Source organism: Camelina sativa, chromosome 3, assembly GCF_030686135.1.
Source record: "Camelina sativa cultivar CO46 ecotype springtype chromosome 3, ASM3068613v1".
Lineage (NCBI taxonomy): Eukaryota > Viridiplantae > Streptophyta > Magnoliopsida > Brassicales > Brassicaceae > Camelina > Camelina sativa.
Window position 1 is genome coordinate 24,643,784 of NC_141882.1, and position 72,089 is coordinate 24,715,872.

The 72,089-nt window shown below is 37.5% G+C and overlaps 2 protein-coding genes, 1 long non-coding RNA gene and 5 pseudogenes across 7 annotated transcripts; 3 read left to right on the forward strand and 5 right to left on the reverse strand.

Moving 5' to 3' along the window:
• Positions 1-7,054: 7,054 nt before the first annotated feature.
• LOC109132283 (uncharacterized) lies at positions 7,055-9,531 on the forward strand. Of its 2 annotated transcripts, none has more exons than XR_002037553.2 (3): positions 7,055-7,399; positions 7,555-7,628; positions 9,198-9,531. It is a non-coding gene; the product is annotated as an uncharacterized LOC109132283 (long non-coding RNA). The 2 variants fall into 2 exon arrangements; XR_015594396.1 differs by having other exon boundaries at positions 7,088-7,399; positions 9,211-9,531.
• Positions 9,532-10,962: 1,431 nt separating this feature from the next.
• Positions 10,963-14,183, forward strand: LOC147947656 (histone-lysine N-methyltransferase, H3 lysine-9 specific SUVH7 pseudogene; annotated as a pseudogene). The gene is made up of 2 exons (XR_015594393.1): positions 10,963-11,124; positions 11,987-14,183. The product of XR_015594393.1 is annotated as a histone-lysine N-methyltransferase, H3 lysine-9 specific SUVH7 pseudogene (transcript).
• Positions 14,184-14,618: 435 nt separating this feature from the next.
• LOC109130716 (putative F-box protein At1g46984) lies at positions 14,619-15,713 on the forward strand (annotated as a pseudogene).
• Positions 15,714-16,656: 943 nt separating this feature from the next.
• Positions 16,657-18,680, reverse strand: LOC104777649 (F-box protein At1g47056 pseudogene; annotated as a pseudogene). The gene has a single exon (XR_015594392.1). The product of XR_015594392.1 is annotated as an F-box protein At1g47056 pseudogene (transcript).
• A 1,311-nt stretch (positions 18,681-19,991) lies between these two features.
• On the reverse strand, positions 19,992-22,563 carry LOC104777650 (cysteine proteinase RD21A). The gene is made up of 5 exons (XM_010501935.2): positions 22,028-22,563; positions 21,238-21,473; positions 21,000-21,140; positions 20,452-20,901; positions 19,992-20,355 (listed from the first exon to the last, which is right to left on the reverse strand). Exons 1-5 carry the CDS (start codon positions 22,500-22,502, stop codon positions 20,269-20,271), a joined length of 1,389 nt encoding a protein of 462 aa, XP_010500237.2. The 5' UTR covers positions 22,503-22,563; the 3' UTR covers positions 19,992-20,268.
• A 22,665-nt stretch (positions 22,564-45,228) lies between these two features.
• Positions 45,229-46,904, reverse strand: LOC104779168 (histone-lysine N-methyltransferase, H3 lysine-9 specific SUVH7 pseudogene; annotated as a pseudogene).
• Positions 46,905-49,102: 2,198 nt separating this feature from the next.
• Positions 49,103-50,953, reverse strand: LOC109130719 (histone-lysine N-methyltransferase, H3 lysine-9 specific SUVH7 pseudogene; annotated as a pseudogene). Its single transcript, XR_015594398.1, has one exon. The product of XR_015594398.1 is annotated as a histone-lysine N-methyltransferase, H3 lysine-9 specific SUVH7 pseudogene (transcript).
• An 8,746-nt stretch (positions 50,954-59,699) lies between these two features.
• LOC147947657 (uncharacterized) lies at positions 59,700-61,136 on the reverse strand. The gene is made up of 2 exons (XM_087507378.1): positions 61,097-61,136; positions 59,700-60,118 (listed from the first exon to the last, which is right to left on the reverse strand). Exons 1-2 carry the CDS (start codon positions 61,134-61,136, stop codon positions 59,700-59,702), a joined length of 459 nt encoding a protein of 152 aa, XP_087363504.1.
• Positions 61,137-72,089: the final 10,953 nt, after the last annotated feature.

A 72,089-nucleotide genomic window follows, 5' to 3' on the forward strand; every position in this document is an offset into this window, starting at 1 on the left:
GTCACACTTATTCAAAGAAGAAGAAGAGAAACCGTGTGAGAGAAAAATCAGATTCACAAAAATCAAAGTTTGAGAAATACTTTGGTGACAAATACAAAAACAAAACACAAAATCTCTATTTGTTTCTCTTGAATCTTAGCCTAGAATAAGAGAGAAAACTTTGATTGTCATATCCTACAAGAGATTTCGTGTAACCCTAGGCTTGAGAGAAGGGTCGAAATACTCTTTAAGGAAAGTACACTTGTGCATATTTCAATCATTATCCAAGTTCACCGTACGTTACGATCCGGAGTTACACCGCTTTTACAACATTCTTAAAGAGTAATTTTTGGTGAACTATGACAAGTGCATCGGTGCGTGAGATGACTTCAAAGTTTGGCAAGTTGGATAAGTTCGAAGGAGTGGAATTTCGAAGATGGCAGAAGAAGATGCATTTCCTTCTCACCACACTCAATGTGGTGCATGTTCTAAGCATGCCAATGCCTACCGTGACGGAGAATGCAGAGAAGTATTTTGTGGAGGAGACAAGGAAGCAACTTAAGTGGGAGAACGATGACTACATATGTCGTGGCCACATTCTTAATGGTATGTCTGATCCTCTCTTTGATGTTTATCAAAATGTCTAATCCGCAAAGGAACTATGGGATGCGTTGGAATCAAAGTACATGGCTGAGGATGCTTCTAGTAAGAAGTTCCTTGTTAGTAATTTTAATAATTACAAGATGTCTGATTCAAGGCCTGTTATGGAGCAATACAATGAATTGCTTCGCATCCTAGGGCAATTCGCTCAACACGGCATGAAGATGGATGAATCCATCTCGATGTCGAGTATCATCGACAAGTTGCCGCCTTCATGGAAGGATTTTAGGCGCATGTTAAAACACAAAAAGGAAGAGTTGTCTCTTGTACAACTTGGTAGCCATTTGCGCATAGAGGAATCTCTAAGGGTGCAAGAGGGTGGAAAAGCCAAAGAGGCTGAACCTTCTTCAATCAATATGATGGAGGAAGGTGGGAGTTCTAAGATGAAGAATAAGGGGAAGAAACGTCTCTTTAATGACAACACTTATGGTGGACCTAACAAAAAACTTAAGAGCGTTTGTTGGTTGTGTAACAAGCCGGGTCACTTTAGACGTGATTGTCGAGCTGCAAAGGATAAGAATAGAATGGGACAAAACCGTTCAGGGCAAGGGTCTAAGGACCAAGGCCAAATCACTCATCATGGTCAGAAACTTGTAAATGATTCACATTCACATGTGTATTATGTATCAAACATTTCTGAGGCATTTTATATGCAGGATGATGGAGTGACGTGGTGGATTGACTCGGGTGCAACTACACATGTTTGCAATGATCGTGGCTGGTTCAAGACATATGAACTAGTTCAAGATGGTTATGTACTTCATATGGGCAACGAGTCAACCGCTCCTATCCTAGGCCGTGGAAAAGTGGTGTTGGAGTTTAGTTCTGGGAAAACTATTGATCTCAATAATGTACTTCATGTCCCCGGAATTAGGAAGAACTTAGTCTCCGGTTGTGTTTTAAATAAGTGTGGTTATAAACAAGTGTATGAGTCGGATTTTCAGCTTTATTTAGTTGAGGGGTCAAGAGATGAAGTTGAATTTCAATATTCATATTGTTATCATATTGATGAGGACCCTAGGACGTTTGATGAGGCTATGAAGTCTCAAGACGTTGCGTTTTGGAAAGAAGCGGTAAACGATGAAATAGACTCCATCTTAGAGAATAATACATGGATCTTAACTGATCTCCCACCTGGTTGCAAGCCTTTAGGCTGCAAGTGGATCTTCAAAAAGAAGATGAAATTTGATGGAACAATTGACAAGTTTAGAGCTAGATTGGTTATCCAAGGCTTTAGACAAAAGGAAGGTATCAATTATTTTGATACATATGCTCCTGTTGCTAGAATATCTTCTATAAGATTATTAATTGCTTTGGCTGCTATTAATGATCTTGTGATCCACCAAATGGATGTTAAAACAGCGTTCTTGAACGGTGTTTTGGAAGAAGAAGTCTATATGAAGCAACCTGAAGGGTTTGTTATGCCCGGGAATGAGCAAAAGGTGTGTAAGTTAATAAAGTCATTGTATGGGCTGAAGCAAGTACCTAAACAGTGGCATCAAAGATTTGATGAGGCGATCTTATCAAATGGATTCAAGTTGAATCAAGCGGACACATGCTTATATAGCAAATTTGATGATTCCGGTAATGGAGTAATCATTTGCTTATATGTTGTTGACATGTTGATCTTTGGTACTGACTTAAGACAAGTAGAAATTGCAAAAGAGTTTTTGTCATCAAATTTTGCCATGAAAGACATGGGGGAGGCAGATGTGATTCTTGGAATTCGAATCAAGCGTGAGAACAAAGGCTTGTGTTTATCTCAATCTCATTACATTGAAAAAGTTCTAAAAAGGTTCAATCATGAGAAATGTTCTCCTGTGAGCACTCCCATGGATGCGAGTGTGAAGCTTATGCCTAATACGGGAAAAGTGATTTCACAACTCGAGTACTCACAACTAATTGGCTGTTTAATGTATGCCATGACAAGTACTAGACCGGATATAGCTTATGCAGTAGGAAAGTTGAGTAGCTATACTAGTAACCCTAGTACTCACCATTGGCAAGCTATAATACGGGAGCTTAAGTACTTAAAAGGAACCATAAATTATGGTTTGTCTTATGTCGGATTTCCTTCGGTTTTAGAAGGATATTCTGATGCAAGTTGGAACTCCAATTTAGAAAGTAACTCTTCTACAAGTGGTTGGATGTTCTTGCTTGGGGGAGGTGCCATTTCTTGGGCTTCTAGAAAACAAACTTGTATTACAAGTTCGACTATGGAATCAGAGTTCATAGAGTTAGCGGCTGCCAGCAAAGAGGCAGATTGGCTAAGAAATTTAGTCTATGAGATTCCATTGTGGCCAAGACCAGTATCACCAATTTGTATACATTGTGATAGTAAAGACACTTTGGCTAGAGCTTATAGTCAAGTGTATAATGGTAAGTCACGACACCTTGGTGTTAGACATAGCATGATACGTGAGCTGATCACTCATGGGGCAATTACCATACAGTTTGTTCGGTCTGAACAAAATCTAGCGGATCACTTGACAAAAGGGTTAGCTAGAGACTTGGTGATCAAGTCGGCTAGAGGGATGGGTCTAAAGTCCATTTGAAATTTTTAATTGTGGGATACCCAATTCCCCTCTAATACAACGTTAGAGGCTGAATTCAATGTGGAAAGCTTACAGTTAAAGATTGAAGCATTTGTTGTATCATCCCAAAGTAAGTGATTGAACCTGCAAGAAAGGATTAGGTTGAAGTTCTCTTCTTAATAGATCTTTTGGAAAATTGCATTTGCAGGTGCAAGATTAAAAGATCTACCTGTATGAGTATAAAGTGGAGCCGCATCAAGAAGCTTGGACTTAGCTTCCTATATGCTCATGAATGGATAGGGACACATGGCCTATAATAGTGTCAACTATAAACACTTAGAGTAGTGAAGAAATTCGTGTGTGTATTATCTTCATGTACCCAAATGAGTTAAAAGGATTCAATCCATTGGACATCCTAATTCTCGGGTATTTGGAATGTGTAATATTACTAAGATGTAAATTCAATCGTTACGATATTTACATTTATGCATGAGTTTGGTTTATGTGTTTTGTTAAAGTTGTGAATCGAAGAGTACACTTAAATGGGGGAAGAATGTTGGAGATTTAAGTGTTATTAAACGGTTATATTATTAACCATTGCAATGCTTGAGTGAATGGTCACACTTATTCAACGAACGGTTGCAAATGTTCGTCACAACCATCGACCATTATATATACTATGTTTCTCCACATCAAAAACAGAAGAAGAAATCGAGAGTAAGAAGAAGAAGAGATACCGAGAGAGAAAAATCAGATTCACAAAAATCAAAGTTTGACAAAAACTTTGGTGACAAAACACAAAAACAAAACACAAAATCTCTATTTGTTTCTCTTGAATCTTAGCCTAGAACAAGAGAGAAAACTTTGATTGTCATATCCTACAAGGGATTTCATATAACCCTAGGCTTGAGACAAGGGTCAAAATACTCTTTAAGGAAAGTGCACTTGTGCACGTTTCAATCATTATCCAAGTTCACCGTACGTTACGATCCGGAGTTACACCGCTTATACAACAAAAGACAAAGCAGAGAACTCCAGGGCTGGGGTCGTATATCATGGAGGAGACCCACTAGCTCATTTACAGTTTGCTTTCGAGTTGAGGTGGTCCGACTTGATTATAACCGAGGAGTAGCCCCGTGAGATGGCTGAAGGCCGATAATAGAGCAAAATTCATTCCTAAAGCCTATAACACAGAGTCAGCTGGATTCAATCCATGCAGCATAAACCTTCACTTGAATCGCCACTAGAACGGCAGGGAGGGGAGCAGAGTCGTGCAACAATTGTAGAAAAAGAAGCAGCTGCTTCGGGCATCCAATTTTTTTAAAAAATATTAGGGCATATATATTTATTAAGGTCACATACTCACGTATATAGTTTATCCCTACGGCTTTATAATATTGCAATTTTATTTTAAACATTAGATTAGGACCGCGGTACACCGTGGTGAAAATTATTTACAACTAAAACATTTAAATTATAAGTTGTATTTGCCGGTTAAATATGATATAATTATATAATAATTGTTAATTTTATGGTTTAATTTTTAAACTATATAATACCGCAAGATAATTTATTTCTTATATAATAGTTATTTAATCACATTAATTATATATATATATCTATTCTCTGATAACGATAGTGTTAACAAAATGATGAAATGATGTTTTACCCGTGTAACACCAAATTAATGATATTTTAAATTTATATAAATATCGACAAAACTCGTCTCGCTATATAACTCTGTCTCGAGATATTATAACTTACACGATATCATCTTAAGTTTTAATATTTATTGTTTTGTATTATAAATATTAGATTGGGTTGATATATTATTTATTAAGATTGTAACTATTTACATTTTATAAGATTGGCTCTTCCTATAAAGTTTAAATATTTATAATATTTAGAATTCTTAAAACGATTGAGTATTTCTCATATTTGAAGTTTCGTAAAATTTTAAATATATTATTAATATTATATAGGTTTTCTAACTTTTTAGAAAATTGAAATAATTATAATACTTAAACTTTTATGATATTTATAATATTGGAAACTTCATAAACGTTTCAAATATTATTAATATGTTTAACATTTTATAAAGTTTAACTTTCTAAAAAATAGAAATATTTATACTTTTTATAAAATATAAATATTTATAATATTTAATTTTTTAAAAGTTTTAAATATATAAAATATGTAAATTTTTGTAACGCCCGCGAACTAAAACTCTGCGTTTTGGGGTGGGTGTCGATCGACACCCATGGTGGTATCGGTCGACACCAAGGTTTTTCTGGTTCGACCAGATTGAGTTTTTGATCGATTTGGTTCGGTTTGGTTTTGGGAAACCATTGAACCGGGTTACTTAAGTGTTTGTCGACGCAAGAAGGATCTTAGAAGTTTATTTTGTCGCCGCTTTGTTGTTTTTGAGAGTAAAGGGAGAAGAGCATTGTTCTTGTGCTTTTGAGAGAGATTGGTGAGATTTCTTGCTTTTTCTTGAGAGATCCAAGGCTAGGAAGGAGTTAGAGACTTGCTAGGAGGGTTGGATTCGTTGTTGTGGTTGAGAAACTTCCTGCAAAGAGGTGAGTGCATGACCATAGCTAATCTAAGCCATTGATTTCTTGTTCTTGCTTGTTTGTTGTTTTTTTGTGTGTTTTCTTGCTGGGGATTGGTTGCTACAGGTTTCTAAGGATATTTCCGGCTTGGGTTTAGAGTATTGGACGATTTGGTGAAGTTTTGGGAGCGAGATTCGACTCTCGAGTTCGTGCGGATCGCGGTTGCAGAACGGCATCGATTGACACTGTGGGTAGTGTCGGTCGACACCAAGGCCAGTGTCGGTCGACACCAAGGCTAGTGTCGGTCGACACCTCCCTTCCAGCGAGATGAAGTTTGTTTTCCTGGTTAGTATGTTTTGTTTATTGTTTGTTTTGAACATTGGAATAATTGTTGCTTTTGTGTATATCCCAGTAGATGGGAGGATTGTCTCACTGAGTGTTTATCAAATACTCATGCATCTCAATTTGTGTTTGTGGTGCAGGTAAAGGCAAAGTGTGATCGTGGAATCAAGGCGATGAAGAGGAGGATGTTCTACGGACTCGATTGGTTGTTGTCTGGCATTGCTAGGTTGCTAGAGTTGGGTCATTAGAACATTGTTAAGATTGATGGTTCTATGTTTTCCCTGTTGTTTGGTTATTGGAATTGATATACTTGATTATTGGTTATTAATTATTGGATAATTTGTTGGTTATTGGTATTGGTATTATTTCCGCTGTTTGGTTTAATTGTGGTTAGGAGACTAGTGGGTATGAGACCACTAGTTATAGAGTATTTATTTATATTATATATTATTATTATTATTATTATTATTTAATTAAAAAAAACGGGTCGGTCATTTCAATTTTTAAGAACCGGAATAAACCAAATAATAGTTTTTTTAAGTTTGAATGCCTGTTAAATCAAGGTTTCTACTCATTTGTATTAAGAATCATTTTTGTCTATTTTATATTATGACTGAACTATTGCTTAATTTTTTAGGTGATGTGGGATATTGTACCCGTATTTTTTTATTCATCTATTGAGTAATATATGTTCGTTTTAAAAAAAATTGTATTATATCATATGCAGGAAAAAATTCACAATTTTTATCAACTAAATATATTATAGAATAATTTAAATATAAATTGAAATAAAAAAGAAAAGTAATTATAAATTTATGTTTGAATGAGGTAGATAATATATTTTCTTATTTTTTTAATCATACCTATAATTAATTTTAAAATTTTTGGTAACTAATATTAAAATCAGTGTATTGAATGCTAATTTTTTCCAAAATAATTTTTTTGTAAAAGTTGCTGCAAAAATACACTACTAGTATAGATGAGCATATGTAGGGGTGTCAAAACGGGTCAGAAGCCCGCGCAGTCAAGCGGAGCGGGCTTGGACCTAGTCATTGAAGCCCAAATTTTTGCGGGCATAGCGGACCGGACCCGTTTGGTCGGCGGATTCAAGCGGTCATGCCCGTCGCGGATTGCGGGTCTGCGGATTACCCGATGGTCCATCGATCTGTGGAGACGAAGACGAAGAACAGAAGAAGAAGATGAAGGATGTTTCATCGGTAGAGATTTACAACTGATTTTTATGGTCAGATGATTATTTCATCTTCTTCTTGACATCTCTACCGATGGAACATCGGGTAATCATGTTCTTCTCAATTTTCTGAAACTAACAAGGTAATTAGAGATTTACAACTTATTTTTATGGTCAGATGATTTCAAATTGTACCAGCAGGAGTTATAGAAATTGCGAATTTAAGTCTCAGTGCTGCTTCTCAATATGTGTTTGTGATTTTGTTTGTTATGGGATTGATGTATTGTTGTTTTTCCAGGGAATCGAAATCGTGGTTTTGTTTCACTGGATTTGAGTGGAATGTTGAAATTTCTAATTCACGGTCTGTTCTAGGTATCCGGGTTTTCTTATACTACTTTTGTTGTTTTAGGCCATTGTGTTTTGCGAATCGTAATTTTGATTCGACTGTGTTGTTTTGGGAATAGAGAAATTGATAACTTGAGATTGAATCTAACTGCAGTTCTTATTATGCTGTGTGTTAGTTTGTTACCAACTTATCTTCCTCTGCAAGTTTAAGATACTATTTATGATTTTGTTCTTGTTTCTGTTTCTTTAATGCAATGAAGAAATTAGAGGTTGTTGTATAAATCATGTTCTTACTAGTTGATTATATCTGACATGGTATATATATTAGCGATACGATTATGTGATTAGTCTTTTAGAGTACGCACTTAGATTGAATGTTAGGTTGTTTGAATTTGGTAATGAGATGTTTGGCCAATTTGTTTTACTGCAAGGTTTTGTTTATTGTCATTGTCATTTCCATCTGCTTAATATGCTTCAGTTTGGATTCTTTGGGCATTGGGATTGCAGAACTTTTTTGGTTTCGATCCTTTGGGCATTGGATTGCAGAATTTTGTTTATATGATCTCTAAGCTTCTTATTTTCTTATTTTATGTGTTCTTACAGTTCTTCTGCGGATCTAAGAGCCTAATTAATTCTAGTTCAGCTAAAAGGAATTTTTTATTAGACACATATTTCATGAGTATAAAAGGATTTTTTTGAGGAACTCTGTTTGTACCATATCTGTAGTGCTTTCATTCATAGTTCATGATTTCACTTCCGTCTCATAGGATTAAAATTCTGCTTTGAGCTTTGATTAGCTGGCTTATAGTGACTTGTTTATGACTCATTTAATCCAACTTGAAGTAGTTTTTGTGAAAAGCTCATTTAATCCTTGATAAAAAGGTTGGAGCGACAGCGACTTGTCCTACTTGCAGAGCACTTGTTTTACCTCCTGAGAATGCCACATCTGTAGTAGCAGGTCAACGCGGATGAGAAGAAAAGATGCCCGCGGATATGCCTGTTAGTCCGCAAAACTAAGCGGAGCGGGCATGGGCATTGATATGTCACCCGCCGCCCGTGGCGGACCTGTCCGTGACGGATCACTGAAAAGACGGGACTGTCACGGTCAGTCCGTTTGGGCGCGGGCATGCCCGTTTGACACCCCTAAGCATATGTTAATGAACTAAAAAGAACTAGACACATACTTTATGCTTAAGTTTTTTTTACGACACCTACGCTATTAAACAACTAGACATTAGGGTTACAAAATCAGTTTTGATAGCTTTCTCATTGGTCCTTAAGCATCATCTTTTGATTCTAGTTAAGGTAACACAGTAACAAATTTATCCTTCAACATTTATAAAATTGATTCTATCAAACTTAAACAGTAGTTATATATATTTTTTCTTTTCTATTTATTCTGTTCGGTTAAATGTTTTTTCCTAAAATTGCAATGTAATTATTGTAAACAAAAAAAAAAAATGTTTAAGAACTAATATTTTGTTTTAGTTTGTTTTTTTATTTATTTTTGTTATACGAAGATGTGATTAAGTTTTGTGGACTTTTTTTTATTTATTTAAACTAAAGTATTTTATTTTTGTTGGCTTCTTATTTTAGTTAGTCTTCGCAGGGCTGGAGCTGTCTCAGTTATGGTACTGGGAGGATCTGGGGTGACTGAGGCAGGATCATTGTTTTCCGGTGCCTCTGCTATAGCTTTCATATACGTCCTTCTCAGGATAGCGTTTTTCTTCAAAAGGGAATACTCAATCTTAGGTCTTAGGTCTAATTATAATTTTTTACAGATTGGTCTTTGGTTTTACAGATTTATAAATTCTCAAGTCATTTTTCTTGCAATTATTCCTTTTCTTTATCAATTTTAGTTTTGTTATATGTTTTCTATACAGTCGGATCTAATCGAACTTCTATATAGTAAAATTAATTAACATGAAAATTATGGGGTCTTCAAGAATATCTAATGTGGTTGGTTATGTTGTGACTCAGGCGGTTGTAGCTGAGGACTCCTACTTCCACTGGTAAAAAGATATACGTAATTAAATATACTATTATAGCATTTTTAACTCCTTAAGGAGTTAGTTAACTATAATAAATCTCTATATGAAGTAAGAACTAACATAATTGGTGGTGACAATGATTGCATCTTGCTTCGTAAACCAAGATGTATATATCTAGTTAGTTTGCTATAATTCATCGATTTCCAAAATCAAATTAATTTAACTATTTATATTATCCAATGATAATTATAAAAATATGAGCGTAACTCTCAACGTTAAAATATAGTTATGAACTTATGAAAATGAGCACTCTCTTTGGAAAAATTTCATGTTATGCTCACCATTATGAGTATAGAAAAAAAACATCTACTAACAAGATCCAAAACTATTATAGGTTCATTTGTTATCTCTTTTGCACCCTATGAAGAAAGTACATTATCTCTATGAGTCTATGACCAATTTTCCGTAGGAGAAATCTCCTAATCTCAATCAGGATATGTGTTTTTTATATCCAATTGTCTTCGAAATGTTGTGATTCAGTCAATGACAAAAGAAAGATAATTCTTGGTTCAGTTCTCAGACCAAGCTTTCTACCTAATTTTTTTGACTTTTGTTGCAGCAAAATATCAAAATATATCCATCCATTCGACAACTTCATCATATATGTTTGTAAGCCTAATTGATTTGTATGCGTTATGATAAACACAGGGAAGAATTGCAACAAGCGCTTCATATTCATACATGACTGGACATGGACATCGAACCATGGGCTTTGTTAATTTATAATGCAAGTTTTAATTTTCTACATACATGACTTGAGTATTTGGCTTACTGACATTTCTCGCCTGCTTCTCGTTGGCGTTTTAATTTTATGTTTAAAATTTAACTGTAATGTTGGATATACTGTATTTTGTAATCATAATGACGTTGTTATCTATGAGGCCCTTGTACACTACTCTTTTTTATTATTCAAAGATAATAATAAATTTCTCATATAGTATAATTTTAAATGACAATATCTTCTAAAGTCATATTCAAATTTAAATGACCAAACATTCAATATATATGGTTCAATATTTTTGAGTGCATGTATTCAAACTATTTAACTTTTTTTTCTTAATTAAAATAGTTGAATAAACTACACATATGTAGAAAAATATATTTCAAATAGGAAATAAAGATATTTCACATTTATGTTAATTTCTTTTTGTCAAAAATTATCAAAAGATTAATGGGTAGTCTTAGATACACTGAATAATGAAAAAAATCTAGGATTTTTAATGACTAAAACTTTATTTCTACTATGGAGATTTGGCTATTAATCCATTGAATATAATGATTATAAATAGAGGATTATTTTTCTATCTACCACACATTCACATTACCAAAAACCATTTTCTGAAAAAAAAAACCCCCAAAACCATTTTCATGCACGCTACTTCAACAATTTTCCATTCATAATTTTCCTCTTCTTACTCCTATTCTGCTACTCGTTTTTGTAAACCCTCAATCTCACTTCTCAGGTTGTTAAGGTACCTTTGCTGTGTCCCTATTTAATTGTTTTATTTATAATTGTTGTTGAGGATTATATATATACGGACTTTAATTTATGTTCAAGTTATGAATTTTTTGTATTATTTGTATGATTAATGTGTCGTGATGAAACGTCATATATAATAGATAATTTTTTTGTGTTTTTGTTTTTGTTCTTGTTGATGTCAAAATTGAAATTATATATGTATGATAATTCTACACAAGATATGTTCTATGTCTCGTTGTTTGTGAAGACTCCAATTTGATTAAGAGTTCTTCTTAATCTAGGGGATATCATCACAACAGAATTCAGATCTGAACACATTGTTATGCAACTGAATTATGTGGTTTGAATATTGTCAAACAATAGTTTTATAAACTCCTTTCAAACACCTTACTTTTTATATTCATCATTTCAAGTCGTTTTTTTGTGGCTTACTCAGAATAATTTAAACTTTCTGAATCAAGTCTCGAATACATTTTACCTTTGTTGCCTTTGAGAGATTAAAATTTATTTGTGAAATGTTGATTGTTGTGTCCTTGTTTCAATAGCATCATCGAGTGTCTGTCTAGATACTTGATTATTATTTTAGGGTTCCCATAATTATCAACTTTGCGTTTATAGTGAATGAATGGACTCTTTCATTTATTAGTGTTGCATAAAAACAATTGTTTCTTTATTCTTTTATCATTATTAAAAAAATTCAGCACGGTTTTTTTTGTTTCTTAGTTAACTTTTGGAATATTCAAAACCTTTGTATAATGTTATCCACAACCATTATTTTGTAAACCTCTCGCTATATCTTGTCTACTTGTTTGATTTTCACTAATCTATGACTTCTTATTTTTGTATATTGATAGGATTTGCAATGGATAACCTCATAAACACATCATCAACATATCCTCCTCTAGTGGTCTCACGGCTTCCAAACATTAATTCATTTGATGATTCGAACAAGCGTTCTTCTGAGGCAGATGTTGGTCATGGTACTGGTCCAAGTAACGATGAAACCCACATCATAACAGTCGGCTATCTTCCTCTGATGGTAGCACCAGTGCAAACCATTCGACACTCTAATGATTTGAACAACTACTCATATGCTGCGGGGGATGGGCTAAGTATTGCTTCAACAGCTGGCCTTCCTCCTCCTCTAGATGTCACACCACTATGAACCGTTGGACCATCTGATGACGTCAACAACTACTTATATGGTGTTGGGTCAAGTACTGCTCCAGTAAAACAAGGACGTGGTCGACCAAAGGGTTCCAAAAACGTGAAAAAGACCCCGACGAAGAAGCCAAACACAGAAGATCCCAACAGGAAAAAGGTTCTTTCTCCTAGAAACTTTGATTCAGGGATAACCGAAACAGAGAGAGAAACTGGAAACCACGCGATAGTTGAGGTTGTTTTGATGCGGTTTGATGCGGTTAGGCAGAGATTTTGCCAACTAAACCTCCAGAAAGGCATCCTTACAACCGCAAATGCTAATTGCAGGACTATGGGGGTGCAAACTAATAGGAGAAGGAGGACAGGTCCTGTTATTGGAGTAGAAGTAGGTGATATATTCTATTACTGGGGTGAAATGTGCTTAGTCGGACTACACAAACAAACTGTCAGCGGCATTGATTATATGACGACTAGTGATGGTGAAGTAGAACCTCTTGCAGCGAGTGTGGTTACATCAGGACAGTACAACGATGAACCCGAGAACCTTGAATGGTTGATCTATTCTGGATATGGCGGAATGGATAAGAACGGTTTACCTCAAGATCAGACTATGGAAAGAGGGAACCTAGCACTAGATACAAGTAGAAGAATAGGAAACGAAGTTAGAGTCATCCGAGGCAGAGGCGACCCCAACGATGATACTAGAAAGGTATACATCTACGATGGGATTTATCTTGTTTCTGAGACATATTCTGTGATAGGAAAAAGCGGCTGTAAAGAGTTTAAGTTTAAAATGGTGAGGAAACCAGGCCAACATAATTCTGGTTATGCAAACTGGAAATTAGCTGATGATTTGAGGATGCACAACCCGATTGATTCAAGGCAGGGTTTTATACTTCCAGATGTTTCTTTTGGAAAGGAGGCTTTACGAGTCCCGCTGGTTAACGATGAAGATGAAAATGACAAAGCTATTCCTGAAGATTTTGAATACATCACATCTCAGCATTACTCAAGAATGACGCTTGATTTAAACATCGATCTCCAAGCACTTGGGTTCCAGAATTTTCAAGGTCAACTATCCTTTCATCAAAGCTGCATGTGCATGAAAAGAAACGGTGGCGAGTTACCGTACCATAACTCCATTTTGGTTTGTCGTAAACCATTGATTTACGAATGCGGTGAATATTGTTCATGCCCCAACGGCTGTAAAAACCGATTAGTTCAAAACGGTTTGAAGCTGCACATGGAAGTGTTCAAGACAAGAAAGTGTGGTTGGGGTGTACGTTCTTGGGATCCAATCCGAGCTGGGACCTTCATCTATGAGTTTGCTGGTGTGAGGAAGACAAATGAAGAAGTACAAGAAAATGATAACTTCGTGTTCGACTCATCTCGGTTTTATATGAGGTTTAAGTGGAACTACGAACCTGAGCTTGTGTGTGAAGATGTATGGGAAAGTGTCCCTGAAGTTTTCAATATGACGACGCAAGTCTTGTTAAGCGCCAAAGAAAAAGGGAATGTTGCTCGATTCATGAATCACAGCTGTAAGCCTAATGTTTTCTGGCAGCCTATTAAATCTGATACATATGTTCGCATTGGGTTTTTTGCGATGAAGCATATTCCTCCGATGACAGAGTTAACATACCACTGTGGAGTTTCTTTTGTTGAGCGTATTGGAGAAGATGAGAGGCTTTACAAAAGCAACAAGATTTGTCTTTGTGGTTCAGTGAACTGTTGTGGCTCTTTCGGCTGATTTGTACTTTATATATCATTATTTGGTTCTTCTTTTGTAATTTGTTTCTCTAATTTCTGTTTTTTCCTTTTAATTTCTTTGTTTTTTTTTCATTTAATTAATTTTGTCTAATAAAAAAAGTTCTTGGTTTTCTTTGATTTTTTTTTCTGTTCTTTAAAATCTTTGTTTTTTCCATTTAATTCTATCTAATAAAAAATGTTATTTTTTCCATTGAATTTTGTCTAATTTCTCATTCATTAATTAAAGTCATTCGATATTTAAAACAGATTACGGTAACAGCCCTAAAAAATTCATTTGATGAAATGCAAAAATAAAAACTGATTTAAATAAGAAAAAATTCTAAAATTGTATATATTAATTTTTTTTCTATAACAACTAAACCTAGTTTCCTCCCGTAAAAGCCCTAAAAAATGAAAAAAATCATTTGGTGAAATGCGAAAATAAAAAATTATATAAATAGGAAACATTATAAAAAGGTATACTGTATATCTTAATATTTTTTCTATAACCATTAAACCTAGTTTGCTCAAGTAAAACTGTATTCATCGACCAAAATTTGTTGAGTAAAAGACGCCATGAACAGACAGAAGAACGATTCAGCTTCACCATAAACGCATCCGACGCTACACAAAATCATCGGACTCAACTTATGTAATAGAGACGCTTCCCACCGATGTCATCATCGAGATACTCTCAAGATTACCTACAAATTCCATCGGAATATGTCGATTAGTGTCAAAGCAATGGTCGTCCATACTTCGAAGTCGGGATTTCGCGGAATCTTTCCTCACCAGGTCATTGGCTCGGCCGCGTCTTTTGTCCACCTTCAGATGTGGCAGCAAGTGTCACCTCTCGCTATTCCCTCAGCCTCGAAATTTTGATGGGAACAAAATTAGTGTTGTAGCAACTGACTATCATATCGGTTTTTCTGGAAATTGGTGCATGTGAAGTTTTCAGTGTGTTCATGGATTTATCTATCTGAACCATAGGAAGAGGAGGTTAAATGGAAAGAATAGGGTTTCTATGATAGTCATTCGAAAAGGTTTCTCGGGTATGATCCTATCGAGAGAGTATTCAAGGTTTTGTGCATAACATCCTCCAAAGAGCATCAAGTTTTGACTCTAGGGACTGGAGGAGAACTGTCCTGGAGAAAGATTGAGTGTTCGTTTCTGCATTATCCTCGGAAAATGAGCAATGCGCTATGCACCAATGGCGTTTTATATTACAAACATTCTAATTCTATGATAGTATGTTTTGATGTTAGGTCTGAGAAATTTAGTTTTATAGAAATAAAAATATATGTCGACCTTTTGTGTCTAATAAACAATAAGGTAAAATTAGGTGTCCTAGTGCTTTTTCCTCACACTGGTCTTGCTCAGCTATGGGTTCTTGATGACACCAAAAAAGTGGTATGGTCGAAGCAAAACTTTGTTTTTCCATATACCACCTTTGAGGCTATAAGGGTAACTGATACGGGTGAAATTTTGTGTGCGTCAAGTCGTTCTACCTGTCCATTCTATGTTTCCTACTATAATCTGGAGGAAGAGAGTGTTAGGAGAATTGAAATCGAAGGAATTCAAGACAAGGTATTGATGGGTCAAGATGGACATTACCCTTCTGAATTTTTCATCTTTCCAAACTATATTGAGAATATGATGTTTCTGAAATAACATTGAGGCGGCTGATCATGGGGGTTTGATTCTAATTAACAGTATTCTGAACTTTTACTATATTTCCACTTCACTTTATTATTGTCTAAACTCTTTCAATGACAACGATATTGTTATATTCTTCTCTCATATTGGGTTGCTTACTGTTGATCATACTGTTACTGTTTTTTTTAGTGTATATATGTTAATATGTATCACTTATAGATTACCTAGACTTGAGAAACAAATTTTACATAGAAAAGTATTAGCCTTATTCAGCTATGTGGGACGTTAAGAAATCAATCTGGGCAAGTGCTACGGGTGAAATTGTTTGGAGGTCATCAAGTCGTTTGACCGATCCATTATACTGTATGTTAACTTCTACAAACCGGAGATAGAGCATGTTCGAAGAGTTGAAATCAAAGGAATGAAAGACAAAAGTATCCACGGGTCAAGATCCTCATGAATCATTATTCTTCCTCACAAATTATGTTGAGAATCTGATGTTTCTGCAACAACATTGAGGTTGCTCACGGGTTTGGTTTCTTACTCTTACTATATTTCCACTTCAATTGATCCTTGCTTTATTGATGATGTTGTCTAAACTCTCATTGACATTGATCTTATTATTCTTCTTCATATTATTTTGCTTACTTCTACCTATCGGCTACTGCGTTTTAATAGATACATGTTTAACTTAAAGATTGCCTAGCCTTGAGAAACAAGTTTTAGATTGAAAAATATTAGCGACATCTTGTGTGAGCTGTGAGTTTTCGAGAATGCAATGAAGAAAGAATTGGTGAAGTTCATATTAGTTTTGCCGACTTCGTGGAAGAATATGGCTGCATTTAACACTTTGTGTTTTTTCTACAACCTGGAGGAGAACACAGTTAGTTCTAAGAGTTATAACCGAAGAAGTTACAGATAATGGAGTCTTGGTAAGTCTTCAGTTTTCGTAACCATATTGCGGATGTGATGTTTCATGATTCTATTAAGTGTTGGCCACGTGATAGATCAGCCACGAAGTAATATTCAATTGAGTAATACAACAAACAATCTACTCCCATATATATACAATTGCGTTTGTAAGAAACAACATGATCAAGTAATTAACACAATATTAGCTGAGCGCAGCCAATCACCTGCTTGCCCGTCGTTGTCTCGAAGTGCAAGCTACTAAACTCATTCCGCTGAACAGTCCAATGCCTGATTTGAAATACCCTGAACGGTTTCTACTGCTTGACGCAATGCTTGGTGCCATGATCTGGCTGTTCAAATGAGGGAACTCGATTCTGTTTTCTTGCAAGCCTCCTACAGCATCATTGCTTGCTTCTTCTTCTTCTTGATGTTCTGGTTCCACGGTGTCTGCGTTAACCGAAAGCGTAGGCCTAACCGATCTTAACCAGTCTGCGCACCCACCCATTACTCCCTTGCATTTCTTGATTTTCACTTTAGTTAAACCTGGGCATCCGTTTGCAAGATTCTCGATCCCCACATCCGAAATGGGACAGTTCTTGATACATAATTTACGTAACGCCGGACATTTCGCCGCAATACAAGAAAGCTCAGGATCACCAAACGTATCACAACCACAAAGTGCCAATCTTTCGAGATTCTGACATTTCACAGCCAACATTCCTAAACTTAACGTAGTTGGATTCACTCCAATCAAAACCAGTTCCTGTAACTGAGAGCAAAACTTAGCCACAGCCACAAGCCCTTCGTCCCCAATCAGATTCGCTTTCCAACCATCAATATGAAGCTTTCTCAAACGCTTACACTTCTCTGCAATCGCAGCTAATCCAAAATTCGTGCATTCAGGTGTCTTCACAAGATGCAAAATCTCAAGACTCGAGCAATTCGATAACGCAGTAAGAGCTACATCACTCACTTGCATCCGTTCCAAATGTATCTCAACTATACCATGATCCTTAACAGCCATCTGTTGAAGAAGCACGTCCCAGTCACCAGAACACCTAAAAAGCTTCAAAGATCTAAGATTCTTCGCACCAACGATCACCTGACCGAAACACTGACCATTATAAAGCTCCTTCAAGCAAATCGACTTAAGAGACGAAGCAGCAACACCAGGACCAACCAACTCCGGAGCTACATCTGTGAATCCACGGAGACGCTTGATCGACAACTCCTCGAGGTTCGAGCAATGATCAAGCACAGCTTTCACACCTTTAGCTCCAAAATCACAAGATCCACAAGAGAATATCCTCAAACCTTTACAATTCTCAGCAAAAGCAGCCATACCTACATCGGTGAGCTCACGGCAAGCTCTAAGCTTAAGTCTCTTCAGATTTGGACACCGGAGAGAGATCTTAACAAGCGCTTCGTCTCCGATACTAACAGATCTACGGTCGCATTTTAAAGAGAGCTTCGTAACTGAATCGAATCGAGAGAAGAGAGAAGGTACCGAAGTAATCAGATCTGAACGAGCATGGAGAGAGAGACGGTAACGATTCTGTCCTTCAACGATCATCCACCGTCGACAAACTAAAGCACATCTTTTCCGGTTACCGGAGTTTAAGAACTGGAAGACCAAAGCTAAGCACTCGTCGGGTAAATACGATGTGTAGTCAGGTTGTGAAACCTCAGATTCGAGCGATTGAATCGGGAATTTTAGTGAGAACGATTTGGTTCTCCGTTGATTAAGGATTGAATTGCCGGCGGCGGAGGTTGATTGGCCCATCCACGAAAGTCTCCGATGGTCGTAGTCGTCGTCGTCTGCGGCGGAGAGGAGAATTTTGATTTTGATTTTGATTTTGAGGTTTCGGTTTTGTCGGTTAGTGAGAGATTTGAGCGTTGGTTTAATTTAAAGGGAAAGGTTGAGAAAATTAGTTTTGGGGAAGCTGTTGCTTAAGAGTGTGAAATTGTTTTATTTGTTTTTGTTTCGGTTTATAGTTATAATAATATGGTGTTGTATTTGTTTTTAAGTTTTTCAAAACAATATGGTTCTCTTCTAGAACCCATTTTTAGAGGACACAAACTGAGGAAGATTTTAATATATTTATTGATTCTTTTACTCTATTAATTGGTATTGTGATTATGTTATTTAATTAAGAAAGTAACATCTAAAATAAATAAATAAGGGAATCTACAAATTAAATTTAAAAAGGAAAAGGACAAGTTAGAATTATTTTCTTAAAACTTTGATTAATTGAGAATAAGTTTGCATAGTTTTTATAAAGTTTTTAAGAGGTCTCTATAAAATTTTACAGAGATACAATATATATATATGTAGTTTGTGCATATTTTTATAAGCTTACACAAATATTGGATAAATATTATATTTTAGTGATATTTTTAATTTAAAATTTAGGGGACATTTTTGAAAAAAGGTTAACTTTGAAATTCTCATTTCGACTTCTTTGTTTTACTAATTCTTTTTCTTTTCTTTTTTTTATGGTTTTGAATTTTTTAATCTACATAATTAAAATATATACTATCAGAGACTATTCAAAATACCCAGAAAAGGTTTAGTTTTGGTGAAAGTTGGTAAAGTTCAATAAATATAAATTAGAAATTTTGGAATTTTCGTTTTATTTTGGAGTTTGCTTATTTCAGTCAATAAAGAACACTATACTTCCCAAACTTCAGGTGTTTCCGTCCCAATATAGCTAGAGGCGGTGGTGCTATGTCATCGATGGCCGTATACCAAAAAAAAAGAATCTTGACCAAATAATTTATCTATGAACCATAAGAAAAAAAAAAAAAAAATAACAATACCTTCCTCTATGAGGTTCGTATCCAACAAAAAAAACTCACTTTTAACTAACAGAGCTACCGAATATATTGCAAAAAAGTATGTGTTGATTAAATAGGTGTATGTTTGAACTTAGTCATGGTCGGCTCTGAATAAGAGACTATATTGGAGCCTGAATGCATAGTATCAATCTTACCTTAGAACAACTCAATTTGAAATGTGAGGAGCCTTGTATATAATAATAATAATACTAAGAAATATATAGTTTATATTTGAAAAAATAATACTATGATTAATCAAAAAGACAAAATTCACCGGTTCTAAAGGATACACATAGAAAAACCTTTCAAAACAAAAAAAACAAAAAAATCAAAAACAAAATCAAAATTAGAGTATCAATTTGTTAAAAACAAAAACTAAAAAGTTAAAATTTTTAGGAAAATAAGTAGTTAAAGGTTCATTTCTCTGATTTTTTATCGGAGTTATAGAGGATCGAGATTAAAAAATTTAGGCCATGCCTGATGACTTCGTAACGACCAAAGGTTTCCTACTAAATTAAAAGCAAAAAAGATTTGGAAGGGTTCTTCCATAACATAGCCATGAATATTAAACTTTCTTGAATTAACAATAAATTTACTGTATCAATGAAACCCAACTATGAAACTTAGGGTGCTTTTTTCTATATACAAGAAACCCAACAGCTGCATTGTTTTTTTTATGTAATCTAGTTATGGCATAAACAACAAACATTAAAAAGCATCTGATAAATCCCTTCAGAGATAACTCTTCTCTCGAGTCTAATGTGTGAGTCAGAGTCTTCCTCTCTGAAGAAAGCAATTGTTCATTGCCTTCATCTTCTCTTTACGCAATGTTCTTTCTTCCTTGTGACCAGAATGGCGTTGCGGGTTTACGCTTTAAGGCCTTAACACTTAATGGACTGTTCTTGCTCTGCAATTAATGACATATTCAAAAAAGGATTAGGTGAGATTCATGCATTACCGTTTTAAAATATGTGTTACTGAAAGTAAGAGAATCAGAACTTACCATTAAACAGGTTCCATGATCAAGGTCACAAACCGGGTACTCGTGAGGGCAGCAGCTAGAGTTGTCATCACAGCAAGTGGCAGCTTCTAGTGGGCAACACCCCCAAGCAAAGCAATACTTTCCATACTCAAAGAGACAACAACAAGTAGCGGTGTCAGGACAAGTGTAGTAACTGTCACATTGGGTTGGTGGCTTGATGGGAGATGGAGGTGAAGGTCCCGGGTTTGGCGGGTTTGCGCCATTCTTGACCGGGTATGAAGGTTCAATTGCGATACCACATTTTCCTGCTGAAGAGGCGATGTTACGCTCCATCTTTAAGTATCCACTCTCTCCCCAGCTTTTACCCCATGAGTTTCTCACAATCCAGTAGTCTTTGCCGTTCTCAGTTCCGTATCCGACCGCCACAACTCCATGGTCTACTTGTGTTCCACAAGTTCCATCAAATATACCCTTAAAGAGGAAAATAACACATAACACATTAGAACATTTTGAGACAAACATAGTGAATAGCTGATTAATAACTACGAGAAGAAGGCTAACTTAGTTACCGAAACATAGAGCTGGAACGCACGACCACCAGCCTCAATGGCGACACTGATGGGTTGGTTAGCAACTGCTTTCTTCAACGATTCCTCGCTGTAAACGGGAACATCCTCATAGGAATCGATTGTGACAACTTTAGCGTTTTTCTGAAACAAGAAACCCACAAGGAGATTGATATAAGCATCATAAGTTGTCAGGAATCAAATGTAAATTCCTGATCAAAACAAAAACCAATGTACTTACCCTGATCTGGTCACAACGTCCATCAAGACCCTTGTAAGGATAATCTTTGTCTGTATCGATTCCACCATTCTTGATGATGAACTCAAAAGCGTAGTCCATGAGACCTCCGTTACAACCTTCGTTGTATGAAGTGTCACAATCGACCAGCTCTTGTTCGGACAAGGTTGTTAAGTTTCCGGTTACGATTTGGTTTATCCCCTCCACTGCTCCGATGGCTGAGAACGCCCAACAACTCCCTTAATTACCCAAAGGAACAAAACAAACAAGATCAAATTAGTTACTTTTACTTCATTCTGTCATCAACATCAGCTTACAAGATAAACCATTAAAATCAAACAGAACATTTCTCCTAAAAAACAATCACCCACAGGCCACAGACCAACTCGATCTTTTGTGCAGTTTCTTTGCTAGTTATGACTACGAAATTTATATAATCAAAATGAATAAATTGAAGATTTCCAAACAGAACAAATCTCATCTAAACATCTAATATGCATATTTGAACCCGGGCTAGATACAAACCTAGCACTAGGCTACAAATATTTGTCAATTCATACAGGTCTGTAATGAAGTAATAAGCTCTGTTATATTCATTTCATAACATTAACTGAGTTATGTTTTGCCAACAAACTACCAATCATTCCTGGAAAGGGCAAGTATGTCATTTTCACAAGTTCCAATACTTTTTGAAAGAATCAGAGAGATATTATAATATTACTATTACTATACTAGAGTAAAATATACAAAATGATGATGGTCAGATCCAGTGAACTGAAAACTTTAAACTTACCGCAGCTTCCCTGATCTTTGACCTCAGCCACGGCTCCTTTCTTCCTCCAGTCAACTAACTCCGGTAACTCATCACCGACACGAGCCTTGTACCGATGGCTAGTCCTTCTCTCACCTTTCTTGTGCGTCTTAGCTCCAAGGTACATGGATCTATACTCATCGTTGGTAAGATCCGCAAAACGAGTCAACCCCAATCTATAACTAAGATTCTTCTCGTTGTGATCGTCGATGAAACGGAGATTCTCCTTAAAGATCTCGAACCGATCTTTCTCACCAAGAAGAGAGTTCTGGTTCTGAACCTTCCCGTGTTTCACCAACCACTCCTCGTACATACTCCTAACCTCTGCGTCGCTCCGGCCACTCGAAGAGGAGACTCCGTGCTTCTCGTCGTAGGAGATGATTGACATGTCCATGGCCGATGAAACTACGACCATCGCTAGGAAAAGGATCGCCATGACTGGCTTAAGAGAACCCATTTCTTCTTCAAGTGTTGTCTTGTAGAAGAAGAAGAGAAAAAGATGAAGAAGACGATTGTATGATGGACAAGCTATGGTGGTGGGGTATATTTAAAGCCAAATGAGATAAGCGTAATAATTGTTTTTTTTTTCTTCTATTTTTTTATGTTTTCGTTTGTCACTATTATTTCATTTCTATAATAATAATGGTGACTCGTTCCAAATTTTCATTAGATAGTTGAAAACTAGATAGGAAAAATCTTTTGTGACAAAAAAAAAAAAAAAAAAAGGAAAAATCCAAATGAAACAGGTAGCGAAACAAGAAAAACTTATGTATGCATCAAACTAGTTGAAACGGAATCTAAACCGAAAAAAGAAACAAATAAGGGATCTAATATAAATGAAGATAATTCATGTATGGGCTTCTTTGTAGATAAGATATCATATGGGGGTTGAAAAATATTATAACTCTAGTGAACTAAAGTTTAAAAATTGTAGAAAATAGGATAAATAAAGTGTGATTTAGAGAGAAAAAATGTTATATAATGAAAAAATGATATTAACTTGTTACTTGTTGATCTATGTTCATTGGTTGTTTTTTGTTAAATGATCGACAAATTTTATCTATGATTATATATAATATGTTTGAAAAATGGAAGGAAATAAAACCAAAATAAATTAAATTAGTTTTAATAATTTTCATGTTTTTGTCTATTTTTTTAAATGCGTCACTTTCATTAAAAAAAATTGAAAAACATTAGGCCGAAATTGTTATTCAGTTCTTTCTGTTAGCGTAAATCTAGGGATATCTATGACTTATGTATATCGCATATAGTTAGGTGTATCTTTGTCCTTATCATGTAACACACTATATATATTCCAAAATTACAATACCTCGCTCATGAGTTTCATCAGATTACGTGGTATCAGAGCTTTTTCACTAAAACCTCGATCCTTCTTCTTTGTCTTTCTTTTTTTTGTTTTTCCATCGTTTTTTTTTGTTTCAATCCTCTATTCTCAAAAACATGTCAGGATCGCTGGCAACTGTGACTGTCACTGCGACCGCTCCCATAAATGATAAGTCGTATGGGATCACTCAGATCCGGGCTTACATACCGATTCAACTTGATCTCAAAAAGTTGAACTATGATGTCTGGCGTGAGCTCTTTAAAACTCACTGCAGCAGCTTTGGTGTCCTTGGTCATCTTGATGGCTCATCTGCACCGTCTTCTGACGATGAGAAGCAGTGGAAGGAACAAGACGATCTTGTGAAGATGTGGATCTATGGCACGTTGTCAGAGCAACTCCTTGACGCCATCCTCAAAGCCAAGTCCCCGGCCCGTGATTTATGGCTTACTCCTGAAGCTCTATTTCGTGACAACAAAGGAGCTCAATTAGTTCAATATGATAATGATCTTCGTACTCTTGTCATTGGTGACATGTTTGTCACTGATTACACACATAGGTTGAAAACACATGCTGATCTTCTAGCAAACATTGACGCACCAATAACTGATCGTGCCTTGGTTATGCACATGCTTAATGGACTGTGTGCAAAGTTTGATAGTATCATTAATGTGATTCAGCATCACACGTCATCCCATCCATATCTGACGGTCATTTTGCTACGTCTGGGAGGTTTTAAAGACTTGTTACCGTCTATACAAATCACCACATGATCTTTCCATATGTTTTGTCCTCACTCGCACAGTTCCGACAGTTACTTTCCGGAAGGTCACCCATCCTGAGACTACTCCAGCTTAAGCACGCTTAGTTCTTTCAGGATCCTTAACCAAAAAGATAATTGTACTTTTATTACATAGGTGGCCAAATCAATTCTTTTAAACCTCTCCGCATGTCCCTGAAATTGGGGTGTCACAATTTTTGTATGTCATCAAGGCTCGATCCATGCTTCTCATGAAAGAGAAGAGACTCACCAAGAAGGCTCCACCGATCTCAGAACACAACACTGACTCATCATCCCAAAGTGTACTTTACACACATCGGACTAACACTAACAGCGCCCGCAACACTACAACAACAACAACTCTGGCAGCAACAACTACAACAAAACACGTGGTCGGGAAAGCCGTGGTAGCAGAGGTCATGGTCGCTACAACAACAACAATTGGCACAACAATGCATATTTGGCACCACTGTGGTCTTATCCTGAAGCATCGTGGATGTTTACTAACTCTTACAACTCGCCTCCTGGGTTTTCACCATCAAACTTCACGCCACAAATTCATCCTTCCTCCTCTTCATTTGGCTCATTTCAGCAATGACAGCAAGGGGAGGCTCACTACACTCATGCCGTACCATCCTTCCCCACCATGGGCGGAGTACAACCGCTTGCTTACACGGCTCTTCCTCAAATGTTCAGTACTATGAACCTTCCGGATCCATCCAACAACCAATGGGTGATGGATACAGGTGCCACGAATCATGTTACAGCTGAGATACGGGTAGCCAGCTACGCTACGTTCTCTTTTTAATATGAGCACTATTCCTTCTATTACTGTTGGCAACGGTTCCTCAGCGTTTATAACAAACTCTAGCATATAACCATACCCACCATCACCAAACCTCTCCATCTAAATCATGTCCTTGTGTGTCCTGAAATTGTTCGAAACCTGGTCTCTGTTTGCCACTTTGTTACCGACAACAAGTGTACTATTGAATTTGACCCGCTTGGTTTCTGTATCAAGGATCTGCAGACTCAGACAAGGCTGTTCCAGGGTAACAGCGCTGATCCTCTTTACACCATCACACTCTCTGCCACAACGCCTTCCGCTTGTTCAGTGACTGCTCCCACCTCTACTCTTTGGCACAGGCGTCTTGGTCATCCTGCCATCAATAGTCTTCAGTCTTTAAATTATTCTGGTTTTATTTCCTTTAAACATAGTGACATGACAAATTTGTGTCATGCATGTCAGCTTGGCAAACACACTCGCATGCCTTTTTCTTCTTTTACTTCAGTTGTTTCCAGACCTTTTGATTAAATTCATTCTGATTTATGGACATCTCCTATCCCAAGTATCAGTGGTGTCAAATATTATTTGCTATTTTTAGATGATTGCAGCCACTATGTATGGGTATATCCTCTTCGCCGGAAGAGTGATATCTTTAGCCGTTATCTCCACTTCTCTGCCAAATTTGGTCAAGAAATTGTTGTTTTTAATGTGATAACGGACGAGAATATGACAATCAACAGTTCAAAGACTACTTTGCGACGGTTGGGACGACTTTCTGGATCCCATGTCCTTATACATCACAACATAATGGCAAGGCGGAAAGGATGCTTCGCACTCTTAACAACCTAGTTTGTACTCTCTTGGTTCAAGCAAGCATGCCTCTCGCCTATTGGTTCAAAGCCCTACACACTGTAACCTATCTTCTCAACATCCTACCATCGGCTATGATAAATGACGATGTTCCGTTTTTTGAACTTTTTGGAGTGTCCCTCGGTATGATCACTTGCGTGTATTCGACTCATTGTGCTACCAGAACTTCCTTCCAACAACACCCCACAAGCTTGCTCCACGGTCGACTGCACATTTATTGACTATCCTTCATACCGTAGGGGCTAACGATGTCTTGACATGACCATGAAAAAGGTAATCATCTCTTGACATGTGGTTTTTGATGAAATAGTCTTTCCCTTTGCACATAAACCTGTGGTGTCCGTCTCACCATAGCCTTTTGTCCTGCCACAACTGGTTTCCAGAATTCTTATTCCACCTGTTTTGCCTCAACCAGCACCAGGCGATAGTTGCTCATTCATCAATTCACAATGGTCCACCTTCCTTGGCAAACACGCCTTAACCACCACCACCTGAACCGATTGCCAGAAACACTCATCTCATGATGACTCGTGGTAAACACGACATCACTAAACCACAAACTCGTCTCTGTCTTCACACAATAACTGTCTCCCGTTACCAAAATCACATATAGATGTAGCCAAAGATCCTAATTGGAACCCTGCCATGGGGAGTAATATGATGCTCTCATTAAAATGGGAACGTTGGTACTTATACCACGACCTAAGTTTGCTAACATTATTCATTGTATGTGGTTGTACAAGCATAAGTTGAACTCTGCAGGAAATTTGGTCCGCTATAAAGCTTGCTTAGTTACTAATTGGAAGTCATAACAACCTGGTGTTGACTACGACAAAACTTTCAGCCCAGTAGTGAAACCGGCCATAATATGTGCTAGCCTAGGCGTTACAACTGCGAAAAACTGGCCTCTCCATCAACATGATGTCAAAAATGCATTCTTCCATGGTGATATCAAGGAGACTGTCTATATGCATCAACCGCCGGAGTTCCGTGATGCGAGTAAACCTGATCATGTATGTCTATTGAAACGCTCCCTCTATGGTTTAAAACAAGCTCCAGGTGCTTGGTATGAGCGTTTTTCTACTTATGCTCGTCGTGTCAGGTTTCGACATAGCATCTCTAATACTTCCCTCTTTTTCATGACTTGCGGTAAAGACATTGCCTACTTACTTCTATATGTTGATGATATCGCATTGATCTCGTCTTCTCTTTTAATTCTATCATCGATCATCGCCTCTTTGCACTCTGAGTTTGCGAGGACTGATCTTGGCACCCTTCACCATTTTATGGGCATCTCCATCATCCGCATAAAGCCAGGTGTGGTTCTTCATCAGCAGAAATATGCCGCGGACATTCTCCATCGGGCGGGGATTACCGACTATAATTCATGTCTTACACCAGTTGATACCAAACCCAAACTTGATGTCGCTGAAGGACCGCTTATTCCCAATAAAACTTTGTATCGAAGCTTGGCCGGTGCTCTCCAATACCTTACCTTCACACGACCGAATATTTTCTACACGGTCCAACATGTTTGCCTTTTTATGCATGCACCACGTGAGGCACATTTAAATGCCTTAAAGAGTATACTTCGGTATGTGGAGGGCACTATCTCTCATGGCCTGCAGCTTTACCGGTCTCCTATACTGTCTTTTACAGCTTACACTGACGCTGATAGGCCCGAATGTCCGTATACACGTCGATCAACTTCAGGTTTTTGTGTCTTCTTGGTGATAATATCATCTCTTGGTCGTCCAAACGGCAACACACTGTCTCTCGATCCAATGCAAATGTTGAATACCGCAGTGTTGCTGAGTTAAGCTGGATACGTAATCTTCTGTTTGAGATGCATATCCATCTTCTGAAGGCCTCCGTTGTGTTCTGCGACAATGTCAATGCTGTTTATCTTTCTAAAACCCGGCGCAACATCAACGTATGAAACACATTGAGATTGACATACACTTTGTTTGTGAAAGGTTGCTCTTGGTCATTTGAAGGTGTTCCATGCCCCATCATCACATCAATATGCTGATATATTTGCCAAAGGCCTTCCCGCGCCATTGTTTCTTAATTTTTGTTTCAGTCTGAACGTTCACAAATCACTGATTCGGACTGCAGGGGGAAGGGGTGTTAACGTAGATATATCTATGATTTATGTATATCGCATATAGTTAGGTATATATTTTTCCTTATCATGTAACATACTATACAAATATATCATGAATACAATATCTCTACTCATGGAGTTTTCATCATTTTACACTTTCTACTAAGAAAAAAAATAATCAAATTCTTCCAAAAGTAATACATAAATATATTCTACTTTTTCGTCCAAAAAAAAGGTATATTCTACTTATTCTGGTTACCATTAGAAAAAAAAAATCTTTAGGTGAAAATCAGGAATAAAAGTCCTAATTCATTTTTCAGAGTTGGTAAAGATATTTTTAAAAGTGAAGGCGTTTAAACAAATAAGTTATATAAAAAAAACAATAGTGTAAAATGAATACGTTTAAATGTGATGGCCACAATTATTGGTTTTGGTTAGACAAAAATATGTGAAGGAAGAGATGAGACGTCAGTGTGGTTTGATTTGGCAAACCAAATATGTCATGTCCACACAAATTGGAGCGCGTCAGATTCTTACGCATTCTAACAAAACAGGGCGTGGATAGGATTCTGTACGCGAGATTCTTATTGAGTTCTTGTGATACTACTATGGATGTATCTTTAAGTCTTACAAGTTACCGATAAGAAAACAATATTGTAGACATGTCTCTATTACTATAATTCCTTCATAAACTAAAAGACTCAAATAATTCTATAATTTATTTAGTTTACTCAAAACTTATTTAATAAAAATGGTTTCAGAGCTACTTGGCTTGTGAAATTAGAACACTTGCCTTTCCAGCCGTCTGTTTCACTGAAAAGAGATAATGTAAACGAGAGTTACATATGTTATAAGTAATATTGGAGAAAAAAAGAAAAATAACTCACTTATTTACGTGTATACTGATGAGTTTACATGAATATTGGCAATATTATATTGCTGAAGAAAGAGAAAAAAAAAATCTAGAAATAACGGATTATTATTATTTTACGCTATCGCACAAGTGTGCACGTATGGCCAAAACCATCCAGACACAACTAACGCTCCTAGTCTAAAGGAGAACTCTTCTACAATGGTCATAATTGATATAAGACCATCCCCAATGTAAATGAGTGGCATACCACTTATTCATGTTTTCATCTTATAAAAATTTAATTCGGCTATATAAGAATATAATTAGAAATATAAAATATGTATGACTAAAATTAGTTTTTTTTTAATTGTTTTGTAAAATTATTTCACAAAATTTATTTAACTTATTTTGTCCTGCTAACAATTATTCAGCTATTTTGTTATTCCACTGTTTAATCTATCATATAAGTCAGATCTTTGAACTGGTGGTTGTTCAAAAAAAAGAAAAAAAGTCAGATCTGTAAACTATTCAGTAACCACCAATCACTTCACATGCTTTTAATAGAGCGAGAGACATGGCCAAAATAGTATCCAAAATTGCATGTAAATTTATTTATTTTCTGCCTTGTTGTACCTACCCACCTCCATCCTCCAATACACCATTACAAACCACACTCACGCTACTGGCAACCAAAATCCATTGATATTTCAATAGTTCTGAAATTATGTATAACAGTTCTTTGTTGTGCAACATAGATGCGTTTCATGAGGTTGCACATCTTAGTATATCTTTTTTCTATGACACTGAAGTGATTTGATCTGTTTTTTTATAAATATAATAATAATAAATTAGTGATTTCATATTTATATAGGAACAAATCCTCCAAAACAAGCCAAGAAAACTCAGTGAAAGCTCCAAACTCTAAAATGCTCTCTTTTCCTCCTCTGTTTCTCTCTGGAATCGACAAAAAGCGGCCTTCCCAAACCCTCAAATCGATTTTCCATTTAAATACGTCGGTTAGAGATTTTACTTAAACCAAACCGAACCAAATCGACAAATCAAATCAATCCAGTCGGACCGGAAATTGTTGGTGTTGACCGACACTCTCCGTAGTGTCAATTGACACCCACCCCCAAAATCAATTATTTGATTCACAAATATTACAGATATTAAGCGTAAAATGCTTATAGATACAGTTCATTAGTGCTTGTATATTTTTGGAACGCAATTTTGTCATATTTGGAACATTTAAGAAAAATAAAACAAGACTATATGGGCAGAATGTTTTGGGTAGACATACAGTCAACTTCTTTTTTGTTTCAATACTGTATTAAGAAGTTTGAGGAACTTCTTTTTTGTTTCAATACTGTATTAAGAAGTTTGAGGTCCTGATAATACTGTATCTCTCTTTATGACTAGAGGAATAAAATAAAATTGAGTAAAACTTGTTTTTGGTAATTGTTACTCTATAATTCGAAGATAATTAATTTCTTTCTATCTAATTACAAGTTATCAACTTAATTTTCACCCAACAAATCAGTTATACAGTTTCCACAATCGTTGCAGCTAATTAAAATGGTTATTCTTTCAAAATCTTTTTTTTTTAACAACGAACATATTAAATTTGTTAACCAAATCAACGTTTTTAAATATATTTTCACCGCAAAAATTCATGGGTAAACTCAATCTAAACCAATTTATGAACTTATTGAATTGATAACTTGGGTTCTAATACGTTATCACCCACTTGGTTGTAGAATTAATTAAAATCATAAATAATCCGTTTAGAAGAATAAAATCATCATATTAGAAGCATTAAATTATGTATGATATGAAAAGGGAGAACCTATAAGAACACTGTCACTACAACAAAAAAAGGTATTTACGACTACGATTGCCGACTAAATACGCAGTCGCTTAATTTTCCGACTACTTATCAACTATCTTACGACCAAGTTACAACTACATAACTTTAGTCGTAACTTAGACGTTATTTGCCGACCAAATACAAAAGTCGGTATTATAGTCGTTGATTCACGACCATTATACGACTAAAGTAAAAGAACTTAATTTTGTTGCATCAAAGTATCTAATTTGGCCACTAAGTAGCGACTATGCCAATTAGTCGGTAATTTGGCTACTAAGTAGCGACTAATATTTTGGAATTCTTCAAATATAAACTATAAAAGAAACATCATGTTGTGGCATTCTCATATTATTCTCATTTTCAAAGGTACAAACAAAATCTATGTAAGTAATATCATTTTTTTTATGCTTGCTTTACCATATCTATACTTATTGTTATATGATTTTAGGTGCACCATAATTGTCTTAATTAATTATTGATTGTTTAGACTTGAGCTTTTGTTTTCTATTAGTGCAGATGTGAATTGGTTGCAAAGTGAAAAATTACCTATGAAGGTGAAGCTCAAGAAAATGTATATGAATCAGTAGGTCTGAATTTTTAAAATTAGTATCTTCATTTATGCTAAGTCATAAATGTAATTTTAATTAAAAATAGAAAATGTAATTTTTATCATAGTAAGTATATATGTAGGTAATGTTTTGTAAATTTAAAGTGATCAATATATTATGTAGTGTATATATAAGTAGTGTGCTTTAAATAATATGTATAGTAAATTAAATTATATGTCTTTTATCAAATTAAATTTGGCTACTGATTGGCGACAAACAAGTGACTAAATTCAAATTATTGTGTTTAAACATGGTTATTACGTGTTGGACCTAGATATTGGATTCCAAAACAAGCCCAATTGTTTAAAACATTTTGCACCAACTGATCCGCGACTAATAAGCGACTAAGTGTAAAACATTTTGGGTTAATTAAACCCGGGAATCCATTTACGCGGTCCAGCCCATAACCCTAACAAACGAGATAACCCTAATTTTTCAACCCTAATCTCTCATTTCTGACAATCCTCCGATTCTCTCAATCTCTCAATCTTCAATCGCCAAAACCCTAATCTCTCAATCTCATTTCTCACCATCCTTCATCTTCCTCCTCCTGATTCTCACGGTGCCTCCTCTTAAGAAGCCTGGACAAAAGAGGAATGCTGTCCCCAACGCTCCTCTCAGACTTAATGGCTCTAACCCTCCGTCGAAGGTGAGAAAAGTCAACCCTCTACCGCCTCAATACAACTTCACGCCGGTGGCTCAAAATCTTACGTCTCAGACGCCTCAAGAACAAGTCCGCGGTTCCCCCCAACTATCGACGTCAGCCGCACCGCAGGTCAGAAACTATCCACCCCCGCAGACCCTATTTCAGAACTCCGTGAATCGACTTTTACCACTACTCCGGTCATTATCAGAAGTTCAGAACAATCCTCTTGTTCGATCTCTCCTTTGCATGATTCTGCGAGATCTCTAGCTCCGAACTCCAGGAGGACACGTTGAGGGCTCCTTACGCCATACTTATGGTGCCATACCGTCATACTTTTACCACTGCTCTGGAACCTAAGCCTAACACAACTTGGTATGTAAACACGTTTTTATCTCCAGCTCAGAACATGTTAGAGTTGCTTCTAGATTAGAGTTGCATCTAGATTAGAGTATATGTGTTTTGTGTGAACTCCATGAAGTATTGTTAATTCATGAACTATTGTTAATTTAGAATATGTGTGAACTCCATGAACTATTGTTAATTGTTTTGTCATTCCCAAGTCTCTCATCAGTTAGTAGAGTATATGTTTTGTCATGAACTATTGTTTATTGTTTATGAACTATTATTTATTGTTTTGTCATTAACTATTGTGGAGTATATGTGTTTTGTCGAGTATATGTGTTTTGTCATGAACTATAGTTTATTGTTTTGTCATTCCCAAGTCTGACTTGATGCTTATGTTATGAGGTTTACTCTTGATGCCAAATCACAACTGGTGCGGAAGATTACTGAAACGACCTGACCCGTTTTTTTTTTTAATAAACAATAAATAATAATAATAATAAATAATAATAAACTACAACTAGTGGTCCCATACCCACTAGCCACCTAACCACGATCACAACCAATAGCGGAATAACAAAAACCAATATCCAATAAATATCCAATATTGTCAGACAACAACCAAGAAACCGGCAACCTAGCAAGTTCTAAAGACCCAACTCTAGCAACCTAACAATGTCAAACAACAACCAATCCAGTCCCTAGAACATCCTCCTCTTCATTGCCTTGATTCCATGGTCACACTTTGCCTTTACCTGCACCACAAACACAAATTGAGATGCATGAGTATTTGATAAACACTCAGTGAGGCAATCCTCCCATCTACTGGGCTATACACAAGCAACAGTGACTCAAAACCCATGCCGGAAACATCATTAGGAACCTGTATAATCAAATCCCCAGCAAGAAAACACACAAAACAACAACAAACAAACAAGAACAAGGAAATCAAAGGCTTAGATTAGCCATGGTCATGCACTCACCTCTTTGCAGGAAGTTTCTGACCAACAATGAACGAATCCACACTCTCAGCAAGCTTCCCACACGTTCCTAGCCTTGAATCCTCACTCCCACAGCAAGATCTTACCCACAAAGCCTTTAAATCTCACAATCTCCCTCTAGAACCTCAAGAACAGTTTCCTCTCTTTTCTTTTCTCTCAAAGCGGTGTGAGACAACAAAAACACAACCCTAGGTCGTTTTCTCCTTTTTAAACCTTGGTCCAATGGTTTCCTTAAACCAAACCGGTCCAAATCAATAATTAAAACAATCTGGTCAAACCAGAAATAAGTGGTGTCGACCGACACCAACATGGGTGTCGATCGACACCCACCCCCTATCTCAAACCAACATGGGTGTCGACCGACACCAACATGCGTTACAATTCTCCCCCACCAAAATAGATTTGTCCTCGAATCTCGAACAACACTCAGCCAAGGACTCATGTGCTACCGACTCCACGGCCCGCACTCCTCCGACTGATATACGAAAGGTCACCTCTAGGTGATAGACTCACGCTCCAGGCGTTATTTGCTCTCGACTTTTTGGACTTTTCTTTACTCAGAGGCCTAAACTTTGAGTTTTTATTGGCTCCTCATCAGGCCGAAACCTGCATGCCATAATATTGGCTCCTCATCAGGCCGAAGCCTGCATGCCATAATATATAAGGAAGTCCAATACTCGTCTCTCAGGTTGCCACCCTACAGCGCGCCTCCGGATCGTCATCCGAATTTGATATACCAACCATACTCCCAAACCACAAAGTCTTAGAATATGGCAGTACTAGGAGAACCTAAGTCCCCAAAGAGTCGCGAGCAAACAATTCTGAACACGTCTGAGTCTTATCCCTATCCAGGTTTCCTTGTCGTGGCTCGCGTAAGACAACACAATGTCCTACCAACCACATATCCCCTCACTGAAATACCCCATGACCACACAAGGATAATCTCACTGCCCCACGGGCCGCCACGAAGGCCAAACAAATGTCCTAAACAGGACCGCCACAAAGGCCAAACAAATGTCCTAAACAGGACCGCCACAAAGGCCAAACAAATGCCCTAAACAGGACCGCCACAAAGGCCAAACAAATGTCCTCAATAGGACCGCCACCAAGCCCACTCGTCCCGAAGGACCGTCACGAAGACCATTTGTCCCGAAGGACCGCCTCAACAGACACTCTGGCTAAACAGCCCGCCACGAAGCCACACAATGGCTAAACCGCCTGCCACGAAGGCCACACAATGGCTAAACAGCCCGCCACAAAGGCCACACAATGGCTAAACAGCCCGCCACGAAGGCCACATAATGGCTAAATGGCCCGCCACGAAGGCCACACAATGGCTTAACAGCCCGCCACGAAGGCCACACAATGGCTAAACAGCCCGCCACAAAGGCCACACAAACCCTCCCCCAGGCTCTCCGCCACCAAAAATGGACAAATTCTAACTCACATAAAACTTTCCATTTTTAGCACTTACCACTTTTGGAAACTTTCCACTTATAGCAACTTCTAATTCAGGGAACTTCCCTCCAAACACTTCCTTGCGGAAATTTTGAACCCCAAACACCACCTCATCTTGTTACTGAGTCGCACAACCAGCCACGGACTACAGATGGGACCAGGCTAGGCAAGCTCAAGTCGTGGCTTGCTTCTCAAACCACTTCTTAAACCTTGCCTTCATCCTCGCCTCAGGCTCCCAAGTCTGCTCCCCAACACAATCACAGTCCCAAAGGACTCTCATCAAAGGAATCTTCTTCTTCCGAAGTTCCTTAATCTTCCTCTCGAGAACCCTCAGTAGTCTCGCCTCCAAAGTCATGTTGGACTGAAGATCCTCAGGGATCTTAGCCAACAACTGGTCATCCTCACGGAGACACTTCCGCAACATAGACACGTGGAAAACCTTATGAAATGCACGCATAACCTCAGGTAACTCCAGCTTATATGCCACTGGTCCAACTCGCTCACTCACTTTGAACGGACCCATATACCTCGGATTCAACTTAATCTCAGTCAATGACCTGTTTGGACCCCGCAACATGGCCATCTTGAGGTACACTCTATCTCCAACCTGAAACTCAATATCTCTCCTCCTCCTATCGGCATAACTCCTCTGCCGATCCTGAGCTTCCTTCATGTTCAGCTTGAGAACCCGAATCTTCTCCGAGGTCTCCTGAACAAAATCTGCCCCGTACATGCTCCTCTCCCCCACCTGAGTCCAGCATAACGGTTTACGACACGGCCCCCCATACAAAGCCTCATAAGGTGCCATCCCGATACTCGCCTGGTAACTGTTGTTATAAGCAAACTCTACCAAGCTCAAGTGATCTGCCCAATGGCCACCTCAATCCAACACACACATCCTCAGCAAATCCTCCAACGTCTGGATCGTCCTCTCTGACTGTCCATCTGTCTGGGGATGATAAGTTGTACTCATATGCACCTTAGTGCCCATCTCTGCCTGAAATGCCCTCCAGAACACAGAAGTGAACTTGGAATCCCTATCAGACACAATACTCGTTGGCACCCCATGCAACCTAACTATCTCCTTCACATACTTCTTAGCCAAGACTGCTGCTCCATCAGTCTTCTTAATGGCCAGAAAATGTGCCGACTTAGTCAACCGGTCCACAATGACCCAGTTAGCATCAAACGTCCTGGACATTAGCAAACCAACCACGAAGTCCATAGTAATCATATCCCTCTTCCACTCTGGAATGGGAAGACTCTTCAGCAACACACCTGGTTCCTGATGCTCAGCCTTCACTAGCTGACACACATCGCACCTCGCAACCCAACTAGCCACGTCCTTATTCATCCGGACCCAGTGATAGTACCTCTTGAGATCACGGTACATCTTAGTCGCTCCTGGATGTATAGAGAACATGCTAGCATGAGCCTCTCTCTGAATCTCCTGCCTCAACTCCTCATCCTTAGGCACACAGATCCGCCCATGCACCAGAATAGTACCATTAGCCGAAACCTGATACTCTGAGTCAACATCCTTTAAGGCATTCACCAGCCCCAAATCCGACTCCTGAGCAAGCCGCACTCTGCTCAACAGATCTGCTCTATCAACTGCAACCAAACCCAACGACTCCTGAGAAACTGCACACAAGCTCAATGCACTGATCTCTCCTACCAGAGAATCCATATCCTGCTCCTGAGTCGAAGCCGCCCGCTTCCGGCTCAAAGCATCTGCAACCAAGTTAGCCTTACCAGGATGATAGGCTATCTCCAGATCATAATCCGCCACCAGCTCCATCCACCGCCTCTGCCTCAAGTTCAGCTCGGGCTGAGTGAATATATACCTCAGGCTTTTATGATCTGTAAACACCTGTACTTTTGCACCATAAAGATAAGATCTCCAAATCTTCAGGGCAAAAACTACATCACCCATCTCCAAGTCATGAGTAGGATAGTTGTCCTCATGCTTCCGCAACTGCCGCGAAGCATAGGCAATCACCTTCCCATGCTGCATCAATACACAACCCAAATCCACTCTAGATGCATCTGTATAAACCACGTAGGGTTCTCCCTGCTCAAGTAATGCCAACACCGGAGCAGTAGTCAACATCTCCTTCAAGTTTGCAAAGCCTTCCTCACACTCCTGCGACCAGACAAAAGGAACATCCTTCCCTGTCAACTTAGTCATAGCACGTGCTCTGCTCGCAAACCCCTGCACAAATCTACTGTAGTAACCTGCCAATCTGAGAAAACTCATGATCTCTATGGCATTCTGCGGTCTAGGCCAATCTCTGATAGCCTGAATCTTCTCCGGATCTACAGAACCCCATCTGCAGACACAATATGACCCAGAAAGCCCATCTCACGCTGCCAAAAACTGCACTTGCTCAACTTAGCAAACAACTTCTGCTCCCGCAGCTTCTCCATAACTGCCCTCAAATGCACTGCATGCTCCTTAGAACTCTTAGAGTAAACCAGGATATTGTCGATGAAAATGATGACAGATACATCCAGCAACTCCTGAAACACACTGTTCATCAATCTCATAAACGTTGCTGGGTGCGTTAGTCAACCCGAAAGGCATCACTCCAAACTCATAATGCCCATACTTCGTCCTGAAAGCAGTCTTCCTCACATCTGCCTCATCTATCGGGATCTGATGATAACCCGACACCAGATCTATCTTGGAGAACCAAGTAGCACCTCTCAACTGATCCAACAACTCATCAAATCTCGGAAGAGGGTACTTGTTCTTCACAGTGACCCGGCTGAGACCTCTGTAATCAATGCATAAGCGGAAACTCCCATCCTTCTTCTTAACAAATAACACCGGCGCTCCCCACGGTGATACACTAGGACGGATGACTCCCTTGCTTAACTAATCCTCAAGCTGCTTCTTCAGCTCTGCCATCTCTGCTGGAGCCATCCTATAAGGAGCCTTGGATAACGGTGTCGTCCCGGGTTCCAGTTCAATCGTAAAAGGATCAGACCGAGAAGGTGGTAATCCCTGCAACGACTGGAACACGTCCTCAAACTCCTCTACAACCTGAATACCGCTAACCGTAGACTTCTCCAATGACTCTGGCATAGATATAGTAACCAGATAACCTCACGGCCCTTTTCGATCATCTTCCTAGCCTGAATGGCCGAGATCACGAGACTCCCCGAAGTCGGTCTAATCCCCTGATAAACCAACTTCCCTCCCGAACACTCAAACTCCACTCTACCCCGATGACAATCCAGATGAACCATATGTCGATGCAACCAATCCATCCCCAAAATAACATCATACAACTTCACGGGGCTGATAAGCAAATCTGCAGGCCGAGACTCTCCCGCGATCTGAATATCGATACCCCTCGCTCTACCAATGACCCTCAGAAGCTTGCCTCCAACAACTCTGACAACTCCTGTACGCTCGCCGGGATCTCCCACGATACCCGCACTCTCTGCACAGTCCAGGGTAATGAAGCTATGAGTAGCTCCATAATCAAACATAACATGGGACTTAAACCCGCCCACCAACAGGGTCCCTACACAAACCTCATGTGTTGAGAACCTAACATTTTTTCACAGGACAACACAAAAATCTGAACTTAATAAGAATTCACAAAAATAAAGTATCAGAGATTTTACCTGTGATCGCCCCGGCACTAGTCCCACCAGTCTCCACAGTCGTCTAAACCCGTGGCGTCTACTCAATCCGTGCCACTTGTTGCCCTCCCGGCTGCACTTGCTGCAACGCTACCACTGCTACCGGCTGCAACTTGGGGCAATAGGGCTTGATGTGCCCTGGCTACCTGCAATAATAGCACACATGATCTGCTGTCGACGGGCACTCCTCTTGGGACAGCTAGCAATCTTGTGGTCCTTGCTCCCACAACTGAAGCAACTCGCACCACTCGACGTCTGCCTAGCCTCCCATTTCCTCTTGGTTCCCTGCGCAGGCTTACCGCCCTTGCTAGAACCTCCCTGATGCTGAGCCCTACTAGGCTGGACTGCTGGGCTAGCTGCCACTGACTGTGCCCGGATATCCTCCTCTATCCCTGCTGTAGTCTCAACAAGCTCTGCACGCGAAGCATAACTCCGCCCCTACAGTGAACCCTCAAGTCATCACATAGGGCCCTCAAGAACCTCCTGATCTGAGCCTCCTCAGACTCCATATCCCGACCCTCATACCTCAGAAGTCGACTGGACTCCAAGTCAAGCTCCCGCACTGACCGAGTCCCCTGAGCTAGCTGAAGGAACTGCACCTCCAACCTATCCAGTGCCTCCCTAGGGAAATACTTGCGGTTAAACTCCAAGACGAAGTCAGCCCAAGACATCTCCCTCTGCACTCTCCTGGCTGCTACAGAACTCCACCACAACTGAGCATCACTAGTCAAATAGTGGACCCCAATGTCCACCCAAAACCCCTCAGGACACCTCAGAGTTTGGAAGTTACGTTCCACACTCCTCCTCTACGCATCCGCAACGGTAGGATCTGTACCTCTTGAAAATCGCTCGGTACCAATACGTCCCATTTCTGTCAGCATGCTGATATAACGAGAATGGACCCCCATATCCGCAGACACTGGCTGCCGTTCCTCCGCCACCACTGGTGGCACTACCTGAGCCTGAGCCGGTGCCACAGGTGGCAACCGCTCTAGCAACTGTGCCAGCAAACCCGCAAGGCGACACCCGGGACTCCACCCATTGGGACACCCGCACCTGGGGCCCTAACATCACCGGCTACTGGAGCATCAACACCGCCCCCTCCGGCCACACTCACAAAATCCCCCTGGACATCCTGCGACTCGCCGACACCCTCTGCTGTCACACTCTGGTCCATAGTCTCACTAATTACTGGGACTCTGCCCCTACCACGAACACGTCCGCGTCCATAAACACGTCCACGTCCACGAACACAACCAGCAACAGCATCCTCTCTAACCATCTGCACTACCGTGAGCAGAAAGCTAAGCACACAATAAACAGTACACAAAAACAAAAACAAAACTTACCGTGGAATCACAATGTAGGCTCGAAGAAAATGTTCTAGGACTTCATGCCACACACAATTGACTAACTCATATAATGAATCAAGACATGCAATCCCAGACAACACAACAGAAACCTAGTGAACCCAAACCTAGAACCGTAAGCGCTCTGATACCAAACTGAAACGACCTGACCCATTTTTTTTTTTTTAATAAATAATATATAATAATAATAATAATAAATAATAATAAACTACAACTAGTGGTCCCACACTCACTAGCCACCTAACCACAATCACAACCAATAACGGAATAATAAAAACCAATATCCAGACATAACAATTCCAATGTCAAACAACAAGGAACAAGAAACCGACAACCTAGCAAGTTCTAAAGACCCAACTCTAGCAACCTAACAATGTCAGACAACAACCAATCCAGTCCCTAGAACATCCTCCTCTTCATTGCCTTGATTCCACGATCACACTTTGCCTTTACCTGCACCATAAACACAAATTAAGATGCATGAGTATTTGATAAACACTCAGTGAGGCAATCCTCCCATCTACTAGGCTATACACACAAGCAACAGTGATTCCAATGTTCCAAACAAACAACAAACAAAACATACAAACCAGGAAACGAACACGTCTCGCTGGAAGGGAGGTGTCGACCGACACCAGCCTAGTGTCGACCGACACTGGCATTGGTGTCGACTGACACTACCCCACAGTGTCGATTGATGCCCATTCTTGCTGGTGTCGACCGAGATAGAGTGGTGTCGATCGACACCCACCTGCAACTGCGATCCGCACGAAGCCGAGAGTCGAATCTCGCTTCCCAATCTCCTCCAAATCATCCAATACTCAAAAACCATGCCAGAAACATTATTAGGAACCTGTATAATCCAATCCCCAGCAAGAAAACACACAAAACAACAACAAACAAGCAAGAACAAGGAAATCAAAGGCTTAGATTAGCCATGGTCATGCACTCACCTCTTTTTAGGAAGTTTCTGACCAACAATAAACGAATCCACACTCTCAGCAAGCTTCCCACACGTTCCTAGCCTTGAATCCTCACTACCACAGCAAGATCTCACCCACAAAGCCTTTAAATCTCACAATCTCCCTCTAGAACCTCAAGAACAGTTTCCTCTCTTTTATTTTCTCTCAAAGCGGCGTGAGACAACAAAAACACGACCCTAGGTCGTTTTCTCCTTTTTTAACCTTGGTCCAATGGTTTCCTAAAACCAAACCGGTCCAAATCAATAATTAAAACAATCTGGTCGAACCAGAAATAAGTGGTGTCGACCGACACCAACATGGGTGTCGATCGACACCCACCCCCAAAGAGTTTTGGTTCGCGGGCGTTACAATTACAAAGGTTTTTACAAACAAATTTGATGGTCAATACTATAATTGGTCATGTGTACCTCCGGATAGACGAGAAAGATACTTCCTTGAGTTTGCGGTATAGTTTTCTGTTATATATCATTCATAGATAGGTTTTAATTGTTGTTTATCACTAACTTAATTCTATTTTCTTTTTCCCTAGAAAACACACACTTGGGATCCATTGATAACAGGGACAATGCAACATTTTTTCTATGAGATATGTCCACGCCGGATGAAAAACATGGTAAGCGACGGTAGGACTAGTCGAGTGCAACCTAAATGGATCGCAGGTGAACTCTGGAAAACAATGGTTGCGCAGTGGGATACTGTAGAAGCACAAGAAAGGAGTCGAATCTATTCCAATGCTCTTATGTCAGACCGTAATGGTCTCGGTCCACACTCGCACTTATCTGGGCCAACATCGTATCAACAAGTCAAACAATGCTTGGTGAGTAACTTAAACTTACGTCTTACCATTTTTTTTGTAACTTTAACTTATGTCTTAACCTTTTTTTTGTTTTTGTAACATTCTAGGAAGAGAAACTTGGGAGACCTGTGAGTCTTGGTGAGGTTTTCAAAGAGACACATACAAGGCCAGATGGTACGTATGTCGATCGAAAAGCCGAGAAGATCTTCTCAACTTATGAGAAAAACTTACAAGTTAAGATATATGAGATCGAGTCAGATCCTTCACGAGCTCAGGAGCTCACAACAGAAGATTATACAGCCATCTTTCTTCAGGTAAAGTACCATTTTCACAATCTATATTTAAAGAGTTTTCAAAACTTTCATTTTCAGAACTAACAGGTTTATTTTTTTCTTTTCTAAGTCCACTGAGAAGGATTCACGAGGTAATCTTTTTGGACTTGGAAGCCTCAAGGATCATCTTCAGGATCTTCTCAATGGCAAGAGCTATGAACGAGGAGAGTCGCCATTGTTTGTAGCATTGCAAGAGCAAGTGAAGGAAGCTCATCGTATAATTGAAGAACAAGTTGACTATACTACAAAACGTGATGCTGAGATTGCTGCTCGTGAAGCAGAACATTCCAAAGTTGTGGCTGACCAACAGAAGAAGATAGAGCACTTGGAAAAGTTCATGCGTACGATGTGTCTGGCCTTTGTCGAATTCCAAGAGTCTGAATCAAGTGATGCATCCACCGCCTCTCCAACACAGAGAACAGCTCCTACTTAGGTTACTTCTTAGGCTAGTTATTATGGTTTAGGTTCTCTTTTAGTTATTATGAACTTGTCACTTTGGGATGATGTGTCAATCATAGTTTTTGATTGATCATTTTGGATCTTTTTGTAATTGCTAATGTGGTAAACATATTACTATTGTGGTGAACTTTTGGTTATTAAAAATGTGAATTTTAGGTTTCTGTTTCATTAGTAATTCGATTAAAAAACAAAACAAAACAATTATGGTTTTAATCACTATAGTCGCCAAACAATTCATTAAATCTGGCTTAAAGTCGTCGTAACATAGTCATCAAATAGTCGTCTGATAGTAGCCACAGAGTCGCATAATTTAACGACAAATTCGCAACTACTATCAAATTAGTCGTAACATAGTCGTTAAATAGTCGTAAATAGTAACGACTAAATTATGACATCGTTTATGACTACGTGTCATAGTCGTAATATTGTCGTTATTTACTGACTATGTTACAACTGAATTTCCTTACCGACTATCGATTTACGACAACAGTTATTAGTCATAATTTACTCGTTATGTGCGATTTAGCGACTACTTAATGACTATTAGTGCAGTCGTAAATTACCTGTTTTCTTGTAGTGTGTGCGTCCTTCCAACACATAAGTTTTTCTAATTATGGATGAACAAGATTCATCGGAAAGAAAATAAAAATAAAAGAAAGACTGAAGAGGTTTGTGTTTGTTTAAGGGCTCTTTAACGTACAATAAGCCATATACGTGTAACATCAAGTTCCATGAACGTGCTTGCGTGCTTGGCCATTCGTAAGGTAGCTCGAAAATATTTGAAGTTGACATAGATATATATTTTAACCTAACGAGTTCGAGTGACAACATTTTTCTTTTTAATCTTTTGTCTTTCTCATTTTTTTGCTGTTATACATGTTTGTAAAAAATTGAATTAGAAATCTGTTATACATTTTTCTTTTTTACTGTTCTCTATTCCCATCACGTAGCACATCTACCATTCACAAACTTAGACGGACTCTTTCGGCTATGGTCTCACCAAAATAATAAACAAATTAACATATCCCAGTTTTTCATGTCCAACATTGTTTCAATTGTTTAGAGCGTACCTGGTGACCAGTTCGAGGTCATGTCATAATAGGGATTATAAGCAAATGTGTTCTCAGCCTCTGTTCCTCCTCGTCGTTTTCGGTACAACCCCTTGTCACTACAGTTTGTAATTTCCCGTGTACTGGATCAAATAAAATTATTTCTAAGCTGTTTCCGAAAATCAGTAAGAATTTTTATCAATATGAAACGTCGCGATTGATGAGTTTTGTCTTTTAGTTCAATCTAATGTTCTACACCGTAAGTTGAAAACTCTAACCACACCCGAGAAGAAACACACAAAAAACATCAGTACCAATGAGAGACTCCCCATAATCAAAACTGGAAACGAAAAAAGGATGATGACTGAAATTATTGGCAAAATATATATCTCCTTTATAATAAAAGGGAAGTACGCAACATTGTTTTATAGACTATATAATTTTGATAAGTTGGTTACAAATAGGTTATAGATTAATTGATAGATTAATTGGTTCCAAGTTAAATAGTGGGTGCAACTTTAATTTATTTCCGAAAATCTTAAAGAGAATATTCTAAATAATCATTTGATATTATCTAACTTACCATATTAATTTCCTTTATTAAAGTATTCATCCATATTGAAATCTTTTGATATGAGTCTATTTTGTGGAATAAATAAATTTTCATATTAATTATTATAATTAAAAAATGGTCTTATTTCCAAATATATCATAAATTGAAATTTTTTAAAAAAATATAAATTGTTCAATCTATAAAACATTCAAGCTTTATTAATATTATTCTTTAAAAATAATATCTATTGAGTTAAAAAAATTACTGAGTAATGAGTCAAAATTTGAATATTTAAATTCAATTTCATATTTTTTTTTGTTGAAAATATTAATTTTATATAATATAATAAACTTCAAATAATTTATTTTGAAATATTTTGAAAATATTGAAACTTGATATAAAGGTTAAAAACTATAAACACTCTAAATTGATTTGTTATAGCAATGTCAATAATATATCACTATAATATGAAAGAATTTCAAAAAACCAAATATATTAAAACAAAAAGTATAACAATATATTAAATTACTCATAATATAATAACTCTGCTTTTTAAAAACTAAATTTACAAAATTATGTCTTATAATGACATTCAAGTCATGATGTAGAACATACATAAACTAATACAAAATATTAAAATTTATTTTAAAATATAAAATAAGCAATTTTTTTTAGAAAATAAAATTTAACCAGTATTATAGCACATGTACTTATCTAGAATCATTAACAATATAAAACTTACAAAATAGGACTTGAATTTATTGCATGATGTTTTATCCAAAATATTTTCAAAAAACAATCACATAAATTATATTTTATATAAAAATTACTATAAAAATAAAATGAATTTAGCACGGGTCTTAATCTAGTATGATATAATTCACCAACTAAAGAATATATATCAATCACTAAATTAGCGAATAAGAAAAATGTTTTACCTATTAAAAAAAGAAAAAAAAATCAGAATCACACATGATTAGCAAGTAAGATTCGTTAGTACCAAAAAAAATACAAAAACTAAACATCCTATTGAAATAAACAAACATATAAACAAAGCAAAACAAAAAGAGAATCATCAATACCATATCGATTTTTTTGTATGGTTCCTTTATAGATTCAGTCTTATTCACAGCAGGAACATCAATGGTTTTGGATAAAGCTCACATGATCTGTAAACCTAAACATAAGTCAAAATAAGCAAAATCATTGAAAAATATATATTTATATCGATTCATAGTAAAATATTAAGAAAAATCAAAACGCATAAAAATAAATTAAATTATAAAATAACCATAAACAATATAAAAACCATAATATCAACACTATCTAATTAACCTAATGAAAAGCCTAATGCGAACAAATGTATCATATTTAATAGGCTGCCAGAAAACATTAGGCTTACAGCTGTGATTCATGAATCGAGAAACGTTCCCTTTTTCCTTGGCGCTTATCAGGACTTGCATCATAAGATTGAAAATCTCAGGGACACTTTCACATACATCCTCACACACAAGCTCAGGTTCGTAGTTCCACTTAAACCTCATATAAAAGCGAGATGAGTCGAACAAGAAATTATTGTTTTCTTGTACTTCATCTTTTGTCTTCCTCACACCAGTAAACTCGCAGATAAAAGTCCCGGCTCGTATTGGATCCCAAGAACGTAAACCCCAACCACAATTTGTCGTCTTGAACACTGCCATGTGTAACTTCAAACCGTTTTGAACCAATCGATTTTTACATTCGTTGGGGCATGAACAAGATTCACCTCACTCGTAAATCAATGGTTTTCGACACACCAAAATGGAGTTATGGTATGGTAACTCACCAAGGTTTCTTCGCATGCACATGCAACTTTGATGAAAGCATGGCTGACCTTGACAATTACGGCATCCAAATTCTTGGCGATCGATGTTTAAATCAAGCATCATTCTTGAGTGATCCTGAGATGTGATGTATTCAAATTCTTCAGGAATTGTTTTGTCATCTTCATCTACATCGTTAACCAGCGGCACTCGGAAATCCTCTTTTCCAAAAGAAAGATCTTGAAGTATAAAACCCTGCCTCGGGTCGTGCGTCCTCAATTCTTCAGCTAATTTCCAGCTTGCATAACCAGAATTAGGTTGTTTTGGTTTCCTCACCATTTTAAACTTGAACTCTTTACCCCCGCTTTTTCCTATCACATAATACGTTTCAGAAACTAGATAAAGTCCATCATAAATGTATACCTTTCTCGTGTCATCATTGGGGTCGCCTCTACCTCGGATGACTCTAACGTCATTTCCTATTCTTCTACTGGTATCAAGTGCAAGGTTTCATCTGTCCATAGTTTGATCACGAGGTAAACCGTTCTTATCTGTTCCGCCATATCCAGAATAATCAAGCATTCAAGATCTTCGGTTTCCTCATCGTACTGTCCTGATGTAACCACACTTGTTGCAAGAGGTTCTACTGAACCATCATCAGCCGTCATAAAATCAATGCCACCAAACCGTTTGTTTGTGAAGCCCGACTAAGCACATTTCACCCCAGTAATAAAAAATATCTCCTACTTGTACTCCAGGAACAAGACCAATCCTCCTTTTCATATTAGTTTGGACCCCCATAGTCCTACAATTAACGATCGCTGTTATAAGCATGTCTCTCTGGAGATTTAGTTGGCAAAATCTCCGTCTTACCGCTTCAAAACCAACTCAACTATCTCATGGTTTATGGTTTTCCTTTATGCTTCGGTTATCCCTGAATCAAAGTTTCAGGGAGAGAGAACCTTTCTTGTTTTGGGATCTTCTGTTTTTGGCTTCTTCACTGGGGTCCTCAAGTTTTTGGAACCCTTTGGTCGACCACACCCTTGTTTGTTTGGAGCAGTACGTGGACCAATACCAGAGGAGTAGTTGTTGAAGTCATCAGATGGTCTCACGGTTCGTAGTGGTGTGACAGCTATAGGAGGAAGGGCGAAGGTTGATGGTGATGGGTTTTTTGGGATGTTGATGAGGTTATCCATTGCAAATCTTATCAATATACAAAAGTAATGAGATATATGGTTTACGAAAACAAGTGGCAGGGTAGAGATAAGAGGAGAGAAACAGAGACGAGAAAATTATGAATGAAAAATGGTTGAAGTAGCGTACATAAATGTTTTTGAATATGTGAAATTGTGGTAGATAGATAGATAATCCTCTAATTATAATCATATAACGATATGGATTAATAACCGTTAGATGAATCTCCACCGTAGTTAGTCATTAAAAAGTCCCAGATATCTTTTTATTCAATGTATTCAAGACTATCCATTAACATTTTGACTATATTTTAAAAAATATAATTAATATAAATGTGAATATTATTATTTATATTTTACATAATATTTTCTACTCCGTATAGTTTATTCAACTATTTTCAAGAAAAAAAAAGTTAAATGGGTTGAATCAACATGCACCCATAAATGGGTTTAAATGTTTGGTCATTTTATTTTGAATATAACTTGAGAAGAGATTTTCATTTAAAAACTTACCATATGAAAGTTAATTATTATCTTTGAATAATAAAAAAAGAGTAGTACATGTATTTGTCTCATAGATAGCAACGTCATTAGAGCATCTTCAATGACTAAATCCTCATTAACAAAATAGTATTATTTTTACTTTATTTTCGTTATCTAATTAAATTTGAAATGATAAATTAAAATTAACAAATTAGAACAAGACATGTTGCATTTGGGCTTAAACCATAGATTTCTAAATGAGAAACTTAAGAACCCATCTGTACTCTCTCCTTCGTTTTAATTATTTTGGATGATTTGATGTTAAGAAATTCACTTTCAAACCCCTTCACTGGATGAGCTATTATGATTACAAAATGTATCCAATATTGCAATTAAATTTTAGACACAAAACTAGAATTCCTAAACTCCACCTACGCCGCCTTCTCCATTGATTAGTGGCATCGTGCCTCCACAACTAGTAAGTAGCGTAGAGTACCGATCGGTACCTTTAGCTTCGGAAAATATGGTGGCGCATGATGAGAGGTAAAAAAAACAAGTTGGTCACCTATGTTAATAAAATAAAATTATATACTTAGTTAAACATTTTGAGAGAACTCTAGCGATTCGTGTATATGAGCTTGAGCAATTTTAGAATTTGTGACATATCGAGAAGTGATTGTGTGTGCTAATGAGAAAAAAAAACACAAAAAGGTCACGTAGTGGTTTGTAGGGTTGATAAAAAAAAATAGTTAAAGCATATGAAAGTAACATAATTGACCGTCAATCAAGGGGTGGGCTCACGGGCCATGAGAAGACATGGGCCTATTAAAAAGTGGTAGTGGGAGAGTTACAAAAGAAAATATTGGGAGAGAACTCTAGAATTCAGTGTATATGAGCTTAGTAATCTCAGAATTTATGACATATGGAGAAGTGATTGTGTGTATTGTGCTAGTGAGAAAAAAAAACCACAAAAAGACCAAGCAGTGGTTTATAGGGTTGATAAAAAAAATAGTTAAAACATATGAAAGTAATATAACCGATTGTCAATCAAGGGTGGTCTCACGGGCCAAAAAATGACATGGGCCTATTAAAAAAATGGTAGTGGAGAGTTACAAAAAAATATTGGTTCATCCGTTTTTTTTTGGAAAAAAGTAGACATTGAAGATAAGAACCTGTTTTATTTTTTTTTTGCAAAAGGCTCATAAAGATTCTCTAACCATTCCATTCTTTCCACATCTATAATCCTATGAAAAAAGCTGATTTGTTGGTCAGTATACTCCATAGTTTTTTCATATATATTCACATGAAAATATCAGCACAAGGTTATAAAAAAAATGGTTAAGGTACGGATATGGTACTAGATTAAAATATAGTCTAGCCATTCAGAGTTAACAAAAGCGATAAAAATGATAAAATAAAACTTCGAATGTATAATCCCATGACACGATTACCAAGCCCCTAGGTGAGATAACTTAAGTCAATGTTCTATGTTCCAATTAATAAAGCTAAGTTCAAATCATCCAAGTTTCAAAGTGATTGAGAGTTGCTTAGTTATTAAGTATTCTCATGGTTATTCTAAACTTCAGCACAATTGTTGAAAAGAAAAAAAGGACATTTTTTTTTCCTGAGAAAACAAAGAAATCAAATGAAAAAAAAAACAAGGGAATTAGAAGAAACAAATTACAAAAGAACCAAAATGATGATAGATAGAGTACAAATCAGCTGAAAGAACCACGACAGTTGACTGAACCACAAAGACAAACCTTGTTGCCTTTGTAAATATTCTCATCTTCTCCAATACGCTCTACATAAGAAACTCCATAGTCATATGTTAACTCTGTCATTGGAGGAATATGCTTCATCGCAAAAAGCCCAATGCGAACGTATGTTTCATATTTAATAGGCTGCCAGAAAACATTAGGCTTACAACTGTGATTCATGAATCGAGCAACGTTCCCTTTTTTCTTGGCGCTTATCAGGACTTGCGTCGTAAGATTGAAAACCTCAGGGACACTTTCACATACATCCTCACACACAAGCTCAGGTTCGTAGTTCCACTTAAACCTCATATAAAACCGAGATGAGTCGAACAAGAAATTATCGTTTTCTTGTACTTCATCTTTTGTCTTCCTCACACCAGTAAACTCGCAGATAAAAGTCCCGGCTCGGATTGGATCCCAAGAACGTAAACCCCAACCACAATTTGTCGTCTTGAACACTTCCATGTGTAACTTCAAACCATTTTGAACCAATCGATTTTTACATTCGTTGGGGCATGAACAAGATTCACCGCACTCGTAAATCAATGATTTTCGACACACCAAAATGGAGTTATGGTACGGTAACTCACCAAGGTTTCTTCGCATGCACATGCAACTTTGATGAAAGCATGGCTGACCTTGACAATTACGGCATCCAAATTCTTGGGGATCGATGTTTAAATCAAGCATCATTCTTGAGTGATCCTGAGATGTGATGTATTCAAATTCTTCAGGAATTGTTTTGTCATCTTCATCTACATCGTTAACCAGCGACACTCGGAAATCCTCTTTTCCAAAAGAAAGATCTTGAAGTATAAAACCCTGCCTCGGGTCGTGCGTCCTCAATTCTTCAGCTAATTTCCAGCTTGCATAACCAGAATTAGGTTGTTTTGGTTTCCTCACCATTTTATACTTGAACTCTTTACCCCCGCTTTTTCCTATCACATAATACGTTTCAGAAACTAGATAAAGTCCATCATAAATGTATACCTTTCTCGTGTCATCATTGGGGTCGCCTCTACCTCGGATGACTCTAACGTCATTTCCTATTCTTCTACTGGTATCAATTGCAAGATTTCCTTTGTCCAAAGTTTGATCACGAGGTAAACCGTTCTTATCTGTTCCGCCATATCCAGAATAAATCAAGCATTCAAGATCTTCGGTTTCTTCATCGTACTGTCCTGATGTAACCACACTTGCTGCAAGTGGTTCTACTGCACCATCATCAGCCGTCATATAATCAATGCCACCAACAGTTTGTTTGTGAAGCCCGACTAAGCACATTTCACCCCAGTAATAAAAAATATCCCCTACTTGTACTCTAGGAACAAGACCAATCCTCCTTTTCATATTAGTTTGGACCCCCATAGTCCTACAATTAACGTTCGCTGTTAAAAGGATGTCTCTCTGGAGGTTTAGTTGGCAAAATCTCCGTCTTACCGCGTCAAACCACTTCAAAACCAACTCAACTATCTCCTGGTTTCCGGTTTCCCTTTCTGCTTTGGTTATCCCTGAATCAAAGTTTCGGGAAGAGAGAACCTTTCTTGTTTTGGGATCTTCTGTTTTTGGCTTTTTCACCGGGGTCCTCAAGTTTTTGAAACCCTTTGGTCGACCACGCCCTTGTTTTTTAGGAGCAGTACTTGGACCAATTCCAGAGGAGTAGTTGTTGAAGTCATCAGATGGTCTCACAGTTCGTAGTTGTGTGAGAGCTAGAGGAGGAAGGCCGAAGGTTGATGGTGATGGGTTTTTTGGGATGTTGATGAGGTTATCCATTGCAAATCTTATCAGTCTACAAAAGTAATGAGATATATGGTTTACGAAAACAAGTGGCAGGGTAGAGATAAGAGGAGAGAAACAGAGACGAGAAAATTATGAATGAAAAATGGTTGAAGTAGCGTACATAAATGTTTTTGAATATGTGAAATTGTGGTAGATAGATAGATAATCCTCTAATTATAATCATATAACGATATGGATTAATAACCGTTAGATGAATCTCCACCGTAGTTAGTCATTAAAAAGTCCCAGATATCTTTTTATTCAATGTATTCAAGACTATCCATTAACATTTTGACTATATTTTAAAAAAATATAATTAATATAAATGTGAATATTATTATTTATATTTTACATAATATTTTCTACTCCGTATAGTTTATTCAACTATTTTCAAGAAAAAAAAAGTTAAATGGGTTGAATCAACATGCACCCTTAAACGGGTTTAAATGTTTGGTCATTTTATTTTGAATATAACTTGAGAAGAGATTTTCATTTAAAAACTTACCATATGAAAGTTAATTATTATCTTTGAATAATAAAAAAGAGTAGTACATGTATTTGTCTCATAGATAGCAATGTCATTAGAGCATCTTCAATGACTAAATCCTCATTAACAAAATAGTATTATTTTTACTTTATTTTCGTTATCTAATTAAATTTGAAATGATAAATTAAAATTGACAAATTAGAACAAGACATGTTGCATTTGGGCTTAAACCATAGTTTTCTTTGAAACTTAAGAACCCATAGTTTTCTTTGAAACTTAAGAACCCATCTCTACTCTCTCCTTCGTTTTAATTATTTTGGATGATTTTATGTTAAGAAATTCACTTTAAAACCCCTTCATGTGCTATTATGATTACAAAATGTATCCAATATTGCAATTAAATTTTAGACACAAAACTAGATTTCCTAAACTCCACCAATTGTTTTACGGCGCCTTCTCCATTGATTAGTGGCACCGTGCCTCCACAACTAGTCAGTAGCAACTAGTCAGTAGCGTAGAAAGTAATATAACCGACCGTCAATTAAGGGGTGGGCTCACGGGACAAGAGAAGACATAGACTTATTAAAAAGTGGTAGTGGGAGAGTTACAAAAGAAAATATAGGGAGAGAACTCTAGAGTTCAGTGTATATGAGCTTAGTAATCTGAGAATTTATGACTTATCGAGAAGTGATTGTGTGTATCGTGCTAGTGAGAAAAAAAACCACAAAAAGGCCAAGCAGTGGTTTATAGCGTTGATAAAAAAAATAGTTAAAGCATATGAAAGTAATATAACCGACTGTCAGTCAAGGGTGGGCTCAAGGGGCAAGAGATTACATGGGCCTATTAAAAAAACTGGTAGTGGAGAGTTATAAAAAAATATTGGTTTATCCCTTTTTGTTTTTTGGAAAAAAGTAGACATTGAGGATAAGAATCTGTTTTTTTTTTGAAAAGGCTCGTAAAGATTCTCTAACCATTCCATTCTTTCCACATCTATAATCCTATTAAAAAAAACTGATTTGTTGGTCAGTATACTCCATAGTTTTTGTATATATATTCACATGAGAATATAACCACAAGATTATAAAAAAAATGGTTATGGCATTACAAGAAAACAGGCGTTTAGCGAGTCCCATAATCGTCGCTAAACAGTCGCAAATCCTACTTTGTGACTATTTGGCGACTATTTCAGATGGTCGCTAAGAAATAGTCGCAAAATTTAGGTGTCTCAAAATGGTCGCAAATTTATGACGGAATTATGACTGTCGTGATATAGTCGCCAATAAGCGACTCTCTACAGACTCTTTATATTATGAAGCTTTGGTCGTAAAGGTAGTTACAAGTCAGTCGCAGGTTATTGATTAAATTGTGTGACCATTTTCAGACTCCTTATTGTCGTCGCAAAATAGTCCTCGTTTATTAGTAACCACTTTGCCACTAATCTGATAATTTCATAGAAATAAATTTGGTCGCAATTTGGTCGCAATTTGGTCGTAATTTGGTGACATTTTAGCATATAATAAACCTGTTTTATCTATCAAATTTGGAATGAATCACAATAAATAAAAATTGAAAACCAAATTACCACAAAAGATATCATAATTATTCATTAAACATAAAGATTAGCATAATCATTGTATTAACCAAAAAGATCATCCTAAAGCAAAACCAAGTAAAAAGTCTCAAACAAGCAATTCATGTTTTTTTAGAGAAGACAATGTTTAGAACTTGGAGTAAGTGGAGAAAGGGGATGTGGTGGCTGGTGTTGTGTCTAACTCGGTTGCTGGTGAGTACCTGACACTGTTGCTGGCTGTATGATGTCTTCTGGTGTGGAGTCTTTAGGTGCGGTTGCTGGTACAGTTGGTCGCAAGGAAGCCATAAATATTGAAAATCCTGGATCTTTATCTTTCATGTAGCTGTAACATCCGCGAACTAGTTCTGTATTTTTAGAGTGAGTGTCGACCGACACCAGGGGTGTGTCGATCGACACCACTAATTCTGGGTTTGTCGGGTATGTTTTTAATCCGTGATTTTGGTTGGTTTGGTTTGGTTGGGTTAGCTAAACCATGTATTTAAAGGAAAGGACGACCCAAGTCAAGAGTTTTTTTGGTTGTGTTGTCACCGACTTAGTGACGGTCGACACCAGTGACGTGTTAGCGTCGGTCGACACCGATCTAGTGTCGGTCGACACCAGACTTAACCAAGTTTGTGTTTTCCTGTCTTGATGTGTTGCTTGTGTTTGGTTTGTTGGCTTTAATAATGGAATTTCAGTTGCTTGTGTGTATACCCAGCAGATGGGAGGATGGCCTCACAAAGTGTTTATAATAATACTCATGCATCTCAATATGTGTTTGTGGTGCAGGTAAAGACAAAGTGTGATCGTGGAATCAAGGCGATGAGGGGGAGGATGTTCTAGAGGCTTGATTGATTATGGTCTAGCTATTGTTAGGTTGCTAGTGTTGAGTTGATAGAACATTGTAGGATGTTGGAAATTGGTTATTGCATTATTGGTTTAATGGAATTGTTTTGTTATCCGCTGTTGTTGATTGTTGCTAGGTTGTTAGTGGGTATGGGACTACTAGTGAATTAATATTATTATTAAAAAAAAACGGGAACGGTTGTTTCATTTTGGTATCAGAGCCTATACGGTTCTAGGATGGTTAGGTGGAGAGTTAGAGCAGCTAGGGATTTTATTGGATAAATTGATCTCTATGTTGGTTGCTGCTTGATGATGTGTGATGGAATTGATTATGAGTAGTTAGTCAATTTGTTTGTGGTATGGAGTCCTAGTATCATCCTCTTCGAGCCTGATTTGTAATTCCACGGTGAGTATTTTTCTTTATGTTTGACTGTTGTTGTCATGGGCAAAAGAGAAATAGCTCGGGTTTCTATTTTTGGGAAATTTACATAAATAGAAAGTTTCCATAAAAGGGAAGGTGTCATAATTAGAAAGTTTCTAAAAAGGGAAATTTTATTTTGTGGTGGAAAGTGTTGAGGTAGATCTAGTTGGGAGATACTCGATGGCATCAGACTTGTTTGCTCATGGCCGTGCAGGCCCAACTCATGTGATACCGATAGCTTGATGGACTGTGTGGCCAGAGAGTGGGAGTGGTATGTTGCTTTGGATGACGATCCGAGAGCACGCTATAGGGTGATGACCCAAGAGTGGGATTTTTTAGACTCTCTGGGTACCGTAGCTGTGAGTCGCGGCCCGGCAGTGAGCCGGTATGTCTCAAAGGTTGCGACCCAAGAGCTGGGGGGAGTGGGTGTGAGCGACTCCCTGGATACCGTAGCTGTAGGCGGTGGCCTGGCAGTGAGCCGGTATGTCTCGAGGGTTGCAACCCGAGAGCGGAGGGAGTGTATGTGAGTGACTTCCTGGATGTCGTAGCTTAGGGCGGTTGGCCTAATAGCAAGCCGGCTTGATTCGTTGGTTCCAACCACGGACGGGGGACGCACTGAGATGTGAGCAAATAGAGTATTGGATGTTAGTATATTTCTTAGAGAGAGAACTCGGGGTTCAGTCGGAGGTGTGCGGGCTGTTGCGACAGTTGCACGAGAAACCTTGGCTGACGGTATTCAGTCTGGTAGGAGGATGTGCGGGTCGTGTTGACGGTGGCACGAAGGTCTTTGACGGATGGACGGTGCTGTGGGATTCGAGGACAAATCCTTGTTGGTGGGGGAGAATTGTAACATCCGCGAATCAGTTTTGTATTTTTAGAGTGAGTGTCGACCGACACTAGGGGTGTGTCGATCGACACCACTAATTATGAGTTCGACAGTTTTGTTTTTAATTCGCGATTTTGGTTGGTTTGGTTTGGTTGGGTTAGCTAAACCGTGTATTTAAAGGAAAGGATGACCCAAGTCGAGGGTTTTTTGGTTGTTTTGTCACCGACTTAGTGATGGTCGACACCAGTGACGTGTTAGCGTCGGTCGACACCGATCTAGTGTCGGTCGACACCAGACTTAACCAAGTTTGTGTTTTCCTGTCTTGATGTGTTGCTTGTGTTTGGTTTGTTGGATTTAATAATGGAATTTCAGTTGCTAGTATGTATAGCCCAGCAGATGGGAGGATGGCCTCACTGAGTGTTTATAATAATACTCATGCATCTCAATATGTGTTTGTGGTGCAGGTAAAGACAAAGTGTGATCGTGGAATCAAGGCGATGAGGGGGAGGATGTTCTAGAGGCTTGATTGATCATGGTCTAGCTATTGTTAGGTTGCTAGTGTTGAGTTGATAGAACATTGTAGGATGTTGGAAATTGGTTATTGCATTATTGGTTTAATGGAATTGTTTTGTTATCCGCTGTTGTTGATTGTTGCTAGGTTGTTAGTGGGTATGGGACTACTAGTGAATTAATATTATTATTAAAAAAAAACGGGAACGGTTGTTTCATTTTGGTATCAGAGCCTATACGGTTCTAGGATGGTTAGGTGGAGAGTTAGAGCAGCTAGGGATTTTATTGGATAAATTGATCTCTATGTTGGTTGCTGCTTGATGATGTGTGATGGAATTGATTATGAGTAGTTAGTCAATTTGTTTGTGGTATGGAGTCCTAGTATCATCCTCTTCGAGCCTGATTTGTAATTCCACGGTGAGTATTTTTCTTTATGTTTGACTGTTGTTGTCATGGGCAAAAGAGAAATAGCTCGGGTTTCTATTTTTGGGAAATTTACATAAATAGAAAGTTTCCATAAAAGGGAAAGTGTCATAATTAGAAAATTTCTAAAAAGGGAAATTTTTTTTTGTGGTGGAAAGTGTTGAGGTAGATCTAGTTGGGGGATACTCGATGGCATCATACTTGTTTGCTCATGGCCGTGAGGGCCCATCTCATGTGATACCGATAGCTCGATGGACTTTGTGGCCAAAGAGTGGGAGTGGTATGTTGCTTTGGATGACGATCCGAGAGCGCGCTTTAGGGTGACAACCCAAGAGCTGGATTTTTGAGACTCCCTAGATATCGTAGCTGTGAGCCGCGGCTCGGCAGTGAGTCGGTATGTCTCGAGGGTTGCGACCCGAGAGCGGGGGGAGTGGGTGTGAGCGACTCCCGGGATACCGTAGCCGTAGGCGGTGGCCTGGCAGTGAGCCGGTATGTCTCGAGGGTTGCGACCGAGAGCGGGGGAAGTGTGTCTGAGGACTTCCTGGATGTCGTAGCTTAGGGCGGTTGGCCTGATAGCGAGCCGGCATGACTCGTTGGTTGTGACCACGGACAAGGGAAGCACTCAGTTGTGAGCAAATAGAGTCTTGGATGTGAGTATATTGGCTAGAGGGAGACCTCGGGGTTCAGTCGGATGTGTGCGGGCTGTTGCAACAGTTGCACGGGAAACCTTGTCTGGCGATATTCAGTCCAGTCGGAGGATGTGCGGGTCGTGTTATCGGTAGATCAGAGGTCATTGACGGATGGTTGGTGCTATGGAATTCGAGGACGAACCATTTTTTGATGAATTTGCACATATGATTTCTTACCGACAAGGTGTTTGTGGACTCCAAGACCACCACGATCGAAGTTTCTGCACTGCGAGGCATTTGAGACCTCTCCATTACATCAGGTTCATTCCAATTATCCCACATCTCAGCCCACAGTTCTGCACTGGTAATCCAAACAGATTGTTTACCACTGCTTTTAGCTTGACTAACAATGCCTTTCAATCGTTTCTTGGCTATCTTTAAGAACCCCTCTCTAACAAGCTCAGTAATCCCAGTGTCCCGATAGAACTTCCACTACATATTACAATTGAGTTAAGTTAGTGATGATACTAAGTCAGTTATGAGAGATAATAAAACTTTGAAAGCTATAATACATTACCGCAAATGTCCTGAAATATCTCTCTTTAATGGGTTTAGGAGTAACCTTCCAGCTGTAGTAAGGACCATCGAATTTCCTTCTAAATATTCTAGCAATCACCCGAGAAAATTTTTCCTTTGTGTCTGTTAAACCTGTCACAAAACTAACACAATCAGTCTTAACCACAATCAGTCTTAACCAATACAAATTAACACAATCAGTCTTAACCAAACAATCAAACACAACCTCTAACTGAATCAACAAAACAATCAATCTCAACCTACCACTAAGCGCAAAGAGAACAATCTCAATCTAAATCTCAATTCAAAACAAAGAATCTTAATCTCAATCAAACACAACCTCTAACTTAATCAAACAAAGCAGTCTTTCACTAAACTTAATCAAACAAAAACAGATTCTCAACCTAACACTAAGAGCAAAGAGAAATTACCATAGAGTCTCAACGTCGGGGATGGGATCGACAGACAGAACTGGGAGATGTTGTCGGCCTGGAAGAGCTAGCATAACATCTAACAAATCTTGGTAGTCTTGTTCGGCTGGATTAGGATTAGGGTTTTCTTCTTCGGCAGGATTGGGATTAGGGTTTTCTTCTTCGTAATCCTCTTCCATGTTTAGGTCTCGTTGTTCTTGTATGATTGGAGGAACATGAAGCGGTGGTTGAGGAGCAAGAAGCGGTGGTTGAGAACCAACCCGCGGTGGTTGAGAAGCAACCCGCGGTGGTGGAGAAGCAACCCGCGGTGGTGGCGAAGCAACCCACGGTGGTGGAGCAGGAGGCGATTGTTATGTCCTCGGCGGAAACTTGGACATCATAGTTCTATTTGAATTAGTCACGGACTGAGAGGCTGATGGATTCGAGGAGTGAGACGACGTTCCGACACCACTTCGACCTCCGCATGAAGTCGCACCATTGGAGGCCCGATTAACTGCGGCAAAACTTTTTAATATATTTGTAAGTTTATGTTTTTAAATAAACATTTGCCAATATCAATATAACATAATATATCAAGTGGTAAAAACTCAATTGATAAAGAGTTTTCGATAAAGTCTAGAGGTCATCAGTTCAAATAACATTTGAGAAAAAACTATATAAAATGGTAAGATTCCTGGCTTAAGATAATATATAGATGTAAGTCGATAACCTCTTAATTATCCGAAGAAAAATAGGATAATATATGTATGAAAATGTAACGGGTCATCTCCTAAGTGTTAACCCTACATCTCCCATGGACATGGACAAGGACGCGACCATGTCAAGGCACAGATCATGGACACTGCTTCAAGCTCCAAGTATCATGCACAAGGCAAGCACACGAAGGAAGAGTGCAACATGGAATGTGAGGCACAAGTGAAACATTTCCGTTAAACAGTTTGTCTAAGGTCACGACCTCCGTAACACCCGCAAACCAAAATTTGGATTTTTGGTAGGAGTGTAGATCGACACAACTTGTGGTGTCGATCAACACAACTTGAGGTGTCGATCGACAAAACTTAAGGTGTCGATCGACACCATGTGCATATGGGTTAACCGGTTCCATTTTAATCCTTTAGTTTGTGTGGCTGGTTTAGGCAAACCCTAATACTCGAGTTTATTAGGGAAAACTCGACACCCCTAATAAACTAGATTTTAATCCTCTAGTTTGCTTTGTGTATTGCCTGGTTTGATTTATTGTTTTTTGATTGTGGCGTAAGAGATCTTATTGCATGTGTGTATAGCTCAGTAGATGGAAGGATTGCCTCACAAAGTATTTCTGGTAATATTTATGCCTCTTTTTGATTTATGGTGCAGGTAAAGGCAAAGTGTGATCGTGGAATCAAGGCTATGAATAGGAGTATGTTCTAGAAGTTCGGTTGTTTGCTTTGTGTCTTTGTTAGGATGCTAGAGTGGAACTTAGTTGTCTAGAACGGATGCTATGATGCTGGTTCTATGACCTCAATCCAACCGATGACGTCCGACAAAGTAATCCAGACGGTCTCCATCCTTACCCAAGTATGAAGACACCTTAGTCATTAAGAGGAATTGTACTCTTTTCCCTACTTCGGGTTCTTACCCTTCAATTTACCGAAGACGTTTTAAAGAGACAATGATCCTTAGCGCATCACCACATCCATCCCAAGTACATGGCGATTCAATCTTATTTTCCTTCCTTTTATTCTCAAACTTTCTTTGGTTAGAAAATTTTTCAATTTTTTCGCGGCAACTGTTTTGATTTTGGCGGAAAAAGGTAAAGTTCTAAAGAAATTTTTTTATCTTTTGGTGAGATTTTTTTTCGATTTTGGTAACTGTACTTTATTCTTGTTACTCAAAGAAAAGGTAATTTGATTATTTTGTACATAAAGAAGGGTAGTTTTGAAAATGGTCATAGGGATATTGAAAAGAGACATGGAAAAAGGGCATCTCTTTAATGACACTTTTAAAACTTTTTTTTTTTTTTCGGCCAACTTTCCATTGCATAAGTACAAGGTTTATAAGAGTTAACATGACATACATTAAGGAATCCAAGAAATAGCATAGGAGGATTCTCTCAGCCTAGCACTTTTGGCTAATGCATCTGCTAGCAAATTTGCAGTTCTTGCAATATATGAAAACCGGTAAGAGCCTGCTGCAATAGTGAGTATGTCTTCAAGATGCCCTTGGATGTCACTATAGCCTGGTTTTGGAATGGTTTTTTCCTCAGAAACATCCTTTAAATACTTATAAAGTATTTGAGAATCACCACAAAATGTAACATTTTTGTAGTTAAGCCGCTTCATTTGGAGGATTGCTTCTTTTAAGGCTATAGCTTCAGCTTCTAGAGCTGTGGCAGTAGGTGCGATCGATGATGATCCTTTGAGAATACAGTTTCCGCATGAGTCATGTAGTGCCCAGCCTATACCTGCTTTGCTATCTGGATTGGTCCATGACGCATCTGTACAACAACAAAAGTTAGGATTAAGGGAAGACACTTTTAAAACTTAACTATAGCTTAAATGTAATTATGTTCATTTTTTTGAGAAATACTTTTTTGGTGTCAAAAATACTTTTTTATCTATACATTTTCAAAAACACCAAAGTCTCAAAATTTATAAAATTTTACAAGGTTACAAAGAGCATATCCAAAACTAGTTTCTCTTAGGGGTACTATTAACTACTAAGTAATAATAAAGGAAAATAAAAATTGAGAAACATTTCTTCTTCGAAAAAAGTAAGAATTGATTCTCTAGAAAGCCAGAACATGTGGCAGTTTCTAATAAGTTAATTTTATTTTTCTAGATTTCTTAGTTAAATATATAATAATATTAAAAGAAAACAATTAAATTATATTATTTGAAGAAACGATGAGTGTTGCTAACGATGCAGATGGTCTAAGGTATTTATAGATAGTAAATAGTACTTAGAGACTCAATTCAAATATTTATAAAGTTTAGTTGATTTTTAAAAGATATTTATATGGTAACTATAATATATATAAAAAATTTACATATATATATATATATAGTTTAGTTGTGTATGGTTTTATAAAATTACACATATTTTTATCTTATATATTAAATTTTTAGTAATATTTTTAATAAACTTTTAATGAAGATGTATTTTTAGAAAATAGTTCTGAAAAAGAGTATTTTTAAAATTCATATATAGTTTTTTACATTTTTCTGAAAACTGTATTTTAAAATTTTTTTAAAAAAGGACATTTGGTGATCGTCTTCATCCTTCCTTCGATTACTTCTCTCCGATCCGTTTTCTGATCAGGAGTTTGTTTCCGACAAAGAAATCCTTCCATAATGTCTTGGGGATCATTGTCGGCGGTTTATTTCTGTCGGTTAAAGATGACAGTTTTTTTTCTCCCTTTTTTACGGGCGATAACCATCAACGAAACTACCATGGATTTCCTATAAATTCTCACTTTTCCCACGCTTTCTCTCAATCATCTTCACAATCCACATTAATCCCTCCAGTCCACTGATAAAAATGAGTGATAATATCTGCAAATCTGTCCAAGACCTTGATTTGGGTATCGTTGATGCCCCAATCTCGCTACCACCAGAGTTCCTCTCTCGTGCAATCTCTGTTAATCGACACACTCTAGTAGTTACTCCTGTCAACCCTCGAAAGCAGAATCTTCGAGCACTCATCCGACAGATGCCACGAGTGTGGAGATTTGCCATGAATGTGTTGGACGCATTCTCGATGGAGGAAGAGAACAATTCCAATTTCAGTCTGAAGATTCTTTGAATTTAGTGTTGCGGAGGGGTCCTTGGTCTTTTAACAATTGGATGGTCACCACACACCGTTGGTACCCAAACATCAGTGAGACAAACATGAACATCATACCCTTTTGGGTCCAAATTCAAGGTATCCCAACTCTTTTTTTAACAAATGATATGGCTAGGTGGGTAGGGAACAAGATAGAGTATGTTTCTCTGAAGTAGACTATGATGAGAATGAAACCCAAGTGGGGACTGTCCGTGTTAGGATTGACTGGAACAGAGATGATCATCTGCGTTTCCAAAGGAACATCCAACTTATTGCTGATGAGAATGCAATTATCAAGTTTCGCTATGAATGACTAAGAAATTTTTGCACAAAATATGGTTCACTCAAACATGATGCAAAGGAGTGTTCTCTCGGCTTTGATGATCATGAACCAGAGGATCCGGATAATGACAGTGATGGCGAGAACCAAAATGATGGTGACAAGACGTGTCTGATGCAAATACCCTACCGTCAATGGATCCTACAAGTCTTATACCAAGTCTACAAATGTCACCACCACCAACTGTTCATGTGCAAGGCTATGTAACACATACAGTGGTGAATAATTCTCTACCTAATGTCTTTATAAACAAGGACTTACCGGCTGAACGCATCCGCTACTTGAATGCTAAGTATACAGGGCAGTTTGCAGAACATCCAGAACCAAAGAATCTTCTCAACGACAATTCTGACAGTGCACGACCAGAGTTTGTCATCATGAAGCGTAATCGAGTGCAGTTTGAGACAAAGTCAGCATACTGTTTCAGTGGGTTCGTGTTTGGTTAACAAAGGATTCGACGGAGGCGCAAGGGGCCCGGTACCCCCAGACATTCCAATATGAAGATCCTCTCCTGGAACTGCCAGGCCGTTGGTCCATCTCTAACGTCTTCTCGTTTAAAAAAACAATGTTTTACTACTAAGTGTGATATTCTCTTTCTCTCTGAAACTCTAAACCAAAATGATGTAATAGCTAAACTTAAGTGTGATTTAGGATTCTCAAATGCTTTTATTCAACCCCCTCAAGGTCGGAGTGGTGGCTGATGATTTTTTTGGAAGGACAATGTGAGCTTATCCTTACTTTCCAAGGATGAGAGGCTCATTGATGTAACAGTCCACCATAATAATATTATGTTCTACTTGTCTTGTGTGTATGGCCATCCTATTCCCAGTGAAATACATGAACTTTGGGAACGCTTAGAACAATTAGCACTCTTGCGAAATGCTCCGTGGTTGCTAATTGGAGATTTTAATGAGATAACTTCTAACAAGGAAAATATACGAGGACCAGTACGTGAGGATGGACATTTCAAGATTTCAGACACATGATATATGTATGTGATCTTCAAGATATCCTTTCAAGAGGAAATACCTACTCATGGGTTGGAGAATGTCACTCTCATACGATCTAGTGTTGCCTAGACAGGGCAATGTTTAACTCCCCAGGAGCTTCAACTTTCCCAAATGCAGAGGTTCAATTTTTTGGAATTTGCAGGCTCAGACCACATGCCTATCTTACTTGATCTAAATGACATTATCAGGCATAATAGACGTACTTTCCACTTTGATAAATGATTATTGGATGTGCCAAACTTCCATGATGCAGTTAGAGATGGTTGTTTAACTAATAATGATAGTCTTGACATCCCAATCAATGAAAGAATAAAGAACTGTAGACGAAGTATGGCAAATTTAAAGCGAGATTACCACTTAAACTTTGAAGAACGCATTGCCACAATTCAAACTCGTTTAAACTTTGCAATGGATAGTTTAAATCCAAATTTGCGGAGAACTATCCCAAATCTACAATATGAACTGACAAAGGCTTACATTGGCGAAGAAAAACATTGGCAACAAAAGAGTATAAATCAATGGATGACTGCTGGAGATCAAAACACAAGCTTCTTTCATGCTTGTGCTAAAACATGATTTGCCAAATACTGGATACCTCCATATCAGATGATCAAGGTAATGTTTATCATGGTGATAAAGAAGTTGGCGATCATGCTCAAAGGTTTTTTACAAACATTTTTTCAATCACGAATCACTATGTCTCTCCCTCGGTCTTTGCTGATTTCAAACCTAAGGTCTTGGAGGAGGCAAATGAGTACTTAACAAGAGCTTTTAGTAGTGAGGAGATTTACAATGCTGTATGCTCGATAGGTGATCATCGAGCTCCAAGTCCATATGGTTTAACAGTCAGGTTTTATAAAACATGTTGGGACACAGTTGGTCAACAAGTAATATAAGAAGTACATCATTTCTTTGAGAGTGCGGTAATGAAACAAAGCATAAACCACACAAACATTTGTATGATACCAAAGATTGATAACCCTAAAAATCTCTCGGACTACCGGCCTATAGCTTTATGTAATGTCCTATATAAAATTGTATCCAAATGTTTGGTTCAAAGACTAATACTTCACCTGAACGACATATTCTCGGATTCGCAGGCGGATTTTATTCCAGGATGAATAATTCAATACAATTTGATGATTGCGCATTAAGTTATGCACTCATTAAAAGTCAGGAAACGAGTGTCACAGAATTATATGGCCGTAAAGATGGATGTCAGTAAAGCTTATGATTGAGTCGAGTGGAATTTCCTTGAAACAACCTTGAAACTATTTGGTTTTTGTAACAATTGGATAAACAGGATCATGGCGTTTGTGACCTCTTTCAACTATTCTGTTTTGAGAAATGGAGCTCCTTATGGACATATTAAACCAACTAGAGGTATTAGACAGGGTGATCCCCTTTCGCCATATCTATTCATTCTTTGCTCTGATATACTCAGTCATTTAATTTCCTCAAGTAAATGAGAAGGTGATCTATGTGAAATATGGATTGGCAATGGTGCTCCAAGCATTACCCATCCGCAGTTTGCCGATGATTGTTTATACTTTTGTAAAGCAAATAGGAAGAACTGCCAAGCTCTGAAAGATATCTTTGACATCTATGAAAACTAAATAAAGACCTCAAAATCTATGATTACATTTGGGAGTAGAGTTTATGGGAGCACTCAACTACGACTGAAAGCAATCCTAGATATCCCCAACCATGGAGGAGGAGGGAAGTATCTTGGACTTCCTGAACAGTTTGGTCGAAAAAAGAAGGAAATGTTTGAATACATTGTTGGTAGAGTCAAACAACGCACAAACGGATGGACTGCAAAGAAATTATCACCTGCAGGTAAAGTAATAATGCTTAATTCGGTTTCTCTATCAATGTCGATTTATGCTATGTCCTGTTTCAAACTACATTTTGGAATCACATCTGAAATAGAATCACTTTTAATGAAATATTGGTGGGAGAAAGGTTCAAATCAACGCAGTATACCGTGGATTGCTTGGAAAAGGTTACAGAGTCCAAAAAAAGAAGGGGGTTTGGGATTCAGGGACCTAGCAAAGTTCAATGATGCTCTCTTGGTGAAGCAGGCATGGAGACTTATCCAATATCCTAACTCCCTTTTTGCTCGTCTAATGAAAAACAGATACTATTGAGATAACCCTATACTAGATGCCACAGAAAGGAAGAATCAATCCTTTGGATGGTCTTCTATCTTAATAGGGTTATATCTTATTAAGAAAGGTACTCGATATATTGTGGGGGATGAGAAAAAAATACGTATTGGAATGGATAAATTTATTGAAGTGCATCCACCTAGATTAGTACAAACTTTACCTCTGCAATCTCCTACACCACTCGAACGTATAATCTATAAAAATGGTGGTACTCGAACTTGGGACAGCCAAAAACTTCCTTACTTGGTCCAACAGTCAGATCAGGGGTCATTCAAAACATTCACCTTTCCCAAGTGGAACAACCAGATAAACTCATTTGGAACTACACCTGATCAGGAGATTACACTGATAAATTCGGGTACTGGTTCATTACTCACTATCCTTTTGACCCGGGGGAAGCTTTAAATATACCTCACGGATCAGTTGAACTCAAGAACAAGATCTGGAAATTGCATCTACTAGCAAAGATAAAACACTTTTTGTGGCGCATAATATCACAAGCTATACCCACCAACGCAAGAATACGAACACGAGGCATGAATATTGATCCTTTATGTCTAAGATGTCGCCAAACAGAGGAAACAATCCACCATGCTCTATTTTCATGTCCCTTTGCACTAATGGCTTGAAGATTTTTCCAGTACTTCTTCTGTAAATATCAATCAACTACCATCAAATGCAGAGGAGACCATTGCTAAATTGATATCTTTTCAATCACAAACAACCAACACCTTTGATTCTCTTCTACTTTTTGTCCTCCTATGGCGTATTTGGCGTATGACCATCACACACAACAGGACACAGGAGGATAGATATTCAGGAACCATCAAGGTGAAGCTATTGTATGGGGTGCAACTTATAATGCCCGTGAACCTATTTCTGTTTTTAGAGGTAGGTGTCGACCAACACCAAGGGGGTGTCGATCGACACCATACTGTTTAAAGATTTTCGGTTTGGTTTGTTGTCCGGTTTTGTGCGGTTTAGTGTTTTTGGAGAAACCCTAAAGTTTCCTATGAAAAGGTGAACACCCACTTCGTGTTAGGGGTTCTTTTTCAAAGCCGTTTTCCTGCCCTAGAGAAGATAAGAAAGATTTGGGTATCTCTTGATGTTAGGGAGGTGAGGAGATGATTTTGGGATGAGAATGAAGTGGAGTAGTGGTGTTGTAGCATGGAGGAGGAGGGGGAAGCACTGGTGGTGGTGAGGTGTCTTTCCTTCTTCAGATTTCGTCCCTAATCCAAGGTAAGTGATTGATGTTAGGCTTATCTAGGGTTTTGGGACGATTGTGGTGGATTGGTGATGGTAATATTGAGAAGAATCCATGGGTTGCTTTTATGGTTGTTATCCTTGTGAATATGTTGGGTATGTGCTTAATCGTGGGGAAAAGAGTATTGGTCATCGAGTTAGGATTTGGTGGCTGAGAGGCGCTTGAAATCGACTTCGGGTCGTGTTTCAGGCTTGGTGTCGTTCGACACCATGGTGGTGCCGGTCGACACCAACACCCACGTGTGGATAGCGCAAACTGGTCCAGGATGGCTACTTCCGAGCAACTTTTGGAGGATAAAACAGAGTCTGATTTGGCTGGAATTTTGTAGGTAGCTTTGTGGTGCTACAAGCTTTAAATCTAACGGCGGTTTTGTGTAATGAACGGTTGGTTTGTGATTTAATCAAGCGTTTGTCTAGTGGTATGGGGTAAACGGTTTTGTGGTAAGGTTTGGGTCTTGGGAGACATCAGTGTAGTGTCGGTCGACACTACACTGATGTTTTGTGTGTTTGGGTCCTAAGAGGACAGCTGGAGTTATTACTGATGTCGTGAGTGTCGCTGTGTTGGTTCGCAAGTGGTGCAATGGGTGACGTTCGACACTAGGTGGAGGTGTCGTTCGACACTAGAGGAGTTGATAGTGAATTGGAGTAATTGTTTGGAAGTGTTTTATGTGGCTGGACGGAATCAAATATTCCAGCCCACCTCTCTTGTTACTCGGTCGCTAGGGGTGGTTGGTTGTGCGACTCAGTAATAAGATGAGGTGGTGTTTGGTGTATTTTTGAGAGTTTTTGTAAGGAGTGATTTCTACGCCGGTTGTCTCGTCGAAATTATGGGGTTCCAGTGAAATTGTTTCCCGTGGATTCTGTGTGAGGGTTGGGAATCCGGGTGCGGTCGTTTCACAACTAGACTAACTAATGCAAGATTTCCCTTAGAGACTGAAACAAAAGGACTTCTAACTACGATACAACAAGCCTGGATCAGAGGATATTATTCAATTGTTTTTGAAGGAGACTGTGAAATTTTAATCAAATTAGTTAATGGTCAAATCCTAGATTTTTCATTGACAAACATTCTCCGTGACATAAGAACTTGTGCTTCCAAACTACAACAAATTTCTTTTACTTTTACAAAGAGGGAATGTAATAGTGTGGCACATACTTTAGCTAAATTTGGTTGTATTGATACCTCATATTATAATAATTTTGTATTCAAGCCTTTTTCGCTAAACAACCTCTTTGTAATAACGGGTTTTAATCAATATATTTTATTTTGTAAAAGAAGAAAAAAGAAAAAAAAGAAGGGAACCACGTTAACGTGTGACAGTGAATTAGACGGTGCGACGTCATCGCTAGACAGCAAAGATTACGGATTCGCTATTAAATTACAAATTTGCCACCCCCGACTAACGCGACTTCTTAACACCGTAGTAACGAAAAAACAACGTCGGACAAAAGTCAAAAGTCGACAACTCATAACACACAAACACACTCTTATGACTTTTTCCTTTGAACGACACTGCTTTTTGGTTAGCTCATTCGTTCAACAACAATCTCAAACCCCCAATTTTGTCTCTTCACATTGGACACAACCACAACTACATTTAAAATTCCACTTTTTACAACGTTTTGTAATTTTCTGCTATGACATTTCACCTTTTCAAAGTCCGAGTCCAACAATACCTGTCGACCAAGCCAAGTTAGGTTTGAGAAAAACTGATCCAATCTTTTCCACTAATATGACTACTGAAAAATAGCAATCATAGTTTATTAGCAAATTTTTTATAAAAAATATACGACTATTTGTTTAATTTCCTTTTCAAAGTCAGCGTCAAACAATAACCTCTCTCGGCCAAAACAAGTAGGTTTGGAAAAATCTGATCATACCTTCGTTACTAATATGATGAATACACACACACATGGTCTTCTTTTACCATGATTAATTGAACATGGTATGATTTTAAAAAATCAAAACTTAAGAATTAGAAATAGAGAGAATATTAAATTGAACAAGGAAATAATTAGTTAGCTCTTTAAACCTTTATAATGGATTGAATCACAAAAAAAAATATATATATAATTCTAATTATTTTTCTGTTCTGTGATTAGAAGAAATAAAGAGACAAATTTCTATAATATATAACTAAAAAGTTTGACAAAATTTACAAATATAGTTAATTAAAAATAGTTCGAATATTTAAGTAGTCAATAACAACATTTGCACAACATGTACAAATTAAAAGTTTGAGAGCAGTTTTTAATCGTTCTAAATACACACATAAAAAAAGATGCTACATGAAATATTCAAAGGACATAAAATATATTTAGTATTTGTATAAAGAAAACGCGAAGTCCAAATCAATTAGTCCAACATTATCATTTGGTCAATAAATGCACTTTGCTTACACACGCACCTACACACAACTATATAACACCCTACAAGCCTTCCAACTCAATATCTCAACAACTCCTTTTTTCACAAAGCCAACATTTTAAAAGAGAGAACTCAGAGAGAAGTAACCAATTGAAGTTAAAGTCAAAGATCGATCGATGGAGAAGAAGATTATGATCTTGTTGTGCATCGTCTTATTGGTGGAGGCGTTTTCTATTCTTGGAGGAGTTGATTGCAGAGCCTTGAGAACAGAGCAGACGGCGACAGGCTGTGATCAAACGACCGGCACCGTAGAGAGTGGTGGTTTTGGCTTTTTCTCGGGGGCGGTGAATGGTTCGAGAGACCATCTTTTGATGAGGAGCTTGGCTTTCCGATTAGCGTCTGGACCGAGCAGGAGAGGCCGTGGACACTAATAATCAGTATTAATGACCCATTGATATTGACTTTATTTTAAAATTTATTTTTGGCTTTGCATAAACTATATATAGCGATTGTATACGTATCTAAGTTTTTTTCATCACAAAGGGGAAAAAGTAGTTTTTTTTTGTTTAATTGTTAAGCATTGATTAATTCAATGCCATGTAATTCACTAATCAGAGGCTTAGTTACTGGCTTTTTGTTTGCACAAATACATGTAAAGGTTTGATTTTTATTATTATATAGACTTTTCACATGAAATATAAAGGGTTACAAACAAAATCAACGACAGAGAAACAAAAGAAAAATGTTCACTACAAAAAGGTCACAAGCAAAAGATTTTTTCAGTTACTAATATAAAAGTTAATAACTAGCTACATAGAATAACATAACTTAGATAAATAACTTTTTAGCTACAAAAACCAGTGTTTGGTGTAATGTTTTTAATATGGAAGGTGAACCAGGTGGATATGGTTCTGACGAGGTTAAATAAATATAATATATTTTTATAAATTTAAATATAGTTTCTAGTCAATTTTAAAAGAGAATTCATTCCAACAACCATGAACTAATCATATAAATCTAAGATATTTTAAGTTTAAGACTCACATAAAACATGGATCGTACCACTTAAGAATAACCCATACTAAGTGATAAAGATAAAATATATTGATTATATATATTTTCTAAGTATCAAATTACATTGAAAATATCGTATCAAAATCAATTTCAAACTTGATGTCCATCAGTAAATAGTTTTCATTTGTGTGTTCATGATTTGATATCCTTAACATTTTTTTTTGGTAACCGTAATTTGTGTTTCAATCACTAATAAATTAAGGGATTAGTCATCTTTAAGCTTTGAGTTTAACCGCTTTCCGGTGGTTTGTACCTTGGGACAAATGTTTACACAATTTGCACACATAACACGCATTTCCTGCATAACCTCCCACTGCTTGAAACTCCCCCCAAATACATTGCCAGCAATTTAGCAGATTTATAATGGAGCTGAAAGAAACAATCAATTTTCCGATTTTCTTAACACATGTGTTCATCGAATAATTTTATTTTTAAAAACAAATTTTCTAAAGCTATATAATTACTAATTAGTAAACACTGATCAGCAACTTTAAAAAAATTTTTCAACACATATTTCTATTTTCTATAAATAATCCAAAAAGAAACAATGATATCATGTCACAAATTCTTAAACTTGTATTTTCGAAATTTCCCATGCATGTGCGGTGGGCCAATCAACTAATTTTTATTTATGATAGTAGCCACTAACCAAAATTTAATTCTTTTTTTGGTACATTTTTCTTTATATTCTGTAAAACTATACTCCCCTTGTATCATAATACATAGCTTTTTAAAACAAAGATTTCTTTTTGCTTCAAATTATTTGATATTTTCAAATTGTATTGCAAATTAATAATACTTTTCTATATTGTGACTATTTGAAATTTGCCGTGTTCTATTGGTTGAATTAATAGATAATAGATAAATGTTTTAGTTTTGAGAAAATTTAAGACAAATGATTTCTTAATATGTGTGTCACAACCCTACACATCAATTAAAATGATACTAGATTCAAACTTGCACGTACGTGAGAAATTGCTTTCAAAAACTAAGTTTATTGTTTAGTGAAATTGTAATTTTAAAGAATAAAACTGTATGTTTTTATAATTCGTTCATGGAAAACAAAGGTGAATAGAAAATGTGTCGTGAATGTGGTATAGTAGTTATTACTATTAGTAAATAATATATTATAATTTGTAATGACAAATCTATACAATATATAAAGCCTACGTTAATTTTCGATGACCCATTACTACAAAAGTACAAAGAGTCTTCATGTATTGTTAGACTGTTTTATCTCCAGCCCATAATACGGTGTGGAAGTACTTCCATAAGTTTTTATAGTAAAATCTAAAATCTATACTATTTTATAATTTAAATTCATTTGTTCCTAAAAAGAATTATACAACGTAATCAATTTTTATGTTCGTGTTTAACAATAAAATCATAACTTTCTCCTTCATGTATATACTTAAAAATAGTTGACTTTTATCAGTCTATAGTTCCATACTATGTTCGCGTGGGTGCAACTAGAAAACTACTTGCATGTTGTATCCTCGATCCTCCTCCAAGTTAGTGTAGAACATTATATAACATAGGGTTAACAATGGCCATCTATGGAGAAAAAACACTGATCAATCTTATAGTTCGAATCTATTGTTTATTAACTCCACCTTCAAAGTAACATATCATTTGCCATGTCCGATAAAAAAACAAAAGAAAGGCATTTTTATTTTTTTCTATAAACTTATTGAAAGAAAAAAATTGAAAAAATCACCTTCTATGACTATCCGACCAAAAACAGAAGAGGAAAAATAAGTGTATTGAAGAGGCAATTTCTTTAACCTTCGTCTTCCACATTATCAAATCCAACAGAGACATCAATAAGCATCCAAGTTCATCTATAATTTACAAAATCCAGTGAGTATAACACTATATGTGTTATTATAGTCTAAGGTAAGCAATTTCAATTTTTAGTTTTTATAATCTGGCTTTGGGTTTTATATCGGGTGTTAATTCTTGTTTTATAAATCCATTTTTTCTTGCAAATAATTAATTTATCCAAATTCAGATCGATAGCCTTGATCCCCACCTAAAAGCAAGGCTCACCATTGTTGATAAAGTTAAGTAAAATTTCATATTATCTGGTTTTTCTAGATGTAGATTAGATTAAGAAAATATGATAGTATTATCACAATCCCGAAATCTTAATCGCAACCTCGTCATCCAGATTATATATTTTTCTTCATACTTAATAAACACCTAAATATACATCTTGAAAATAATACTCTACACTTTCAACATTCAATTTCTAACTCTAGAGAATTTCCTTATTAAATCTGTGGTCAACCTGTTTTAGAAAAATCTCAAGAAAATTTAGTTCCCAACTGTGAAAGTGTAAATAAGTTTCATTATGAAAGATATATAATATAAGAGAATTTTGCACTTACACCCACTTTCTCCTAAACTATTAACAT

Coding starts and splice junctions, on each gene's coding strand:
- LOC104777650 (XM_010501935.2), bottom strand. CDS start 22,502: ATGGGTTCTCTTAAGCCAGTCATGGCGATCCTTTTCCTAGCGATGGTC. Junction 21,141..21,237: donor GACGTTGTGACCAGATCAGG/GTAAGTACATTG, acceptor TTCTTGTTTCAG/AAAAACGCTAAAGTTGTCAC. Junction 20,902..20,999: donor CGTTCCAGCTCTATGTTTCG/GTAACTAAGTTA, acceptor TTCCTCTTTAAG/GGTATATTTGATGGAACTTG.
- LOC147947657 (XM_087507378.1), bottom strand. CDS start 61,136: ATGTGGATTGTGAAGATGATTGAGAGAAAGCGTGGGAAAA. Junction 60,119..61,096: donor TGAGAGAAAGCGTGGGAAAA/GTGAGAATTTAT, acceptor GTTGTTGTACAG/ATGCGTCATGGACCAATCCA.